Source organism: Argentina silus (assembly GCF_951799395.1).
Source record: "Argentina silus genome assembly, chromosome: 1".
NCBI classification, from domain to species: domain Eukaryota; kingdom Metazoa; phylum Chordata; class Actinopteri; order Argentiniformes; family Argentinidae; genus Argentina; species Argentina silus.
In genome coordinates this window covers 11046015-11116597 of record NC_139655.1, presented here as the reverse complement: position 1 = coordinate 11116597, position 70583 = coordinate 11046015, and the positions used below count along the sequence as shown (strand labels likewise).

Genomic DNA, 70583 nt, shown 5'->3' with positions numbered 1-70583 from the left:
ATTCTAATCATATGAATGAATGAATAACTTGATCACATGTCAGAAGATCATCATACTGAAACATAAAGTGGACCACACACTCTTAATTTTTCCTTTCTTAGTCTGTATCATACGTATGCATATGTATATGTACTGTATATGTATCACTCATAGGAGTGAGAACTGAGCATTAGCAAAGAAGTAGAACAATCCAACTAAACCCTGTCCCCTGAGCCAGCTGTTTAAGGAACTCATCTGCTGCTGTGTATATTTATGGGGCTTTGCAGCACTCCTGAGCTCGCTGGACTCCTTATCCCCATCACTGTTGTGTAAAGAGAGGGAGTCTAATCCTATCTGGCCAGCAAATCCTCTTCTGGGCCCAGACTGTGTGGAAACAGGCAGTCCAATGCTGGGACGCATGTCTTGCCATCTCTCTGTCTCTCAAACACACGCACGCACGCACGCAGGCACGCACGCACGCACGCACGCACTAACACACTAGCACACTGCCAAATAAGGTGCTGGTAAACTGCCAACTCCACAGCAGTCACAGGTGAGGACTGTAGTTTACAGAAAACAAAGGGAGGTTTGTCTAGAGTGTGACAAACACACAGAGGTAGAGAGAGTTGCCTCTGTTGTAGCTGTTGGGAACAGGCAGATTTATGCAGGGAGAGGTTATGAATAGACTTATAGATCAACAAAGTAAGACGGTAAACAGCCAGCAGAGCTGCCATGAATCTCCTCATTTCACAGTACATTTGTCAGTGCTGAATCAACAAGTTCAGAGTTAAACTGAGGACAGTTCTGCCTGTATAAACTCTGCTCTGAGAGCACATTTAACACAATTTGCCAGCTGATTAAATTGCCAAGAACATGTGGACCAATGAAAACATAGACATCCCCTGGTCCCCTGTCATGGGTCATTCATGAGTTGTAGAGAACAGTTAATTGATACTTTACTTTCCTGTTAGTTGCTACCAGCCAGCAACGTTATCCCTAAATGACATGCAAGTGTTATTTTGGGTGATCTGCTAACTGCAGGAGTCAGTCTGACTCTGCATTAAATACATACAGGAGTCTGGCAGGTTTGGTCCACAAATCACCATGTAGAATAAACAGTGTGTATCTAATTAGATAAAAAATAGCATTCTTGACATGTGTTAATAAAATAAAGTAGAGAATGTTTGTGTGTGTGTGACAATAAATTGATTAAGTGTTCATCTTAAAGTACATAGATTGAATCATATCAACATAGCTCCACTCATTCTACTGCCTACTGTTAACTAAACGCATCTACTACATAATAACCATACTACATACTATTGCGAGCCTACTATTTAGTAAACATGTTATACATACTGAATTTCAGTACATTTTGCATACTGCAACATTCTAGTCTTGCATACAGAAAACACCTACTAAATCGGTTGGAGTATGAGCATTTGGTTAGTGTTGGCTAGTGTCATTTGAGAGAGGCCTCTAAAGGTCAAAGGTCATAGGAAACATGAAGTGTACTTAGTAAGGGGGAGACCTGTAGGTCCATAGTGGATCTCAGATCATGGCCTATCCTTTTCCATTTGAGTGACAAAAGATCATGGCTAAATCTCATATACCTGATTATGTGGCCTGACTGACTGAAAGATTACACCACTTGGATCACTGCCAAAACACAACCTCAGATGCAAAGAAAACACACAGTAAGTCAGTATGATTAGATTTATTTGATAGAGTTTACTATTAGTATTACTTTAAATTGAATCTGTCATCCTTGTGACATAGCTACAGTACATCTGACATTTGACATTTTAGCACTCGTAGAAATTGGGTGTATATGCTAGCATAGGGAAATGCAACTCATAAGTTAAAGGTACTGTGGGCGTAAGTCTGCTGGAAATCTGCCACCTCTGGCCAAGTTCCAAACAACTCCATCCTTCCTAACCCCCCTGAAATGGACTAGCAGTGTCCGACATTGCTATTGTGTTTCTGCTATTGGGTTTCTGCAATCACACTTTGAAGAGGCAGCCAGCCACCTGAGACAGACAGGTGAGTCCACTCCACTAAAACACCCCTGGCCACTCCCCTAGAACACCCCTGGCCACTCCCCTAGAACACCCCTGGCCACTCCCCTAGAACACCCCTGGCCACTCCCCTAGAACACTCCTGGCCAGTCCCTTGAACACTCCTGGCCACTCCCCTAGAACACTCCTGGCCACTCCCCTAGAACACTCCTGGCTAATTGTATACAGTACAAACATGTGTCATACTGTACCATGACACTCGATTTTAAAAAGCACTTTTCGGGACCAAAACAGTGTTCGTCAATTAAATATTTCTTTTAAGGGATCTCATTCCCTGATCGCTACTGATTAGACATAGTATTTAGAACCATAATAAATATTCGAAATTCTTGAATGTTACATCCTGCACCTTTAAAAAAAAAAAAAATGTTCACAGACTATTTCCCTTCTCGCCCACCCTCCCAAAATCCTGCATAATAAGGTTTTTATCTAAGTGTGTGCACATGCGTGTGTGTGCGTGCCTGTGTGTGTGGTTTTCACATAACTTTAATCGGTCAAGGCATTCTAATGAATACTCGCGTGAGATCAGCATGATTTACATTTAGCAGCAGCCAAACATCAAGAGAGAGGCCACCCACATGAGGACTCAGCTAAAACCCTCTCTGTGATCTTTATGTACTCCCCACATCTACATAGGGAATCATTCCATCACACCTCAATGAATTAGCATTTTTATTAATCCCTACTCACTCTCCTGAATGGGAATTATTTCTCACGGATAAAGTGCCCCCTTTTCCTCTGAGGCTTACTCCCAGTCAATCTATCTATGCTTTGCAGAGCCCATAAACGGGGACTAAAGAGGGAAGGGTACACAAACACACTGGGGATGTGGTGAGGGAATAAGGCGTCTAATCCTTTATCATTATCTGGCTGTCCTCGGAGCAGACATCTGCTGGTGAACGTGGTTTCAGGGAACACAGAGAAAACTGCTGTTACCCAGGCTGGAGGGAGAGACACACCCAGGCCTTTTATACTGCCCACATAAGCAAAATCTGCATCCGGGTGTCACTTTCTACAAAAAAAAAAAGGGCTCTATTTCCTTCATGGCTTTATCTCTTGGAGGACGGGGTGAGTTGTGGAGGAGTTCCTGTCCATTGTCAGCTTCAGCGGAAAAATAAAACTCCCCATGTACAGCCGTGACTTGCTGGGCAAAGAGATGAGTCAGGCTAGTAAAGGAGAAGTGATGAGTCATGCTCGAGAACCACACACACACACACACACACACACACACACACACACACACAAAGTGCTAACTCAGTACATGTTCAAGTGGAACTGAAGTAGAGAATCTTTTGACCATTCTGAGCTCTTGGCATATCAATAATAATGTATGGACACTGTACCCCTAATCAAAATATCTAACTACTGTGGTCTTTAAACAGATATATACAAGCTCAATGAAAGTCATTGTAATGACTTGTGAGTTCTCAATAATCCAGGCACATGTCCATCTAGAAAACTTAGAATATGCACTTTCAAAAGAAAAAAAACATCAAAATACAATCATGAAATACAAACCCCATCAGAAGCTGATCCTGTTTCTTAAAAGGACATTTGGAAAGGCAATGTGGCAAACAGAGGTAAACAGAAGCAGAAGAAAGGATACTAATCTAGCCCTAATCCACTGGGCAGCTGTCCGTGATGCATTAATCAGATGAGAAAAGTAAACATGTTATTCAGTTACAGCTTCTCTCGTGAACATGCTGTGTTGTTGAATTTCACTATGAGAAACCTCCCCTCGCTGTTTCTGCCAGTATTGGTCAGGGGAAAAAAAAGATAGTTACACATCCCTTCCCAAAAGTGTTTGTCACACACATTTTGAGTTTTTGAAGTTATGGTTTAGGGAAAGTATTTAGTTAAATCTACAATATTAGTAATTCCAAGTAAGCAGGAAACCAGGCCTTTATTTGCCCTATTCATTGTAAATGAAGACTTAACAATCCTGTTAGATTCAATCAACACCCTCTAACCACAAACTTCATGCTGATGGCCTTGAATCAACAGACACCTCCCAGAGAGAGAACCATTAGCTGTATATAAATGTTTGTTTTTGACATGTATTAAAGTATAAGAGTATCATTAGCATATTGACACATATCAATCACCTACTCAATTTGCCAGCTATCACACCTCCTCACATAGATTACTCACTGCCATCGTTGGCATGGCATCATTGTCTTTAGAAATGGCCCCTGCCTACTCATGTGTTGGTTGATAGATTCATGGCCAATTGGATGTGAGTATGGATCCATTGTGTGAGTGGGGCCAGTGTATTGTTGAGATGATTAACAGCACCTGGAGGTGTCAGATGAGGTGATTCATTGTGGCTGATGGGCTGACTGGCCAAGGCCTCCTCAGATAGCTTTTAATCAGCATGACAGCGTCACACCATCTCTACAGACCTATTAGTTTAAAAGGGGTTGGCACAAATCTCACGGGGGGGTTTACACCATGCAGTAGATTGGGTTAAAAGGTTCAAGCTGATGTCTTTCATGTTTGTTTATGTGCTTGTCATATGCGTCTGCTGTAAATTGGGATGTTATTACGTCAGATCACTCCAGGACTGGGTGATTAAAGTGGGACGTTGGTCATTAATTCTCCAACATATCATTAGATTCCTCCTTTAATCTCATAACAAAAGCTGCTCCCTTCTACATATGAAAAACAAGCAGCCAGACTCACTCCTCCTCAAAAACAAACAATTTGTTTACTCATGCTACTGTAGAATGAGAATAAGCCTACCCATTGAATTTGCTTTGTTTGTGAGATTTTTTATATAATCAGGAAATTATTATAGTTTGTGCTACTATTTAAACTGCTCCCGTTCAATTACTGTAATTCACGGATTCCCATGCTTCTACTTTATGCGCCATACATCAGGAAACAGTTGTACAGTAGAGTTGAATAATCTTTGTCAAAGACTATACATGTTAATAAATACATTAATACTTACCTCCATTGTCCAAATGGATAATGTGGTTGTTACACTGTTTTATTAAAATGAATAAATAGCAGAATTAATTCAGAATGACTTTATTCTCTGAGACTAGAGTTATACAACCGTATAGTACAATGCAATCAGAACTATATTATAGATACAGTACACACACACCACCCACACACACACACACACACACACACACACCACCCACACACACGCACACACACACACACACACACACACACACACACACACACACACACACACACACACACACACACACACACACACACACACACACACATTGTACTCAAATGTAATTCCAGAGTTGACAGGTTCTGTGTCCGCACATGACGTATGACTCTCTCCTCAATTCACCTCTTTGACCTTCCTCCTGGTACACAAATATTGCTCATTACAAGGAGGTTTATGTGCTGGATATATCCATTGACCCTCTGCCCACCCTCTCCCTTCTCACTCTCCCTCTCTTCCTCATCTGCTCTCCTTCGATGACTAGATACCGGCGGGGCAGTAAATTATAATGGCAGAGGTGGTATTTGGTATGAGGGGGATGTCTGAGACATGGAGAGGAGGAGAGATGATGTGCTCGTCATACCAGTTTCTTAGTATTTTACTGCTCTTCCCCCTTCACCTGCAGATTGGGCTATCAATCAGTCAAACACACACATTCATATTCATAATCAAATACAGCGTGAGTGGCTCTCTTGTTGGAGACTGTGGCATGTCCATGGTAAAAGGAGCTTGTTGTCTTTATATAGAGAATGACCTCAGCCGTGTCCTCTCTTCTATAGACGAGCTGTCTGTGTGTGCACACATGGACTCGCACTCAAGGCAGCTGATGGAAATAGAATTGCTGTAGGGATTTCTCCACCAAATGACCTGGAAAATATCGCCTTGCTTGTGCTGTGGTATGTGCATCTCCCTCATGTCTTTACACACAACTGATGTTGAATGGCTTTGGAAATACAACACATCTTTTTATCCAATGATGTATTCCTTTTGAAAACTGGATGCTTTATGATATCTAGGTATCAAGGAGCAAACATGGTTATTCAGAGGGGTAACCTTTTTGCTGTGAAAAATGTGGAATGTTCACCTGACGTTAATTTCAGAAGCACTGAGATTGATAGGTTCTGTTGTAAGTACTACTCTTCTCTTCAAGGAAACGCTAAACCAATTCAAGACTCTTTTGGTGTGACTCCAACTATTTGACATTCCTCTCTCAGTTCTTTCTCCCTAAGCTCTGCCAAAATCATTTTTAGAGGGGATCATGTACTAGTGTGTGAATAGGTAGGCACAGTACACTTCAATTCAACCCCCCCCCCCTTCTGTCTCACACACACACACACACACACACACACACACACACACACACACACACACACACACACACACACACACACACACACACACCTCTCTTTACCTAACAATGAGCACATGTACACTTGAATGAGGATTTGTATAGATGAGCATACCATGTGTGTGTGTGTGTGCGTGCGTGCGTGCGTGCGTGCGTGCGTGCGTGCGTGCGTGCGTGTGTGTGTGTGTCAGCGTGTGGGGTCTTTGTGTACAGAGGAGAGAGAGACCTGCTCCAGTGATTAATGGGGTTCCTATGTGAGGCTCTGTGAGGCGCCGTACACAATCGCTGGCCCAGACCACAGCCCCGCCAGGCTTGTCCTTCACATGGGAAAGAGAATGGAGGAGGCGATGTTCCCTCCCTCCCCTCCCTTCTCTCCCTCCCGCTATCCCTCCCTTCTACTCATGGCTCACGTTGGAGCTGTGGAACTTCCTCTCCTGCTGCTCCCCTCACATTGTTAGCCAGGAAGAAAGAAAAAAAAGAGTGGGAGAAAAGAGTAGAGAAGTGTCAGCACAACAGCTACAGTGTTGAGCCTAACAGGGAGGAAGGCTGGGGCGGATGGTGAAGACCTCAGTGTGAATCTCTTCCCCATGTGAGCTGGTTTGTGGCCCCTCTTCTCAGTGTTAAACAAGCTTTTTAAACAGGCTTTAACCTGAGCCCACTGTCAATGGGGCCTTTGTGGGAACGGATGTGTAGACAGTAGTCCTCAGCAAACAGTACAACTTGGTCCCTTTCTCAGTGTGAGGGAAACCCAGCTGGCTTGTCGGTGGCTGCGGTGGTTTTGTGCAGGCTATGTGTGCATGTGTGTGTGTAAGACAGAACGAGAAAGAGAGAGTCAGGGTGTGAGAGAATAATGTTTCACAAAACAAAATGCTCTCAGATCTCATGAGATGACATGCAGTACTAAAGAGAAAAATTACCTGAAAAAAGTCCTGCAGCAGGTCAAACACTGAGATGCTATAGCCTGACTTACAGTCCACTAACAGTTAATGTAGTCTCCCCTTAATACACTTACATAAACAAGAGGGTGGTTTTTTTAGGAGGCAGGTGGGGGGGGGGGGGGGGGGGGGGGACATTACCTCCTCTTTCCTGGCTGGCTCTGACGCCTGCCCCGATCGCCCTTTTGTTAAGTCTGAACGACTGTGGATCCATTTAGTTAACCCAGCGCAGCCTTGGGCTAGATTTACATTATCTTCCCTCTCCCAGGGTCTCTAATTGAGACACTGTTGTCGGCCCGGCACCTGCGGTTGGATGGCACGTCTCTGTAGCCGTGGTAACAGCAGCATGCTGTGACACTGGTTCCTCTACTCTCAACAATGTCATATCCATCCCCTCAGTTCACCCCCACCCCCCGCCCCCTGCCCCCCACCCCCCAACCCCCACCACCGCTGTTTAAAGCCAATTAACTACTGTAGTAGTTAAAATGGTTAAGTTTAGTTTCAATACATCTGAATTTTAGATGATTAGGTTTGACCTTGTTGATTGCACTCATTAGAGGTAAACACTGGAAAATGACCTATATAGCAAAACAGGTGGGGTGACACTGCCAGAGACTAAAAAACAGACATGCAACAGACTAGAGAATTCACACTGTAGAGCTGAATGTGATTGGTTTTCACTGTCCTGGCGCCCCGCTGGTGGAATGAGCTTCCCCCTGCTGTCATGACTGCAGAGTCACTACCAATCTTCCACCTTAGATTGAAGACCCATCTCTTCAGGCTACATCTTAACGGTCCCTCCTAATGACCTCTTCACCCCCACTACCCCCTGTATAAGTTTCTCTCCTGTTAATAATAATAACAAAAATAAAAAAACTTCTACCATTGTGACTGCCTATGGCACCTGGTCTGAGCATTGATTACTTTATCTTATGATGACTGATGGATAGATAATTCACTTACTTAAACAAATGTATTTGTTGTAAGTCACTTGGATAAAGGCGTTTGCTAAATGCCATAAATGTAAATGTAATGTATCATCAACTTCATCAGGATAGAGGACCCATAAACCAGAGCACATGGAGGTTTTAAATAAAACAACTCCTTATTATTACTATCTCTCTGACCGACTGCACACCAAGTCATCAGTGCTCTACAATTACTGGAATATTCTAGGGCCACAAAGCCAGATTACTCTCCCAGTGTTTATTTGAGAATACTTGGTACACATTGTAAATTAGACTAATGTGAAAATGGAAATGAGGAAGTGTTTGGCTTTAACGGGAAACTTGGCAGTGTGTGTGGTTTCCTTGTCCCTCTGTCAGTGAGAGTGTGACGCTCACAGGGGTTTCCATCGAAGGCAGCCCGTTTCTCACCTCGCTGTTCTCAATAAGCACCGGATTTTACCATCTATGACAATAAATGTTTCTGTTTCCCGTAAATGTTTCTGAATAAGGCTAGGTCTTCTATGAAACACAAAAGCATAGGAAGGACTAGGGATAATGGGGTGAGATGGGATGCTGCAGAACTAGACAAGAAGGCCAACTGCTAGGAATCAATATTGTTCAAGCAATCCAGTTTGCACTGATGTCCATAGACATGTTACCTGAATAGAATATTCCAGTTCCTTTTCGATTTTCTCATATGCAGTCGAAAGTCATGAGACTATTTATTGCCACAATGTCACCTGAGAACAATTCAAACTACCTGCTGACAGCATTGCATTGTTGTTGCTGAAGTGGTTTGTATATGCACATGTCAAGAGTCAAGAGTATTTATTCGTCACATTCACAATAAACATGAACAGTGTCTTCCTGAATACATAAAACAACATTAAACAAATATTTAAAACATTTAAAAAACAGCAGTAAGTACCGGCAGTGAGAGGTTTGTTATCAGCCCTCTATCAGAACAGTGACACGCTGCAGGAGACTTCCTATATCTTAGAAGCCTCTGTTTTTCTTGTAAGCACGTGTACAGCATGTAAACACGACAATGAGGAAGTGCTGCAGTCATAAGGAAATAACCTGACGGCTGCTCTCGTCATGTGTTGTTGGGGTTTAAATGTGCTAATTCTGTGTCTCTACACCGTTCCCGGCACGACTGCCTCCAGCCTTTATGCTGCCATAAGAACATGCATTCCTGATTGATTTGAGAGTATGGTGCATTGATCTGTGTGCACAGTGCTGTCAATAACTGAATGATATCACTTAGGGAAACATCTTTATCCCTATATAATAGCCATCCATACTCTTTATACAGTATGTTTCATTCATTGACAATCTAACTAGTAGTGTCAGGAGAGATTTCCTGAGAGAACATAGTGATGGGAGGAGCTATGATGAAGTGGCTCAGATCAGGCCCAATTGTAGAAATTAGTCTTTGCTCAGTCATGTGAACAATGTGTCTGGGTTTTGCTGAGTGACGTGATTGGATGGGCAGACTGTTTCAAGGAGGGGGCGGGCTGGTCCCATTTTCTATTTTCCTCTGTCACTCATCATTAACCCTGAGAGCATCCTAACTAGCTGTATCACTGTGTGGTATGGCAGCACTACTGCTATGGACCGCAGACGCCTGCAGAGAGTGGTGAAGACTGCTGAGAAAATCACCAGGACTCCACTGCCCTCTCTGCAGAGCATCTACCACCGCAGAGTCCACAGGAGAGCCGCCTCCATCCTCAAGGACCCCACCCACCCCCAGCTCGGACTGTTCACACTTCTACCCTCAGGCCGGAGGTACAGAAGTGTTAAATGCAGGACCACCCGACTGAAGAACTCCTTCTTTCCCACTGCCATCAGACTCCTAAACAACCCATAGGAGATTAATATAACCGTACTACCTCAATAACTGAACTTTCCAGTTTGCATAATTGCACTGCTACATTTGCACTGTTTTATTATTATTATTGCTGCTATTTTATTTTATGCCTTAAATTTTGCTGTCTTGTACATTTGTTTAGTATATATTGTATATTCTTTAGTATTGTATATTTTACATTGGTTGGCATTCTGCGGACAGCAAAGCAAGAATTTCGTTGTACAGTGAAACATGTTTTCTGCTGTGCATATGATAATAAACACTTTGAATCTTGAATCTTTCAGCTCCAGATTTATGACCCTCTACTCACTTTCCATCCTATCATGACATGCTGTGCTGGCAGAGAGTGGGTTAATGGCCACACTGGTCATGGTTGATTGATGGAGGTGAATCCCATTTCTAGATCACCAGATTTCTGCTTGATCGATGTCTCTGCCCACACTAAGACCATGGTTTCCAATTACTACATTTCTAGGTGTTATTGGTAAAATTTCAGACTTTTGATTTGGTACGTGGAAACCAATACTCTGCAGGCATGAATGAAGAAGCAAATAGATTATATCAACCAACAGATGTAGTCAGAAAAGTACAATCAATCCATGTAAAGTGTTGAATGAATAGTGTTGATGACTGATGTATGGCTGATATGCTGTGTATGAAGTCATTCAAACATCTATTGGGCAATCAATAACATTGTCAGCCGCTTTCTTCTATAATAAACTCTTAAATCATTGAATGGAACATGGAGAAATGTCCCTTCGATACACTCATGAATGCATTAGTCAGACAGCCTTGTGCTGTTGCCAAGTAAACAAAACAAAAAGTTGTGTCTTTGCCCCCCCCCCCCCAACACACACACACACAGCCAAACACATGCACAGAGACTCTGTGAGAGAAAAACACACAGACACGGGGAGGGCAACCCCTACATAATGACTGTTTGTTAGGACCTGAAAGAAACCATTGGGAACAGTGAATGATGAATCTCTAGTCTCAGTGCTAGCGCCACCAAGAAAACACAAGCCCCAAGATGTGGAATTGTCATCTTTTATGAATGGTGCCTGTCTCGTAGCACAACCACAGATATTCAATAAACATTTAATAACAGTGAAACGACTACTGCAAAAAAGAGTCTTAGAGCTTCAACTAAACATCAATCGACAAAACGTCACTGTAAAGATTTCACAACACCATGAACTGTGTACTGTACAATGAAGATACAGTGGGAACAGACTGCCACAGCTCTTTTAGAATATACAAACAGTTTCTAAGAAGAGAAGCTGGAAAAGGTAGTCACTTGAAAACAAACAGGTCTTTGTTGCTGCACCCTAGCAGCTCTGTGACAAGAAGTTCCAGGAAAACAGCATCACATTTCGCAGCTCGTCCTCAAAGGAGAGAAAAAAAAAGAGAAACAGAAAAAAGGAGAAGTGACCTCTCCTTTAATGGGCAGCTGATGATGTCATATCACTACACAGATTCTTTGGTCTCCAAGTAAAGCAGCTCTCCTGCGCTGTGATTGGCTGTTTGACTGAGGGAGGGGGATGGTGTTTTTTCGCTTGCCTTTGGATTAATCCCTGTGCTTGAGCAAGCTCAGTCACCCCCCCCCCTCTAAACTCCTGTCAAAATAAGATTATGAACAATGTGTTCTCTCCCACACCTCTAAGTGATATTATAGAATTTATGTTATAGGTGTCTGGACTTGATTATAACATTGTGATATTATATTTAATGTTCTAACAATTTATAGTAGGTATGTTTCTGTTTCAGCATACCAGTAATTCACTTGTAGAGGAATGATTGATCCCGATCATTGGCTGAAAAAGGTATTACTGTAGGTACAGTATTGTGTTACTTGTGACACTAGATGTCAAACAGTTCAAACTTTATTTTATAGAGCACATTTCATACACAGATCCGCTTTACAGGAATATGATTAAAAACAATTAAAAGACAATGAGACAATGAGAGACTTCTCGCTGCATATCATTCTCCTGTTACTGTGTCTCAGATGTGATATTCATAATGTACTCTACTGAATCACCTGCAATCAACGAAATGTAACAACAAAAAACATGAAAATCATAGACATTACCACCCCAGGCATACTTTGTCTCCCTCCCCCTCTTCTTGGTTCTGCATACTAGTTTTGTTTGGGTGATGAGCAGCAGTTTGAACTCAGTGCAGGCTCTCTGTGGTGAAACACAATGCCCTGTGCTCTATCACAGACTCGTCTGTGGCTACAGGTGACCAGCTGTCCATTTGTGTTCCACTCCTCAGAGACAGCTGGAGCCATCAATCTGTTCCCTCAGAGCCCAGCGCCTCAGACACACTCCTCTGACCACTGCCTGTCGCACCTCCAGGGTCCAACTCTGTATGGCCACTGATACTATTGTAATTCATTTTAATTGAAAACATTTTAAAACAAAATTAAAACATGATTTTTGTTGATCTGCAGTTTTGATTATATTCCAAATCATTTTTTAAAAATATAATTCATTAATAATATCACTGCTCTTCACTTGATATCTATTGATAATATTTTCAATGAAGTCCTGTTATTGATGTTGGTGCCATTTGAGTCAATAGTTCCAGCCTGCGCAGTAGGAGTGGTTTTATGATGCCTCAGAAGACCATAAATTGATACATTGTTGAGCCACTCCACATAGCACGTGCAGTCACGGGCCTTTTTTCCCTCCGCAGATGGAAAGCATTGAGGGCCATTATTGTGCTCTTGGAGGGGCGTCTTCCATGGCCAACTCTCTGGCACACTTTTAAAGAGAATGGCCCTAATGTATTCAGGTCTGATTCAGTGGCTCTGGCACCACTGCTCCCCTCCCCCCTACACGCACAGCTCCTTTTCTTGGAAGAGAAGGCAAACATTTGTGAGCACCACTGTTCCCTGAAACTTCTTTTTGTTTATCAAAAGAGGAATTTGGTGCAACTGGACACTTCAAAGGAAAACATAAAACAACAGTCCAAGCCACAGCCAGGCTGTTTCCTGTTGATCTGAGGGGCCTTTCATTATAAAGTCTGTTGATTTAATAAATAACTAGGACCAATGCTCTTCTAGGGAGATGTCAATGTCTCTTCTTAAGTTTTATGACACCACATTGGACTGTTGCATAATGGGTGTCTGTGGAGAGCACTGTTTATGTAACAATCTGAACAAAGTGAACCTGTGTCAGTGATCCGGCCAATGAAAACATTTATAATTACGCAGAACACAACCTCAGAGACGCTTGCCTCTCCCCGGGACATGCCAAACATAGACCAGACCTTATTGTTGTTGTTGTGGCTGCCAGATATTGATCAGTGTTGGTGCATGGTAAACAGGGGAGAATTCCTGTGTGATGGCTAGAGCTCATGTGACGGAGTGTTCCTCGGGCCCTGCAGACAGACACATGTTAATTGCGTCTTAAGAGTTGTGAGGAGACAGCACAGCTAATCATGTAGAGACAGTCTGCACACGCAGACTTCAAGTCTCTTCCAGTGTCATTATATAATCACACACTCTTAACTTATGTGCACTTGCCACATTATGCTGACACACCCATACACTCTCTCATAACACACACTCTCTGATCAGACACTTACTCTCAGGGCTATAGCATCATGACACACTCTCACTGTATATACTCTTGACAACAAACAAACATGCTAATTCACAGACATACTGGGAAATTATGTGTGTGTGTGTGTGTGTGTGTGTGTGTGTGTGTGTGTGTGTGTGTGTGGCATTCACACCTTTCTTTGTGCACCATCATGAACCACCTTTCTCCTTAGCTCTGCATTTGCCTGAGCGTATCGTCAATGTGTAGTTTGATTTGAAAACAATCCCAACCATCAGGCCAATAATACTGTGCAGTCAGGGCTGGGCCTCCTCTGCCATTCAGCTGGATGGGCTAGTATGGCTCTCGGGGGAACGCCCTAAATGAGGCCCTAAGGACCAACATACCAGTGAGAAAAAGGCCCTCCATTAGCAATGACCAATTAGCATAGCCCTATGTACACAGCTTTCAGAGACCTCTCCCCACCACCCCGCTGTGTGGGACACCTGTATTGACATTGGCAGGACACTCTGCTCACTTTCAGACCGAGCCAAAAATGAAAGCAAAGCATCTCTAACACTCCTCTGGCTCACCAAACTCTAAATACCTGCAAGGGTTCAGAGGAAGGGTGTGTCGCTGTCAGTCAGATATGCTAGTAACATGGCTACAGGACTAAAAAACAAAAGTGGGTGTTTGGTTCATCAGATGAATGATACTATCATCAAACATCCCCCCCACACACCTTGAGGTGCCAATGGCTCTAAATACTCTTAATATGGTAATGTTAGTCATGATTAAAGGTGATACCAATTAACTCAACAAACATATTGTTTTACAATGTTTGTTGTTTACAATATTTGTGATTGCTTGAAATGGCCACAGTTCCTTTTTTACAAGCTGTTCCTGAGATTGATGACCACAGCACTATGGATACAGGGCAATATAGCCCACTACTGTAGCTCATAACGTAAAGGAATAGCAACAAGTTTTACAGAAAGTTTTGACTCACCAGCTGACATTCAGTTTAGTCAGCCTTTTCCCTTGAATGGAAATCAGCAACACCCAAATGTCAAAAACCTGAAAATGATACTGATGCGTTCAGTATTGGGGAGTAGTTCCACTACATGCAGCTCAACTATTTGTTTAACTACATTTTGCTGTAGTGTGGTGGTAATTAAACTAAATTCAAATCTTAGAAGTGTTTTCAGTAGGTAACTACTTATTTTGCCATGTAGCAGTGTAGTGAGCTACTGCCACTATTCACTACTGTACATTTCCCCCAAAAAACAAATAAAGAAATAGGAATGTAACTATTATTCCAGCCCTTGAACTTCAAATACTATTTATCACCTCGCTGCTTCCCGTCTCCCCACTTTACTCCACCCACCTCACTGTTTTTTTTAAATAATCTTTCTCATTGATTTCAGAGCGCTTCAGTCATTTTAGTTTCTGTTATACAGACTGGTCATCTGTCAGTAACTGACTGTCAGGTGTTGGACGAAGAAGTTTCGATGTAGTGAGCTACTCATTCAAAGTAGCTTTAGTTTGACTAAGTATATTTATCTTAAAGGTACTTTAGTGTAGCTTAACTTCTTCCCTTGTAAAGTAATTCGTAATTTAGTTAAATACATGTTCAGAGTAGCTTCCCCAACACTGTGTATTTGATACCATTAGTCTCACTAACTATAAGTTGACTAGTTAGTCAGAGCCATAAAAACATGACTAACTTATAATTATCAACCAACTGAGAGTGGGAGTTGATATATTTCGTGTATTTCTCCTTTTCATTTAAAAATGCGTGATTACTCTCCATATTATAATATTTATGTTCAGTACATGCAAAATAGTCCTTAAGAGGCAAATAGTAGTCAGGATGAACCCTCGCCGAGGCTGGCGTTAGCTCGGAAGGCAGGAAGCGGCGTGGGCAGTCTCCCTGTGTGTCACCGCCTGCGTCAGACGCCAGGAGGGAGTTTTCCACTGACGAAAAAGGCTGCGCTTCTGAGCAGTCTGGTTCAGACAAGGGAAGCGCTTCAGCTGGTACGGTCCTCGTACAATAGCGAGACAAAAGCAAGCGGTCCGTGCGAGGATAAAGCGCAATTGTATCGCTTGGATTATAAATATTTTATCAGCTGACCTGTCATATTTTCACTAATGGTGATCGGATACGTGAATTCTTGGTGAGTACAGCAGTGCGCTGTTGGTTGTTTAACACCGTTCTTGTAATTTATGTCTCAAACCTTGGGGGTGGAGACAAGCCAAATAGTTTGGATGTTCTTTTCCCTATGTCACCAGGGCAGACATAACAGTTGCAGTTATATTTTTTTTTCCTGATGGTTAAATGTTTGCCGGTTTTATAGTTCAATACTTAAAATATGCCTAAATACTAAGCGAAACGGTTAATTTCGTTTATGGTCTCATTGCAATCACTTGTCATTTTAGTTGTTGAAATTGCAAATTGACTTGGCTACTTTTTAAATGGTAATATAAGTTTTGTTGGCCTGGGCCTGCAACAAACATGCTGTTTTGGGGCCAGCGTGCAGGTGTGGATAATTAATTGGATGGTAGAATATTGCTGAGTGTTGCAGCGCGCGATCATTGTTCTACGTTTGTATTAATTGTAATTTGCTCTTACTGAGCAATTTACTTCCATCAACTTTATGGATTAAGATAATTGTACATACAGTTCATCTGTGCATGGGAGGATATAGTTGATTTATACTATTTCGGTGAGTCGGGATGAATGCCAGTGTGTGTTGAGTAGCATAAATTGATTCCTTGTTCACCTCCACAGTGGCGCGTCTCTGTAACTAGAGCGACTCCTGAAGGCACTACAGCACACACAGCTGATAGAAGGGTTGTCATTGTAATTAGCTTGCATTAATCACGACGAATCACAAGGACCCGCAACACGAGGGAGGCTGGTCACGACTAATGACACTTTGTATAGCCTACTGCGTGATTGAATGGTTGACAGAGATATCAGAGTTTGCCGCGCGCAAATGTAATTGACCATGTGTGGAATGTTGATCACATTGTTATACTGTATATCTGTTTATTTGACTACAACGACATTAATAATCATAGGCTACGGCCTAGGAATGGTCTAATCATAGAATAATTATATTTATATAGTTCTGATCAAAGGAATCCTGTCGATTAGTCGCTGTCTGCCTAAATGAAAAAAAGGTCCTACAAGTTATCAATTAGTAATTGGTTGAATGTCTATTCAACCAAATGTGAGTCTCATAAAAGCCCATGCGTTTGTGTTAATCTATTATTAGCCCGTATTGTTTTAATATTATATGGCAATGTGTTTCAGTATTAATGTATGAATGCGTTATACAGTATGAGTAGCTTCTCGCTGGAGTCTGTTTACTGGTATGTGTCTCTAGCGCGACCTCACTCGGATCATTTGGTGGAATCATGTTCTCTGGAATTATGGAAGGCTGAGTAATCCTTTGTTTACAGCCCCATGTATGTGGGCACGCGTTTGGATTTTTATTTCACTGTACAATTTGGGTTTTGAATTAAATTGAGTATTGTTATTTTCATATTCTCTGTTTACAGTTGGTCACTCTCCCTTGTGGTCTTGACAGTTCCTCATAAGCATTTGCATCTGATAGATGCACCATTTCCACAGTTTCTTTTTAGTCAAAGTGATTTCTTTGTTTCTGTTTTCAACATTTAATTTGAATAGTTGACTGGTGTTTTACAGGTAGGCAATTTAGCTGCCTTTGCACACTGATGTGGTTGCCATGCCAAGACTACAGATGCTTCCCATCTGGCAGCTGTTCCATGATGGGAGTCATCCACATTTCCTGTCTCACCTAGTTCTGCTCCTAACTAACCCACTCACCTACCTACTGGTCGTCCTGGAAACTGGAGATGAGAGACACTGTTTATAGATTATTTGAATGGCCACTTCCTGTGCACTGCGGTGCATGTTTCGCAACCACAGGAAGCTGTTTAACTGGCACGCTCTCTCTCTCTCTCTCTCTCTCTCTCTCTCTCTCTCTCATCTACCTCATACACACTCAGACACACAGCGTTGAGCCTTAGAGGTGCCCTCCTCAGCTGTGAGACTGTTCAGACAGGCTGTCTGTCCCTTGTTAATTTTGGTAGCACAGAATAGCCAGGCCTTTGTGTCCGTAGACAGGGGGGGTGGGGCACGGGTAGAGGGAGGGTGACTGTCTTTCAGGGGTGACGTAGCGGAGGGGTCCCATCTGCTTTGTCCTTCCCCAGCATTCCTTGCAGCTTGTGAGGTACCAGCGAGTGCCCCAGACAAGAGCTGACCCCTGAACTCCCCCTACACACACACACACAGCTCATGTCCCCAGGGAGTAGCCCATCTGATTAGTGTTGATGCTGTTGTCTGTTTTTATCAGTAGTTGGCTAGTTATGATTTTCACTGTTAGTTATGCAAAGATTGTTTTCTTTTTACTTTTCTTCCTCATCCCTGGAGCGAGTTTGTGTCCATCATGCAAATCCTTCAGGGTGAGATGAAAATGTTACAGGTTAGGCTTGCCTGTATCTGCAGCTCCAGTTGCTATCTCACTGTATAAATATTGTCTTTCTCTTAAATACATCAGAAAAGCTCAAATTGGCCGCTAATGTCAGCAACTGTAGTGTTGTGTGACATATAAGCAGTTTGAGAGTTCACCTCTTGCAGGCATTGCTCCATTGTATTAAATAGCCATGAACATTCGCTTGTGCAGTTTTTGGAGTTTGATTGTGTGGCTTGGGTATGAATAAGGCATGTGCAGTGGAGATACAGTTGAGTGTTTTACACTAACCATAACCCATTGTTAAACAATTTAGGCCTAGATATACAACTTGTAACTTTGGCTGCAATAGGCAGCACCTATTCCTAGTAGGGACACACCTTCAACTCTAGTCTGCACAATAGATTATTGACAGCTGCTCTGAAAGCATGCATGGTCCGCGACACATGCAGACTAATACCTCATCAGGTGTACCGAGCCATGGATCCTATTGTCTCTTGGGAATTGCAGTTTTGAGTTGTTAGCAGGGGAAACACATCTGGGTTAGATAGAGCTTGTGTTATCCCTGTATTAAAGTGAGGGTGACCCTGCCAGAAGGGAATTCTTGTGGGTTTGAGACATCACATTATTTATTTGTTTAAATGTTCCCCCTCTCCTCCTCCTCCATCCCACTACCTCTCCTTTTAGGAATGAATGTGTGCATGGGTTGTGGCACGGGAACAGACTGTTTCTTTGGCAGGGTCTGAGTTTGAAGGATACAGCTCCAGTGAAAACAACAGCCTCTTTCTCAGAGGACAGTAGTTCCCTCTGCTGTGCCACCAGGTGGAGTGATTTCCTGTCATGCCTGGGTTGGGAAATCTTGTTGCTCAGCAGCCCTGCTCTGGCTGGAATTAATGCCAACTCCAGGTTGGTTGGTGTTATCATTTACCTCTTCCCACTGATGGTGCCAAGAGTGAGAGGCCTATCGCCTATAGCGCCCACGGGGACTGCATGCCTAGACACGCATCCACACACAAGCACATGCTCATCATTATCACATTATGAGCCCTCGCTCACTGTGTGGGCTGTTAGTTTGCCATGTAAATGCTGGCCGCTGCTTCAGGTTAGCATAGACCTGAGACACACACCCCCACCCACCCACCCATGCTGTTATCAGCTGTGGACGTGCAGGACAGGCAGGGGGCAAAGTCAACTGACTGGTCATCATGTCTGCGTGGCTTTGGGTGCAGATGGGGGTAGTTTGGTGTGTGTGTGTGTGTGTGCGCCAAGGGGCTGAGTTGCTCCCCCTCTGTTCTCCCTAGTTGATGGACCTGTTGGGAACAAGAGGAAACCAGAGCACAAACTATGATTGACCCACTAGAAGCTGTAGTCCTTTATCTATTCCTTTGGGAACAGTTGCCTGAAGGTTAGAGGCGAAACTGTTTGTTCAGCAGTTGAAAGCTCTTCTTGTCTTTGGCTTCAGTTATTATTTTGTGGTCTTTTTAGCATTCAGTCAGTATTGAAAATTAAGAAGAAATGATGATGGCTATAGTTTTAATTTATCAGTGTTAAATATCAGTGTTAAGCCTATCTTTTACTGCTGCTAAGCCACTGGATGCATGCTCTTGTTCTATCAATGCAGCATGAATAGGCTAGCTATGCCTTCTGAAACCTTATCGGCAGCCTGTAGCTACATGTATCAGTAGCATCAACTCTTTCCGCTGATATAGTCATGCGTCTGATTTCAGCACTGCGGTGCCTCTGGTGACAAATCTCCCATTTCTCTCCACCGCCGGAGATTCATCTTCCCAACTCTGTGACAACTGGTTGGGGAGCACCTCATTGGATGCCTCCTTTATCTGCCTGCCAGTGTGGTTGATGGAATGACAGTGATGCATAATTTAGTGTGCGGTGAAAACATGCGGTGCTCTCTCCGGCTCGGCTGTCCGATCACATCCCCTCTCTCTTTAAAAGGCTTCACAGGCAACAGCTCCGCTCTTACTTAGAGTTGGTGCTGAGATCTCGCTCTTTCTTTTATTTTTTTCCCGCTTCCTTTACAAATTAGCCAGTGCATGTATAAAACCCGGCTTTTTTTGCTCTCTTTCTCCCTGCTCCCCGTGCCTTGTGTGGGTGCGGTGGACAAGCAGCATGAGAAGCTACCAGATTGACTACAGACCGTCCCCTCACTGGGATTAACCTCTCACCATTGTTTCTGCCCGTTGAACAAGATTAACAAATCAATGTGTCAGGTAGACTGCAGTCAAGAGACAATGACCCACTTCTGACACCACCATGGTGTCTCTCTCTCTCTCTCCACTTCTGTACATCACTGCAGCCTTTAATTAAACAGACTTTGTTTAGCTGGCTCCCTGCTCTCCCTTGGGGATGCCTTGCTTTGTTTTCATTTTTTTTAAGGGGAGTGAAGGGTGGGGGTAGGGTGATGGGAAAATGTAAGGTGAGCCCATGTGTCCTCTGTGCTCTGTGTATTTGTGGTGTAGTGTTGGAAATGAGAGCGTCATATGTTAAGTGGACCAGACAAGCAACAGATGCTGCACCCAGGTGTTCCTAATGCTGCTCAATGCAAATTGTCTGATGTTTGAAGAGGACTGGAAAGAAGCATTGAGAGGTGATTTTCTATTCACATTAGTTGATGAATCGTGATTAGGATGTTGTTTTTTCAGAATTAAATGCTAGCGCAGACTAGCACTAAGCACTCTAACTGGACAAAGAGGTAATCAAAGCTGATCTCCTTTTGTACATACTGTAGCTATTGGATAGCCTGGCGTGATTCATTGATCAGCCATGCACAAGGGACAGCAGTGTCTCTACATTGTATCTCTACGTGAGCGGTGCCACAGTAAAGCTCCTACACGCCTTCCTTAAAGCTGCACCTAGGCTGACATGCCTGTACATGACAGTCTTTTGCCCATGGCTTTGTCTTTCCATGCTTGTTACACATCTTGCATAATTACTCATACTGCATGCACAAAGCGAAGCGGCTTGGGCATTTTTTTAATTGTTTGCCGTGCTGACGCTTGCACAACAACAGCAAAGCATGCTAGTCGCATGTGGGTTGAAATTCCTGGAGAGCCCATTGGAGGATTGGTGGGCTGGGTCAGGTGTGTCACACCTTGTGTTTGGCACCTTCAGCCTGTGGCGGAGGTGAGGAATTAAGTTGTTGACAGGACAGCTTCTGTGTCTGTCTGTCTGTCACATTTACAACCAGTTTAAAGGATGGATGCTCTTTAAGTTAAGGTTCTCTTATTTCACTGCAAATAGATGTGCTATTGCCAGAGGGGAGGAAAACTAAGGTATGTGTGCAGGGCTGTTTGGACCTGAAATACAAGTCCACAGAATAAGAGCTGGTATATGGAGTATCACAGGTTATTGCCTTTTTTACTGTCTTTCACAACATTTTTGGCATGGATTTATTGAGGACATAAAACCATGATAAACAAATCTGTGATGTATTGTTTGTTTTTAAATGATAGTAGCATCTGGAGATATGATGCAATGAATGCAGGCTGAACATTTTGACACTGAAGACTTATCTCTTTGAGTAAACCTCCCTGTACATCAGCGAAGGGAGTGTCTGTACTGGAGCTAAGCCCAGCCACTCTTCCCTCCTCCTCTACCTTCTGCTCTCCCTCCTCCTCCTCTCTTCCCTCCTCCTCCTCCTGGGTTGTTTGTGAATTAGCTGGTGCTCAGACCCAGACTGTGGTGATAACCTGTCTCGTCTCACAGTCACGACTGCCACTCACTTCCTAGAAGTCGTGAACACGATGAGTGTCTCTGACTGTGTCTGAGCCACATGACGCAACAGTTATTTACTGCTCATTTACCATAGAGCCGTGGTAGCTTTCCAGGAACATTGGAACAAACAATGAATGAGCAGTTATCATGTTAATGTCACACACATTTGATCTCTGTTCACGTTCATGTCCAAATGTCTTTGGCAGTGAGATCATTCGAGGCAGTAACAGACTATTGAGTAGTGTGACGGACAGTGTCTGAGTTAGAGGTAGTGTATGCAGGATTGTGAACTATAGGGCCATTAATGAATTCCTCAAATAGGTGTCCTTACTATCTGTGTAGAAACTGTTCTCTCTCTGAGGTTACAACTAAACAGGGTTTGGTAAATAGAGGTGACAGGACAGGGGGCAAAGCCCAACAGATATTTTGAGGAAACAAGTGGACATACAACATTCCTTTGGTCAGGAGACGTTAGCAGGGCCGCGGGGGCCAGTCTCTCTCTCCCTCCCCTCTCAAAAGATTGATTGTTTTTATCGCTGAACCAGCAGCCTCTCCACGGGAGCTCTGAAAAAAATGCATTCAGGAGTTGCATAACAAACATGTTGACTGTGCCAAGCTGTACACATATTTACTACGAGGGCCTGTAAACATGTTAAACAGGGCCAAGTTGTAAACTACCGTAGTCCTTGCGGTGGATTTGTAGGGACTGGCTTCAAATTGTGCAAATTGTTGAGATAAGATAGTTTAGGCCAGTCTCTTGCTGGGTTATTTGGTTGCCTCCTCTCTGCTTCTTCCGACCTGATGATCAATGCATTTGCTCAGCTGATTTGTAAGTGGGTGAAGGGTCCTGTAATTGTTGACATGTGCTGGTAGTGCCTGAATGATTACTTCCTGTGCCGTTCCTCCCTCTGTCTCAGCTCAGAGTGCAGCACGAGATGATTGGCTATGAATGGTCTCACATGGCAGAACACGAGTGAGCGCAATATGAAAATACAGGCTTTTGCCTATTACCTATAAAATCATCACTATAACGTATATCCACGAACACAGCAATGGTTTTATAGGCCTTCTGTATTGATGTTATTCAGAATATGATTATCTAGGCTTGGGCAAATTTATAATTGTATGTATTTAGATTTGACCATGACACCCTAACAACATTACCCCCGTCACGTTTGCCAAAACTTAATGATATGCTGATTATGCTAATTGAAAAACATGCTAATAACCCCTCCCCTCCTTTTCCTGTGTCTTGCAGATCATCCATGCTAGCGTCATGAGCGGCCTACTCAAGAGGAAGTTTGCAGAGGTGGACGAGGACCCATGCTACTCCTCGTCCTCCCCCTCGTCCCTGTCCTCCTCGGCCTACTCCGGGTGGGATTCTGAAGGGGAGAGCTGCTACTCTGACACCCTGGACTCCACTCCCAGCAACCCCAGCTCCCCAGCCACTCATTTCAACAGTAAGTGTCCCCTCCATCTTCCCAAAACCCCTGCCGTGTCAAACAATGCATGTTTTATTTGCCTGTCTTTACCTCGTTGTGGAAGCACTGCATGTCCTGGCTGATAACTAATGACTACGAGGCAGAGGTTGAGGCATTAAGGCAGCCAGCTGCACATGAGACGGTTCATTAAAATCGCTGGAGACGTCTGCATGAATACCTTTTGATTTCTAGCCCTGAGGCCATAGATTCTCTCAACAGCTTCATTATGTAGAACGTGCACACCTTGGCTCTGTCTCCTCCTACCTGCACAGCCTTGGGTAAAGCTTAACTTCACTTCTCACTCCAAGAGTGATGAAAGGCAGAATTGTGTCTGGGCTGTCTGTCTGTCTGTCTGTCTGTGTGTGTGTGTGTGTGTGTGTGTATGTGTCTGCCCTCGCTCGCGTTTGGGGGATTGTGGGATTGGCGGGGGTTGGTGGAGAAGGACAAACAGTTGTGAGGTTCCCAGGATGGCGGGGCAGGGAGCCAGGGAGAGAGGGGTGGCAGAGTGCCAAGCGGGAGAACACACAGAGCCTTGTCTGGGGGCCGGGCACGGACCCAGCACAGGTGCTGAAAGAGGTAGAAGGAAGGAGGGGGGGGGGAGGGAGAGGATTATGGAGAGTGTGGGTTAGAAAAGAGAGCATGTAGGAGCGTGGAGAGGGAAGAGTGTGTTTGTCTAATGGACAGAAAGTTGTTAGTCATTTGAATCGCTATAAAGAAAGAGCAGTGCTATCCCATTAGTAGCCAGTGGAGAGGATGTCATTTGTCTTCCTCGTCGTCTTAAGGCTGACTGCATTTGATGGATGTCAGACTGAAATTGGCATACTAGGTCTCTCATATCTATAGTCAGTGGTTGCAGATGCAGGCATAGTAGGACCATCTCCTCCCTCATGTCTTCCAGGGTGTGTCAGGGAGAGGTAAGAGCAGAGTGATGCCTGCTGGCTGGCCATCATACTGAGGTGAGGGGTCTCCCCTGCCATTGGTCCTCTGGTTCTCTGTCTCACTATGGCTATGGAGAATCAGAATCAGCATGGGGATAGCAGGATAGCTACCACCATGTAAGCACAGTGGCCAGAGAATATGTGATGTGCAGAGTTCGGTTCCCACCAGATACTGAAGGTAATGTAAAACAGCTGTGTTAAAACAGCTGTGTAGAACAACGTTATCCATTCTCTGTTCACACAAGATAAGCATCAGTGAGCTGGCGGCTTTAATGGAGGAAGAAATATTGCATGTCCTAAAGCAAGGCTAAAGAAAAGTAATGTGGAATATTCCTGTATGGAGGAAGTGGAATTTATAATAAAAACTGGATGAACTGTTGGGCTTGTTCCCACATATGGTTCCACTTTAATCCCCATATGGTTTTATTGTATGGTGTGTCTGTATAGAAAAATGGCCCGTCACAGTAGGACCTGAATGTTTTCAACAGAGGGAGGACCTTTTGAGTGGTGCTTGTGACTGGTGGTCTTGGCTGGCAGGGCAGAGTGTTTGTGGGGGCTGTCAGTGAGCAGAGTGATAGTCATGGGCAGCTTTTATGGAGCCTTTATCCCACTCCTGAGAACAATGCTGCCATTCCTAACCCCCCCCCCCCTGCCTCTCCCGGGAAGCCTCAAACTTCCAAAACATTTACTCACTGGTTTGTGATCCTGGTGGATCCGCTTCCTACGCTCCGCTGGCCGCCAGGGGAAATTCCTAGGCTGGGTGGTTTGTTTGTCACGGGGATGCAGGAGAATTGGATCAGAGTCATCGGTTTATTTTATTCTGTTTACACTTAAGGATACATGAGTTTATTTTTAAAGGTGGCAGCCGGCGCATGGCAGTATTGTTTTCTGTGTTTGTGGGCATGAGGGCAGGGGGCAGTGAGTGAGAAAGATGTCCCTTTTCAGTCCATTTAGCAGCCCTTATTATTTCTTTGCAGTGTTACATGATACATAACGCCATCTAGAGGCACAAAGGAGGAGTAGCAACTGGGTGACCGATTTACTTGTCTAAGTGGAGTGTGTTGTCTTCTCCTATTTTCTGATTACACTATTTGGTATAGGCTACTTCAGAAATGGTCCCTTCTGTTCCTGAATGGTCCCTTCTGTTCCTGACCAGTATATTAATCCCCTTCTCTCTCTCTCTGTCCACAGCCACCTCCATACTGAAGAAGGCCAAGCGAGCAAGACGAGGCAATGTGACCTTTGACCAGGTGACGGTGTTCTTCTTCCCACGGTGCCAGGGTTTCACCAGCGTGCCCAGCCGAGGGGGCTGCTCCCTGGGCATGATGCAGCGCCACAGCGCCCTCCGCAGGTACACCCTGGCAGAGTTTGCTGTGGAGCAGCGTGTCCTGCGCCGGGAGAAACTCCTCGACCGGATCAAGGAGGAGAAACTGGAGGCTCTGAAACTGAAGGTGAGTCCTGTGCTCTGGTGCTTTTTTCACCCACATTAGTGTCACGTGTAAGCCTTTTGCAACTGAGTGTCTACTAGAAACAGTCTCTCTGATTGCGAAAGACTTACAACGAATGAGAACTTAACTACAGAGTATTTCAAATGAGTGGCAGTTAAAGACTGGCTTTGGAATAATGAAGCTTCCAATACACGCATGCACCAGAATGAACCTTACACCTCTGTTTCCATCCCAGCTGACCAAGAACGGTACCCAGGAGTGTGAGGAGGCAGAGCGACTGACGGTGGATGACATCCCTGAGGATGAGATTGACATCAGTGGGGCCAACCTGGACGATGGTTCCTTCCTCCACCCGTATCCGTCCAAGAGGCGGCACGTGCTGCTCAAAGCGGCCGGCATAAAGAAGATCGATAAGGAGGAGAAGAGGCAGCTGCACCAGCTGCGGGTATCCAGGGAGGACTGTGGCTGTGACTGCCAGGGCTTCTGTGAACCAGAGACCTGCAGCTGCAGCCTGGCCGGCATCAAGTGTCAGGTACGAGAGCACCACACAGGACTGTCTAGACTGCCACTAACATTTTGTGAAATGTAGTCACTCTACTAGCCATTGTTGGCTTTTTAAAGGCTCTTACAAAATGTAATGAAAATGCTGCTGTACGTTATAAAACAAATGTCTTTTCTCTCCACCCCAGATGGACCATTCGTCCTTCCCCTGCGGCTGCACTAAGGACGGTTGTGGGAACACGGAGGGCCGCATTGAGTTCAACTCCAGCCGCGTGCAGACACACTACATCCACACCATCATGAAGCTGGAGCTGGAGAAACGCCTGGAAGAGCACTCTGGCCCAGAGGAGGAGGATCCTACCCCAGCCCTGCCCAGCCACAGCCACAACCCCCTGGGCCTCCCTTCTCAGGCTGACCACACCATCCCCGCTGGACCCTCCTTCCACTTCAGCTCGGAGCTGGCGGCTGGAGAGAACAGCTGCAGCAGCGACATGACTGACTCGTCGGGTTCCTCGGGCCAGAGCGAGTACTCCGAGGCGGGGGAGAGCCCTCGGGAAGAGCGCCCCCCACTGGACATGGATGACAACGGCCTGAGCCGCATCCTAAGCTTCAGTGACACCGACAACGAGGACTGCTCCATCAGTAGCAGGGGGAGTGGTGATGGAAACAACGTTGCCAATTACAACCAACGGCCACAGCAACAGTCTGTGTTTGGTAGCTTTAGCACGGCAGACTTCCCAGATGAGAATGACAATATCGATGCTGCTCTGTTAGACCCGGCAGAGGATCAAACAGACAATCGGGCTATGGCCATATCAGAACTCTTAGATGAGAACGCAAACCAGGGCAATGGTCTGTTCCACAGCTGTAGTGTTCCCCACACGCCGTCTCCCTCCATTGATCGCTCAGCCAGCTACATGGACCTGAGCCTGTCCTCTGAGTCGGACCTGGAGTTCTTTGATGGCTTCCCCTGCCTAGGGCCCAGCTCGCTCTATAACTCCCTGAAGGAGTACGAACACATGGACAACTTCTTTCAGTTTCAGTTGCCTAGTTACCCCAGCCACCCACAGGCCAACGACCCCGGCACCTGCCTTCTGGAGTCTCTGATTGGCCTGTCAGAATCCGTCCCAGAACCCCCTGCTACTTTTACAGACAATCAGCTGTTGGAGGAAGCCATTAAGTTGTCCGTGATGGAATCTGTGAAAGTTTAACAAGACGTGAAATGTGTAACGGACAATATAATAAACAAAGGGGTACATGCATACTCAAGTTGTTGGTGTAAACAGTTTTGATGTTCAAGGAAGCTGTGATTTCCCTCTTGCCTATTGTTAATGCGATTCCGTACTTGCCTTCCAAATGTTAGCAAAGCAGTTTGTAATGATTGCTTCATAAAATGGCAGCTAACATTTCAGTTAAGAGTTCGACACAAGCAAAACAAGCTCAATTTGATCATATTGCCCTCTGAGTGATCTGTGCCCAATTCTGAGAGAGCTCTTTGAACCAAAACCTTGAACTCCATCCAAAATGAACAGACATGGATTTCTTGATATCAGCCTCATTGGGGCATCTAAACATAGTTGAATGTGCACCTCAGGGACTTTTTCTAGCTTTTGGAGGCAATGCATTGTGACCATCGCTGTGGTGGGTTTTGCTTGGCTTTTTCACAAAACCCTACTGAAATCACAACGTTGTCATAATCTCGGCCCCCATTAGGGCTCAGTTCTCGGTCACAGTTGACTTGAGTTGTTGGGGTCATCCCTGTGTTTCATCCTAAAGCTAGAGGACTCTTCCTCTGTTTCCCCAAAACGGCTCTCGAGGATCTGGTATGGTACAAAAATCCCTCAGAAAGCTCCTTGATCGGCACTTTATCTGTGAAAATAGTGATGAATGAACTACGCTTAGGCAGAGTGGCAGAATTCTGGTTTCCCATCTGTCTTTGAAGTTTAGATTTTGCCCTGTTGTATCCTGTCTCTGGGGTCGATTCAACAGTTCAATAAATTTACATGCTAAATTATGGAGCTTTTTATTTAAATGAGCTGAGTTACCAAGAATATTCAAGCTGAAAATCATATTCAAAACAGAAAAGGCTACTATATAACTGTATTATCTATATTACTTTTATGTTTCTTAATTTATTTCTTTTATGATTTTATTTATTTTTTAGAAAGAAAAACCTACTAAACCTATGTTCAAGCAGCACTGTGGTTTGATATTTATAACCTGAGAGTCTTTCCTTATGCATCTCCCAGTCCCAGTCCTCTTTCTTTATGCCTTTTCAGAGGCATTGTCAGGGAAATTGGATTATTATTAAAAAAACTAAAAAAACTTGGAAAAGTATTTAATATCTATTCTGTTATTACCTTTATTAACATAACATTTTGGTAAATTATTTCTGTCATTATTTCAGCCGTAATTTAATTTATGACATTGTGGGCAATAAAATGGGGATGTTGAGAAGTTAACTCGATGTGCCTGTGTATCAGGGGAGTTATGTTTGCCAGTCGAACGTTCACAGTGCTTCGATTTTAGCTGTGGGACTGAAAACTGTGGAACCTATTTGCTAAATCAACGTTATGGGTGTGTTGTATTGCTGCCTATGATGTAACCATATAAAATTACACTAATATTTTATAACAAATTTGTGTAGATAATTGAGGAAAGAATTCTAATCTGTATCACTGAGAAATTGAATATTTTATTAAGAAAACAACTTGCATAATTTTCCAATATTGAAACCTTTGTAATATATGAATTATAGAGAATATACTTATGAAGGCGATTGCTGTCCAGCATTTTGAAGTATTTTTCATAGCTGCCCCAGTTACATAGGTACAGATTTGTCATTAAATGTAAGTGAATTTGAAAAGATCCATTTGATTGTAGACAGAATTTTGGGGTGGTTGTGACTGAGATCACATGTTGAAAATCAATGTAAAGGTTTTTGTTGATAAAAACTGCATATATTATGCAATTTCTATCGCATTATGCAAAAAGCCTCAAAATAGTTTGTTGCCTCACAAAGTCCTAAGAATATCTTTTCAAAATGGCAATGATTCTTGAACTGCCCCCCTGAGTATGGACATATGAGGGACACTAGAGAACTGATGTACATATCTCATCCTTTCTACAGCTGTTTCTGCAGCCAGTCTGGACCCTATAGGAGTTATGCATGCAGGTCCCTTTTGTATGTTATTCCAATTATTGTATACTTTGAAAAGTGCATAGTGCACATTGGAAATGTATTACTCGCTTTTGCCTTCATTTGCTTACTTTGAAATCCATCAGATATATGCCAACAGGAGGGCACAGAGTTTTGCAAGTCAAATTTAGTTTCTCTTGTATAAGTGCATCACTTCTCATGAAGAAATGGCAACAATAGTTATTTATTCATGTAATGTACCAAGGCTTTTTTCCCCAAGGCTTTTTTTAAAGAACATTTCTTACTTTTGCCTTCTATGTTGTACATATTTTCTGCTTGAATGGTACTGCAGAGCAAACAAAGCTGCTTTATTTTTTACATTTTCACTCTTTAACAGACTGTTCAAAAACTGTTCATTTCATCCAAGTCATTTTGACAGTTTGTCCCTTCAAATAAAAAATCAACTCTTTCTTAAATACTTGACTTTGTGTTATTTATCTTTGCATTCTCTTTTCTTATTTTCAGTGCCACATATGACTTAGATTTTCTCTGGATAAGATAATACTGGGTATAAGGAGCACATCCATACATGCAGTGCGTGTGTGTGTGTGTGTGATTGCACATAGTGTACATGTCTTTCTACTTGTACTCACACAGTCCATTGATATGACAGGCTTAAAGTCTGACTGAAATAACTAAATTATGTTCATATAATGCCCTAACTAGCTTTTCATTGTAATTCTTGACTTTCAAAGAGTGTTTCATATCTAAGTTGTCTCCGAAATAATGACAAGCAAAGGTGTTAATGCTTGAAGTGTGCCTTTTATATTTGATAGCATTAGCTGTGACTTCTGACACCATGAATTACAACAGTTGGACTTCTCCCGTCATGATAAGGCACTGGCAAAGTGTGCCTACCTCACTAAACAAAGTTGCGTGCCCAGCCATGTAGATAGTTGACAGCTATCTAAGCTAGCGTCTCTGGGCTATGGTTAAGTGCTTTCAAAGCTTTCTTCATGATTTGTTGTGTTGCCTTTAGTGTCAGTCCACAGCACATGGTTTTAACCGGAATGGTTCATTGAATAGGCAAAATGGTGCACTGGGGACACCTTTGAGCTGCCCTCTGTGTTTTTATAATTTTTTTGAAAACCACAGGAATTCATCTCTGGTTTCTTGTCTTCATTGTGGAGACGGTGGGAGTGAAAAACCTAAACATTCACTTTAGGTGATGTCATCCTGTAGTCACTTGGCAACCACAACAAACATAAGAAATGGCTGGATCTATGGCCCTGGCTTTTGGCTCAGCATCTTGGAACACTCTTTTCTCATATACTCTCAGTTACTGTAGCACTTTTTAAATTCAATAAAAAATATTTGCAAGATGCACATATTGTGCGCCATTTGTATTGGTAGTTGCGGCAAGAAAGGGTTTTTCCTCTCCAATTACCACATTGTAAAACAAAAATACAGCCCCTCCCTTGTAGCTCATAAAAATGGTTCACCAAAAACCCCTCAATGTCAAATAGGCATGGTTACTATGACGATGATCTGTGTCCAGCATTTCAACATCATTTTCAGAGTGGAGCCTGAGAGGTCAGAAGGGCAGGGGGTTGGGTTTGTGTCCATACAGCCAACCCTAAGGGCTAAGCACTCTGTTTTTCTCTGCTGGCTCCTGTGGCTGAGACTTGCCTTTGTTGACATGAGGAGGATGTGACAGAGGCACAAACACCCAACTCTGTCACAAAGTTAGTAAGCAATTACTGGGATTCTACAAGGAGGCAGAGAATGCAAGGAATGTTTCCATTGTCTTCAGGAAACTGGGCCGACTGTGAAGAGAGCATGCTGTAGATTTCAACATGAGGAAATACCTCCACCTTTTGGTTTTAAAGAGAAGTGCAACAATAATCATACCCATAACATACACAGAGACACCCTTTAGTTTTCATATCAGGTCTTCTGATAATAATATATGAGGTTCAATTAGAAAGAACAGACAACCATGTTTTGTTAGATCATATTTTCCTTTTATTTCAGCTGTCTTTACTAGGACCTCATGACCTGTAAGAAAATGGTATTATCATGAGTAAAGATGTTATCGAAAGGGGTTTAACTAATACAGAATGAGCATACATCGTTTAGATACTGAATCATATGTAAAAGAAAAAAAAGAAGATCATTGTCACCTTTAAAGGGGCAATCTGAGATAGGTTCATACATTGTTGGGACTTTTAAATTCATGGTATATAGCCATTGATTCTTAAGGAATATAACTTATAAATGCGTCGTGAGCTTAGTTACCCATCGGAAACCAAAATATAAGCTTGTTTCACTCCTTTGTTTGTAAACAATGTAATCGTAAACAAACACTGTGCAACTTATACATATGGTTAAAACTATGATTTTGATCTCATGGATGGTAAGTCCTTGCATTCATACTGCCGTCTATGAATGTAGTTACATTTCTCCAGCTCTAATCTCTCAGCTGTTTACCAAAAGGAGTGGCAGGGTGACCTCTTTGTTGTTGTTTAAATCCCAGACTGCCCCTTTAAGTGATATATGATAGTAACTCTCATGGGGAAGTAATAGAGGGAAGAGGGGATGCTAACAGAGTACATCCAGTCTGTGATAGTAACTCTCATGGGGAAGTAATAGAGGGAAGAGGGGATGCTTACAGAGTACATCCAGTCTGTGAAGGAGGAAACACGGGTGAAGACGGTGGGTTTGGAGATCTGGTTGCAGTTCCCGGCTGGAGCGTAGCTGGCCACGCCATGGACCCGCCAGACGTCATCTGTGAAGCAGTTCAGGGGACCTCCAGAGTCACCCTGTCATGAACCAAGACGGCAAAGAGTTTAACATCACCTCGATGAATCAAGACAGGGAAGATGAGTCAAGTTTGACATCCATGCAGTGATGGTTTTGTGCTTGTAAGAAAGAACAGCAGTGATGTAGCGAAAGAGCATGCATGTCGCGATCAAGCTGAGCGCCCAATAGTGACACTAATCAATGAACAGGGATCTGCGCTAATGGCCACAGGTCATGAGCCACGGTCAACACGGTCAACACAGTCAACACGGTCAACACGGTCGACAAGACCAGAGAGAGGTAGAGAGCTTTGGCAGCCAACAGTACCTGGCAGCCAGCAGTGGTGCCTCTCCCTCCAGCACACACCATGGTCTCCTTGGCCAGGCTGCCCCACCATTCATCGGTAGAGCAGACAGAGTGCTCTACCACAGGAATGATCGCCTCCTGCAGGATGTCAGGCACACTGCCTCCAGCTGAGGGGAAGCATGGGAATGAGATTAATCATGTACATACACAAAGGCAAGAGATGAGAAGATAATAGAATTTCAACAAATAACTCAAGCTTTGAAGGTATGACTTCAAGTGTGTGTGTGTGTGTGTGTGTGTGTGTGTGTGTGTGTGTGTGTGTGTGTGTGTGTGTGTGTGTGTGTGTGTGTTGTGTGTGTGTGTGTGCGTGTACGTGTGCGTGTGTGCACTCACTGGCCAGAAGTCCCCAGCCAGTGATGTAGCAGTTGAAGTTGTGAGGCAACGTTTCTCCATCGCCGGGCAGTTCAGCTATCTTCACATATCCGTTGTCATAAATAGATGCGGAGAGTCTCAGCAGAGCAATGTCATTTCTAGAAGACATAAAAAAACACTTTCAGCTGCTCATCTCCTCCAAAGAAAAACATTAATTGTTCTCAAAGGGAAAACGCAGTACTAAGAGACAGACTATTTGTTACGACGGGAGACAATTCTTTTTGATTGGGAGCCCTAGCCTTGCTTGCCCCCTCTTTACCCGTTGCCAAGGTCACCATTCCAGCGCGGATGAACAATGATCTTCTCCACTTGACAAATCTGTTCACTGCCATCATACTCAAACAGGTTGTACTCCCCAAGAACCACACGGTACTGGCTGCTGTCCAGGCTGAGGAGGGTCAAAAGGAAAAAAATAATCTCAAGGTTGAATCAATTCCGGATGTTGAACTTGTTTTATGTTAGAGTCCTGTCAAATGTGAGTATCTTTGGAGTTGGGGATTGTCCTTTACCTCCAAATATAAACAAGGACTATATTTCGGTTTATCAGATCGTCTTTCAAACAGGTACCATTATTGTGTGTAAACTGTGTAACTGCTAACCTGAGGATACAGTGTGCTGCCGTCATGATGTGAAAGGCATCAACGATGGAGCCTCCACAGAGGTGGTAGAAGTCATTGCTGTTGTACGCGTCATACTGGAGGGAGGCCTGGGTGGAAAGAGATGATATAATTAATTATGAGAGGAGAGAGTGTGTGTGTGTGTGTGTGTGTGTGTGTGTGTGTGTGTGTGTGAGAGAGAGATGTGTCGACTAAGTCGAGGCTAATTCATTACATTCTAGATAGCTTAAGAACAGGCTTTATGCAATCACATTCAAGCACATTGGGACAGAGAGAGTGTTACCTGCCATGTCCAGTTGTTGCGTTCAGCATTATTGCCTCCTACCACCTTCTCTGACAGCCTCGCGTTGTACACAGCATGGTTGAGGGGTGCCTTGGCGAAGATCACCCCTATGAGACAGTCAAACCACTGTATCAGCAAGTTAAAGTAGCTTCTGCTTCAGGGTGAATGCATTCAACACACACGACAATGTATTGTATAATACTATTTTTTTTTCTTACCAATGCAAGACAAGAGAACCACAAGCTGAAACATCTTCCCCAGTAAGGTGATTAGATGCAGCTGCCAGTTCCTATTTATACCAATGTACGGATGGTCATCAGAAAAGGTATGATGCAACAGCTTTTTCAGTGCCAAAACAAATGTGTGTTAAACAGTGTTAAAGCACACTGTATCTTTTGGCTAATGGTGGGGGGAAAGCATTCAAGGGTGTGGGATTTTTACAGGTGTCTGACATGTCAAAAAGTACAGATAAACAGGAGATAGCTTGCATCAAAAGTGAGTATACAAATGTTTCACAGACAATACCCAGAGATTCCTAAATCCTATTTTGATATTAATGCAAATTAGTCCTCTAGGACACAATGAATATACAGTGTATTTTAAGTGGAAAAGTGTATGAATGTGACAATATGTAACATATCTTAATATTAGACAATATGTTAACAGAGCAATATAAAAAGGAAACAAAAAGAAATCTTAATTTCAATGTAACATTTAATATGGAACAAACTGTATAAATAGTGCAAAAACAAAGCACTTGTTATGTTGTTTTGGGATGTATTTTTCATGAGTAGTGAACCATGTGGACATGTTTGGCCTGCCAGGGAGTCACATGACCCTGCAGCCTGATGGTTTAGGGTCTTAGGACGGACTGAGCGTGCTCCAGGATCTCTGTCTGGATCAGGGGGTAGTTAGGGTGCTCTGCTAGGACCTGAGGGAGCAGACAATAACACCTCTAACTACACTGATATTCTTGGAAAACATTTTAGCTCATCTTTTTCAAAATGTACTGTAGCATTGTGATGGTACACTCAGCACAAACCTTGTGACAAACATCAATTGCCTCTGTGTATCTCTTGAATTTCAGAAAGTTGAAAGCAAGCCTGAAGCCTTCAAATGAAAAAAGGAAGAAACAAAACAACACCAATCATTAAGTACTGTAAGCCTTGTGCGATCCAGGTCCCAGGAGCCATAATGGCCCAACACCAATCATTAACTTCAAGGACATACTCATCAGCCCATACTGGACTGTATCTCAGTCTGACATGCCGCCCAGAGACACTCATGAACAATAGAAACAATGTGCTCACTCATATCTTATTAAAAAGTACTGTTTGGGTGAATCATCATAGCAAATAGAGTATGGACAGGACGCCAATTGATAAGCTTTAAATCGCAAAACATGCATTAAAATTATTATTTAAAGCTTATCAATTGCAGTGCTGTCCATAACCTTTAAATCACGAAATGTGCATTAAAATTATGATTTAAAGCTTATTGAAGTGTGTGGAAGGCAAATCATGTTGTATAACTATAATTGCATTTATTAATCATTTTGTATAACTAAAATTGCATATATTAATCATTTGGCATAACTATAGTTGCATATATTAAAGAACACAATGCAGAGTAATATGTATGTACAACCAAGGGTAGTCTGGAAGACATTCCTGGGTGGTTGGGTGCTGGGGGGAGAGATAAGGGGACCTCTGGGTACCCCAAGTTAAGTCATGAGGTCGGAATGCTGAGGAACTGGTGAATAGGCCAACAAAGAATTATATGACCTGGCCATATAATGGAATAGAATGTATAGGAACATTTCTCTCCTATAAGTACTGCACCCTTTTCTTTGTTCTTTGACTTACTCTGGTTATCTCTTAGAGAGAGACACTATTGTACTCCTGCAAGCTTGTATTAAAACGTATTATTAATCATTGTTAATAGATTTGTACGTCTTCATTCACTGAATTTTGGAGTTCGATACCCATCCGAATTAAATAGGAAGAAAGGAGAATTTCCTTCACAAGTGCTGTCCATACTTTATTTGCTATAGACACTCACCCATGCTGGGGTTGAGCCTGTTACTGTGTGTCCAGGCCTGCTCGTAGAACTCTGAGGCGTCTTTATAACTCTGCTCGTTCTCACTCATGAAGCCCAGGTACTCGTATGCTTTACTGCACGACTGAAAACAATACACAAACTCAGATCAAAATTATGCAGTAGCTATTCATGTTTTGTGTCAAGTTTGACTTGAATTAACTCCACTGGTTAATTTGACTCCAAATCATTCGGTGCATGATGAGAAAATTCCAAGGGTTGCATTCATCTATAGGTATCCATCTGACCACAGCCTAGCTGACCTTGTTGTGTTTGATGCAGCGGCGGAGCAACTCAGAGGCAATGTCATATTTGCCAGACTTGATGTAGATGTCAGAGAGGAGCAGCCAAGCCGTCTCCAGGTCATCAGCCAGCTCCAAGCTCCACTCCACCTTGGTCAGCCTCTTCAGCTGGTTCCTGGCCCGTGGAGTCTGCTTCAGCAGCATGAAGGCCTGGCCCATGGCCAGCAGGTAGACCACGTTGTCCACCTGAGAGGCAGATTAGCAACAGCAACTCACAAGGAGGGTATGTTTTAAGATTTCTATGACCTTTCTGTGAAATATTTCCAAGAAGTAACAGATAGGTCTAGGTTAATGGATTGTGGAGAGAAATGGCAAGGATGATGAACAACATCCAATTTCATCCAATTTCGTATGACATTGAACTTTTAGTTTACTAGCTGGCTAGTGATAATATCCAGGTGGGTTTTATATAGTTTGGCGGTGCATTCATCTGTTATTCAGCTATTTTCTCTCACCTGTCCTGATCGCATTTAATGTGGATATACAAAAATGGTGTGAGGCAAAACCCTCTCAAACAATATCAAACAGTACACTATATATACAATACATTTATTGTACAGGGTTGTCTTACTAGTTAGAAACTCCAAAAACTATGAGTATTTAAAGCTAACTGTACCTTGCAGGAAGCCATGTCTGTGAAGACAAACAGAGCCTTCTGGATGAGTTTTGGATCTCCAGAGGCCATTAGACAGAGGTTGACCAACAGCATAGCTTTGTCAGCTCCCTGTATGGACCGAGGCCTGAACTCCTTCACCAGGTTCTGGGCTGTGGCCACCCCCACCTGGTCCCTCCTGTCAGCACTACCCAGCTGGCCCATACTACCAGGGGATGATACCAGAGAGTTATATAGAAGTTATGTTAACTCATGATTATCATCAGTTTTAACTTATATTATTTCATATTCATGCTAAATCAAGCTGAGTAGTCTTACCTCCACTCCTCCTGTGGGGTGTCAAACACCTCCCCTCCGATGGTCTCGTTGTCTGGGTTCAGACAGATGCGGATCATAAGCTCCAGGGCCTGCTCACCCCACTCTGTGTCCCTGCGGGCCTTGTTCAGGTGGAACAGCGCCTCACTCACTCTGCACACATGCCTGGAAGACACACAAATTCCCAGCATTATCTAACTCTCCTATCTTAGAGTTTGAGGACATACTTGAATGTTAGGCTACTTGAATGCAACCCTTGTGATTGACTCTCACCAGTAGTAGAGACCCTTGCAGTAGTTGTATCCAGGATCAGTTGTATGGTTGGGGTTGTGATGCTCAGCTACTTCAATGAACTCTAGGGCCTCATTGATCTTCCCCATTCGTCTGAGATACTGGATATACTTAGCTAGGTAAACATGGTTATCTGTTAAACAGAAAAAAACGTCAATGAGGACAATGTGCTGGTTTATTTTGTATTGTGTTAGTAGTAAGGAGATGGTATATAAGCAAACAGGTTGGTATCAGGGTGGTAAGTTTATCAAAATAAGTCAGTTTCTGAAAAGAAAATGCTGGTTATATGTTAGCCCACAAGGCAGTACCTGGTTGGTCATCCACCAAAGTAAAGAACAGGTCGGAGGCAAGCTCAAAGTCTTCTTTCTTGAATAACACTTCGCCAAACACCTACAGGTGTCCAAAAAACAAACAAACTAACAATACAGACGACACTCATCAACTGATGAATACCAATTATCAAGTGTATTCAACACCTTCACCATTTCTATATCAGGCTAAGAGAAGGTGATAGTTGAATGTGACCATATGGTGTGACATAGTAAGTGTATAGAGGGGTGAGACTAGTACCAGTTTGGCCTCTGGATGGTTGTTGTCCTTTCTTAGCACCTCGCAACACTGCAGTTCAGCATCATCAATCTTCCCATTCTCCAGGTAAAACCGGGATAACTCCACACTGATCTGATAACAAGAGTCTGATCTCAGAGGCACGTCAAAGACAAACTCCCAGCACTCCTGAAATCCCACTGTTAGGGTGTGACATGTTCTATTGAGGTGATAGACTCACACTGAGCCTACTGAGTAATACCTGATGTAGAAACTCATCCAACACAATATTTTTCCAGTATATTACAGTTCTATAAATGTATCTGCTGATGTTAATCCTCCCTGACTGTCACAACAGTCTGATCTCTTTCACCGTTGATTGGAACCCTTCCGCTTGAGCATGATGCTGATTGGACTAACCTTGTCACTCCCCTTGTTGCAGGCGAGGGCCTCCAAGTAGTAGTTCTTTGCTTTCTCAAACTCCTTCCTGTGGCGGTAGAGTCGGGCCAAGTCACAGCAGATGGAGGCCATAGCCTCTCTCTGCTGGTTGTAGATCTCAGGTTGCTCCACTTGGGCAAGCTTCAGGATCTTCTCCTGGACACTGTGGGCCTGAGAGGAAGAAACATATACTAAATCACTACCTAAGGCCTCACAAAGAAGATAAACCTACTGTATATAAACTGTTATAGCCTCTCCCTACAGCTCAGTCATAATGAATATACCAGACATAGTCAAGGACATGTTCATCGTTCATAAAGAGACAGTTCTAGGCTTGTTGTTGACACACAAATCACTGCCAAATATCGACATTAGTCTGATGTCTACAGTGAAAAGCAGTCATAGTGAGACCTTATACAATGTCTCCTGGACTGATCCTCTATCAGTGTGGTGAGCTTTCACCAACAACAGCAGGCACTTGACATTGCTGATTAGGGCTGATAAACTTGCTCCTGACAGAAAAAAAGAAGACATTTTATTCAGTAGTCAGAGACAAAATTCTATTCAGTGAAACAACATCCATTATTTACCTAAATCACTGATATCATAGGTCAGGTAGTATGTAATGACAGTTTACCATCTTCACATTGCAGGGATGAGAGCAGGATCCTCTGGGCCTTTCCATACTGCTTCAGCTTGAGGAGGAGTTCAGCCAGGTCCATGTACAGCGCCTCTTGCCCACCCTGCTTCAGAGCACTCTCATAATGGCTGAGAGCCTGGCAGACATCAACCAATCATGTTAGCGACAAGCATGGACTGAGGAAGAAAAGCATAGCAATGAGAGTAGCAATCCATGTCCAACAAAGACAGCTTTCACGTACTTGGTTGTACTGATGGGTCTTCACATAAGCCTGCCCCATCTTTCTGGACAAGGTTGCATCCCTGACTGTCTTGCTCATGGCCTCTTGGTAGACCTCAATGGCTCTTTCTGGCTTTAGGATACATAATGTGACATGTCCTTACTGTTTCAATCCATCAATACATTTGACAGGCACATAAATACAATATCTCAGTGTTTTGAAAGTAATACCTCTTGTATGTTCATGTATGCGTCCCCAAGGAGGATACAAGACTGAGGCCCAGGCAGTTCATCTCTGATTTCCCTGTGATACAAGGTATCAGTCATCCAGATACAGCACATAAAACACAGACAGTACTGAAAATACTGGAGAGATCTGACAGTTGGAATTCACAGTTTTGTTTCTAGCCATCAGGATATGCCGCCAACGCCACCAGTTAATTGGTCGAATGTTTAAATAACCTCCAATCATAGGTCAATTCTGACCTGTAGCATGCGATATAAAGTTTCTTGTCTCTGCGTCTCTGTAGGTAGATGAGGGCCATCTTCTCCCTGGCATCAGTGTAGTGTGGCTGGTCAGGTGTGATGCCTCGCAGGACGCTGAGCGCTATGTCAACGTCATCTTTAGCCAGGGCCAAGTCCACGTTGGCCACGGTGACACGGATCTCTTCTGAGGTGCCACTGAAGTTCATGATGGCATCCTGCATCACCATGGTGGCCTCATGCTAATTACAGGGGAAATTACATAATTACATGTACTGTACATATCACAAAGGAAGCAGAAGAAAGCTAGTGACACACACATCCAAAAAACACTGTGATAGGTTGGAAGGCTAGAGTGACAGGGATCATGTACCTGTTCTCCATTGAGCCGTAGAGCCTCGGCTAGCTCCAGATACACAGTCACGCGTTCACTGGTGCTGATGGTGGACTCTCTCCCTTTCACCACTCTCTTTACCCCTGGCAGACCCATCACCATCTTCAGAGCCTGGATGGCCCCGTTCAGGTCCCCTGTACTCCTCAATGCCTGCGCCTTGATCAGGTGGTACTGGGGAAGCTCCCGCACCTGACCGAGCGAGAGGGTAATCGTTGTCATGGTAACAAAAATCTTATTACAGCATAGTAAAGTGACTTTTCAAAAATGTAATGCAGAGGGGGATTCTGTCATAATATTAGTTGGTATGGAGTGTCTGAAGGTGTTTTGGACATATTTTCAGAATAAATGGGGCCCTATGGGGCCCAAAATATGACTACTCAGCATCTAAGGAAGCAAAGCTAATCAACTACAGCTAAGGTCAGGGCCAGACCAGGAACATGTTTTAAAAAGGTGGAATATCCCTTTAAGCAAAAAGTAATCTTTACCTGAAAGTTGTGACTGACACCGGTCTCTAAGGACTGAAAGCATTTCTTATAGTCCTTTTCATGGAGGAGCAACTTGGCCTGCAGCAGGTGAATCTCCGCTATCGTAGGCTCCCTCTCCAAACATAACTCTAGGAACCTCTGAGCTGACGTGCTGTCACCTTCCAATGGAAACCGTACATCGTGATGTACACACACCCTCATACACACAATCAATGTTGAGGTAATATACTTTATATACAATGACATATCTATGACATTGGTGAAGCCTGTGTGGGCAAACCCTTTTCCACTACCAAAATAAGACTTTGCAAGCCCACAAAGTTCTTATTTTTCTAGTTTATTATTGCATTATTTTAAGTGAGTGCTGACCATCTTTTTTCTGTTGACTTTATAAGGTCTACACACCACCAACTTCACTCTAAAAAATCACCGGGATTTAAGATATTTAATATATATATAAAAGCCATCTACTCCTAACATAGGTATGATTGCCTTATTTCTAATCCATCCCTCTGTGGTCTTACTGTACCTGCAAGGTATTTGACATGGGCCATGTGGTAGGCACCAGGTATGAGACCAGGGGCTGTTTTGACCACAGGCTCTAGGATCATTATGGAATGACTCAAGCCAAAGGGTAGAGGTTGAGCTGCCGTAAGGGGCTTCTCCTGTAACAGGAGACATGGGTCATACACCATGGTAAACAATGATGTAGACATGGGTCATACACCATGGTAAACAATGACGTAGACATGGGTCATACACCATGGTAAACAATGATGTAGACATGGGTCATACACCATGGTAAACAATGATGTAGACATGGGTCATACACCATGGTAAACAATGATGTAGACATGGGTCATACACCATGGTAAACAATGACGTAGATTCAGAAGATTCAGAAGGGTAGAGCACTAGTTAATCATCAATAGATAGTGATAATGGACAGTGATGCAGAGTAGCGTACCTGGAAGTAGGAGAGGTGCAGGTTGACCACCTGGAAGATGAAGTTGGGGTGCAGCAGATGGAAGTACTCTGGGCCCATGGGACGCCCTTGCAGGGCCTGGAAGTGAAGGTCTGTGGCCTCCTTCAGTATGGGTGACACTGTCTCCAGTCCTGCCCCTCTCTTATGGGCTAGGATGGCCTGGAGAAGGGCCAGCTCCTGCACATTACATAGAGAAACACATTCTACATTCATGTCTACAAGGCAGCTTAGCTGTCAATAACTGGAATTTCTAACATTCCAAGATGCAGTGAGAGATTATATCCAGCAGGGGTCTCTGTAACCAAACAGATAGATCAATGAACTGATTGACTGCTGAACCCATACTGTACCGCTGACTGGCCAATGGACTGTTGGATCTCTCTGAGGAACTCCAGTTGGTTTGCTGCCTCTTGAAGCTGGCCAGTCATCAACTGGCACTGTATCAGGCCTGGAGAAACACCTCACCACCATCAACACTCAACATACACTTATGGGAGTATGAAATAGACAGTAGTTCGTTTTTTAATAAAGCTAGGCTGTCCAGATGCTAGGCCACAGTACTGTACCTGCCAGTGCTGGCACACTGCTAGTGTCAGCATTGAGAGCAGTGGAGAACCAGCGGGTGGCCTCTTTGGCCTTGTCCTGTAGAACTAGTAGGTAGCCTATCTCATTGGCAATGTCAGCATCACCAGGTGCTTTAGAGTAGGCCCGCTCAGCAAATGGAGTCAGAAGCTGCAGGATCTCTGGGTTACCTCCACACTACACAGAGAGTGAAAGAGAAAAGGATAAGTTGACTTATTCTATTTTCCATTGAATAACTGAAATGCACAATATCACATGATCATTTGCACTGAATTCAAATTACATCAGTGAGTTGCTTGTTTTCTCTGCATTAGATTTTAATCCCCTGATAAATTACAAAGACATGGAACACTGTGTCCTGTGGGTTCCATGGAAGCAGAAACCAAGGGACTGGCACACCCCACACATGGGATCTACTGTACCTTGTTTAGGCTACAGTAGTCATAGGATCCAAACTATGATATGGGTTATGCCATTACATTACAAATCTAGGCTAAATCTCTAATATCATCTTTTGAGAGGTACAATACTTCATATCTTCAAGATAAAGGGCTATTCAGGTGGATTTTTGTCTTTTTTTGTCTGTTTGACAAATGAATCAGTTATTGTTAGTGCTTACCAGTCTGCTGATGGGCTGTGTGACAGAGACTTGAAGACTTGGTGAGCAGGGTTCTGAGACCTCTGCTGCACTGAGTAGTGCTTGAAGACGCTCCTTTGCCTGCAATATACAGACTTAAAGTTCTCACTATTCTCCATTCAACCTTACTGCCGTCTTCCTATGCCAAGTGTGATAACAGAATCATACAGTATGTTTTGCATACTCTTTAATCCAGTTGTACGTATTAATATGTTATTACTGTGTAATTGATAACTGATATAAGTTACTGTATGCAGGTGCCATCATTCATGTTAAGTAACTCCCCTTTATCAGATCCCCATCCTTCACTATGGTATGGATGGCCATAATTTGAATAGCTTTAAAATTCCGCCCATCTTGTTGTAAAATTCTGAATAAAAGAAGAAAGGCAAATCAGATGTATCACAAAGAGAAACAGTTGTGATAGTGTAAAAACACACTATATCTGACATGACCAAAGCCTTGTCTAGATCACAGCCCACCTGTGAGCCATTTCTATGGCTTGCTCCCAGTCTTGGAGGGCCAAAAACAGTTCCATCTTCATCAGCAGACCAGGGAGGAAGTCTGAGTAGGTGGTGATGATCTGATTCACTATCTCAAGGGATCCAGTGTAGTTATGTTTCGCCATAAAGTACTTCACCTGCAATTGACACACAATATGGTATCTGTCAGGTCAAATGAGTTCATCCTCATTAATCGACATGTTATGTTTACTCTCATCTTCTCTGGATCTTGTGATGTTCATACCACCACTGCTGCTGCCACTGCTTTGACTATTGATGCATATACATAATCTGAGATTCAGAGCCATGAGCCATGAGGTACCTTTCCCATCGATCCAAACACATCTTTGGAGTCTTGTACTCCACCATCCAAGTATCGGATTGCATTGTTCTTTTGGAACTCATCCTCAGAGCTCATATCCAGCCAACCCTTCAGAATGAACCCCTGCTCAGAGGAAGTCACAATCATTTCACATCAAATCTTCATATAACCAAAGTATCACTAGTCTAACCCAGCAGAATAGTACATTTGATAGTATGGACCTCTTTTGAAGACTTGGATATCTTCAGTATCTTGTCGATGTAGTCTTTTGCTTTCTCATTGCGACCCATAAGCCACAGGAATAGGCCTCCATAGAACAAGGACTTCTCTCCAGCTGTCTTACGGATGTTCCTCACTTGTGACTCGAGCTCTGACACAGCCTCTTGATCTGCAGACAAGAAACAAGCACACTCTACAGTTTATAGACAAGTTACAGACAACTAAGACCAGAAATGACCTAAACTTGACAAGTATCCTTCTCATAGTACTGATATACATGAATGTGAAGCAAAACCATTTTATTTAAGGGTAGTGTACATTATATCAGACCACAGTTGACACCACACTGCTTTGTGGTTTGTGCTTTGCTCCTGAAATAACCAAGTGTTACCATGATGGATCTGTCCACTCACCAATCATTTCACATTGTCTGTGTGCACAGATAAGCGCCATGGTGGAACATATGGACACACATGACCTGTCTTTCACTTGCTCCAGCTCTCTAATGGCCTCCTGGGTTCGACCTGCCATAGAAAAAGCATAGTGGCCATTCCTTTACATTTACATTTACATTTATGGCATTTAGCAGACACCTTTATCCAAAGCGACTTATAACAAATACATTTGTTTAAGTAAGTGAATCATCTATTCATCAGTCACCACAAGTAATCAATGCTCGGACCAGGGGCCATTGGCAGTCACAGTGCTAGTGATTTTGCAGTGCAGTGATTTCTTTTTAATTTTTATTAATAGGAGAGAAACTTGTACAGGGGGGTAGTGGAGATGAAGACCTCCTGAGGAGATTCTCAGCAAATGAGAGAACACACACTAGCCACTGTACCATATACACTACTGTACCACACAGTACCTTCCATTAGTATTCCATAGACTTTGAAAAACAGCAGAACAGGATCATTGTTGTACATTTTCAAATATTCCCCAGCTGTTTGTATGGTTTTCCTGAAGAATCTCTCCCTTATGAAGTATATAAGGGTGGCCTTGGGATGAAAAAGAGTAGTGAGAGAATATAGGTTAATAGTATTAGTAATAGTTCCACTATCTACATAGTGAGCATTTATTTTCCAGAGCAGTTGATCTAGCTAGCTGACCAGAGAAACTGGCTTGCTGTTTTTCTACTTGCTAGCTACATAATATATGCCATTTAGCTGACGCTTTTATCCAAAGCGACTTACACCGCAGTGAGTGCATACATTTCAGTATATATGGTCCCAGCAGGAATCAAACCCACAATCCAAGCACCGTTAACGCCATGCTCTACCAACTGAGTCACAGAGGACCACAAGGTTAGATTACAATTTCATCACACCACTTTATCATCACATCATCAGCCTTGAAAAATGAATCACATTAGAGTTAGCTACTTCTTATATAAACAAACTTACTAAACAAGTTGGATCTGTTTCAGACATGTTTTCTTTATCGAATGATGAACTTCTTGAGAATATGCTCAGCTTATACTGTTCTTTGTAGCAATGTTTTTCATTCACTATGAGAGCAAAGTATAGATCCAGATTCACAGAGCACCACAAGCAGTGCACAGGTGTGGGCTGGGGCGTCCACTGTTGCTAAACAACCGATGAGACTATCGTTTAAGGATAGCTAATGGAACACAGTTTACTGTAATCGTTGTCATACTTTCGTGTGTCTGTGTCATTTATATAATTATCAGTGGTCATGATGGCGACCACAACACTGACTGACCAGCAGGCAACAGAAAATAGAACATATGATGAAATATGTTTATAAGGTGGGAATAGTAATAGGTGTGTTTTAATTTCAGATTCAAGACAACTCACCTGCACATACTGCTGGTCTGGAACCCTTTTTTGATTTCATCCTATCCATAGGAAACACCAGACTGGTGAGTAAACTATTTTTAGGGGGAGGGGGCCAGGATAGGGTTTATAGTTTTTTGATTTGACTTTTTCCGTCGTCTATCATAAAGTAGATCTACATGATGACATCATTTGACATTAATTTGAATTGAACGAACATTGGACATTTGGGGAAAAAATCAACTGGGTCTAAAACAGGAGTAATTTGATAGCCTCCTTCAGGTTGTATGAGCAGGTGTATTTACTCTTTGTCTTTGCAGAACAAAGAGAATGACTTGCTGAAAGACCTACTGAAGGCCAACGTGGAGAAGCCGGTGAAGCTGGAGGTGTACAGCACCAAAGCCCAACGGGTCAGAGAGTTGGAGGTGGTCCCCAGTAACATGTGGGGGGGCCAGGGCCTGTTAGGTGCCAGTGTCCGCTTCTGCAGTTTCCAAGGTGCTAACGAAAACGTTTGGCATGTTCTGGTGAGTCAAGCACTCACTGAGGACTTTGGTGTTGCTTTGTAGCGGCTTTTTACTGATCATAGGTCTAATATTCCATTCATTCACCTGGTTTGTTATTGTTAATTAAAATGGTTCAATAACTCTCCTTCTCATTTTTAGGATGTCGAATCAAATTCACCAGCAGCATTTGCAGGCTTGCAGGCACACCAAGACTTCATTGTCAAATACACATGGTTACTATGACGATGATCTGTGTCCAGCATTTCAACATCATTTTCAGAGTGGAGCCTGAGAGGTCAGAAGGGCAGGGGGTTGGGTCTGTGTCCATACAGCCAACCCTAAGGGCTAAGCACTCTGTTTTTCTCTGCTGGCTCCTGTGGCTGAGACTTGCCTTTGTTGACATGAGGAGGATGTGATAGAGGCACAAACACCCAACTCTGTCACAAAGTTAGTAAGCAATTACTGGGATTCTACAAGGAGTCAGAGAATGCAAGGAATGTTTCCATTGTCTTCAGGAAACTGGGCCGACTATGAAGAGAGCATGCTGTAGATTTCAACATGAGGAAATACCTCCACCTTTTGGTTTTAAAGAGAAGTGCAACAATAATCATACCCATAACATACACAGAGACACACTTTAGTTTTCATATGAGGTCTTCTGATAATAATATATGAGGTTCAATTAGAAAGAACAGACAACCATGTTTTGTTAGATCATATTTTCCTTTTATTTCAGCTGTCTTTACTAGGACCTCATGACCTGTAAGAAAATGGTATTATCATGAGTAAAGATGTTATCGAAAGGGGTTTAACTAATACAGGATGAGCATACATCTTTTAGATACTGAATCATATGTAAAAGAAAAAAAAGAAGATCATTGTCACCTTTAAAGGGGCAATCTGAGATAGGTTCATACATTGTTGGGACTTTTAAATTCATGGTATATAGCCATTGATTCTTAAGGAATATAACTTATAAATGTGTCGTGAGCTTAGTTACCCATCAGAAACCAAAATATAAGCTTGTTTCACTCCTTTGTTTGTAAACAATGTAATCGTAAACAAACACTGTACAATTTATACATATGGTTAAAACTATGATTTTGATCTCATGGATGGTAAGTCCTTGCATTCATAGTGCCGTCTATGAATGTAGTTACATTTCTCCAGCTCTAATCCCTCAGCTGTTTACCAAAAAAAGTGGCAGGGTGACCTCTTTGTTGTTGTTTAAATCCCAGACTGCCCCTTTAAGTGATATATGATAGTAACTCTCATGGGGAAGTGATAGAGGGAAGAGGGGAGGCTTACAGAGTACATCCAGTCTGTGATAGTAACTCTCATGGGGAAGTGATAGAGGGAAGAGGGGATGCTTACAGAGTACATCCAGTCTGTGAAGGAGGAAACACGGGTGAAGACGGTGGGTTTGGAGATCTGGTTGCAGTTCCCGGCTGGACCGTAGCTGACCACGCCATGGACCCGCCAGGCGTCATCTGTGAAGCAGCTCAGGGGACCTCCAGAGTCACCCTGTCATGAACCAAGACGGCAAAGAGTTTAACATCACCTCGATGAATCAAAACAGGGAAGATGAGTCAAGTTTGACATCCATGCAGTGATGGTTTTGTGCTTGTAAGAAAGAACAGCAGTGATGTAGCGAAAGAGCATGCATGTCGCGATCAAGCTGAGCGCCCAATAGTGACACTAATCAATGAACAGGGATCTGCGCTAATGGCCACAGGTCATGAGCCACGGTCAACACGGTCAACACGGTCGACAAGACCAGAGAGAGGTAGAGAGCTTTGGCAGCCAGCAGTACCTGGCAGCCAGCAGTGGTGCCTCTCCCTCCAGCACACACCATGGTCTCCTTGGCCAGGCTGCCCCACCATTCATAGGTAGAGCAGACAGAGTGCTCTACCACAGGAATGATCGCCTGCTGCAGGATGTCAGGCACACTGCCTCCAGCTGAGGGGAAGCATGGCAATGAGATTAATCATGTACATACACAAAGGCAAGAGATGAGAAGATAATAGAATTTCAACAAATAACTCAAGCTTTGAAGGTATGACTTCAAGTGTGTGTGTGTGTGTGTGCGTGCGTGCGTGCGTGCGTGCGTGCGTGCACTCACTGGCCAGAAGTCCCCAGCCAGTGATGTAGCAGTTGAAGTTGTGAGGCAACGTTTGTCCATCGCCGGGCAGTGCAGCTATCTGCACATATCCGTTGTCATAAATAGATGCGGAGAGTCTCAGCAGAGCAATGTCATTTCTAGAAGACATAAAAAAACACTTTCAGCTGCTCATCTCCTCCAAAGAAAAACATTAATTGTTCTCAAAGGGAAAATGCAGTACTAAGAGACAGACTATTTGTTACGACGGGAGACAATTCTTTTTGATTGGGAGCCCTAGCCTTGCTTGCCCCCTCTTTACCCGTTGCCAAGGTCACCATTCCAGCGCGGATGAACAATGATCTTCTCCACTCGACAAATCTGTTCACTGCCATCATACTCAAACAGGTTGTACTCCCCAAGAACCACACGGTAATGGTTGCTGTCCAGGCTGAGGAGGGTCAAAAGGAAAAAAATAATCTCAAGGTTGAAACAGTAATTTAACCTGCTACAACAGAAACGTGAACAGTTGCATGTGTGGATGCAGAATAAATATCCCTCCCAGTCTGTTTCTACATGGAACATCAAATGAATCAATTCCGGATGTTGAACTTGTTTTATGTTAGAGTCCTGTCAAATGTGAGTATCTTTGGAGTTGGGGATTGTCCTTTACCTCCAAATATAAACAAGGACTATATTTCGGTTTATCAGATCGTCTTTCAAACAGGTACCATTATTGTGTGTAAACTGTATAACTGCTAACCTGAGGATACAGTGTGCTGCCGTCATGATGTGAAAGGCATCAACGATGGAGCCTCCACAGATGTGGTAGAACTCATTGCTGTTGTACGAGTCATACTGGAGGGAGGCCTGGGTGGAGAGAGATGATATAATTAATTATGAGAGGAGAGTGTGTGTGTGTGTGTGTGTGAGAGAGAGAGAGAGAGCATTGTGGATGTGTGATATTTTTTGTTGGGATGAATTACACATACTCTCAGTTTGAACTACTGTCAAAGTCGAGGCTAATTCATTACATTCTAGATAGCTTAAGAACAGGCTTTATGCAATCACATTCAAGCACATTGGGACAGAGAGAGTGTTACCTGCCATGTCCAGTTGTTGCGTTCAGCATTATTGCCTCCTACCACCTTCTCTGACAGCCTCTCGTTGTACACAGCATGGTTGAGGGGTGCCTTGGCGAAGATCACCCCTATGAGACAGTCAAACCACTGTATCAGCAAGTTAAAGTAGCTTCTGCTTCAGGGTGAATGCATTCAACACACACGACAATGTATTGTATAATACTATTTTTTTTTCTTACCAATGCAAGACAAGAGAACCACAAGCTGAAACATCTTCCCCAGTAAGGTGATTAGATGCAGCTGCCAGTTCCTATTTATACCAATGTACGGATGGTCATCAGAAAAGGTATGATGCAACAGCTTTTTCAGTGCCAAAACAAATGTGTGTTAAACAGTGTTAAAGCACACTGTATCTTTTGGCTAATGGTGGGGGGAAAGCATTCAAGGGTGTGGGATTTTTACAGGTGTCTGACAGGTCAAAAAGTACAGATAAACAGGAGATAGCTTGCATCAAAAGTGAGTATACAAATGTTTCACAGACAATACCCAGAGATTCCTAAATCCTATTTTGATATTAATGCAAATTAGTCCTCTAGGACACAATGAATATACAGTGTATTTTAAGTGGAAAAGTGTATGAATGTGACAATATGTAACATATCTTAATATTAGACAATATGTTAACAGAGCAATATAAAAAGGAAACAAAAAGAAATCTTAATTTCAATGTAACATTTAATATGGAACAAACTGTATAAATAGTGCAAAAACAAAGCACTTGTTATGTTGTTTTGGGATGTATTTTTCATGAGTAGTGAACCATGTGGACATGTTTGGCCTGCCAGGGAGTCACATGACCCTGCAGCCTGATGGTTTAGGGTCTTAGGACGGACTGAGCGTGCTCCAGGATCTCTGTCTGGATCAGGGGGTAGTTAGGGTGCTCTGCTAGGACCTGAGGGAGCAGACAATAACACCTCTAACTACACTGATATTCTTGGAAAACATTTTAGCTCATCTTTTTCAAAATGTACTGTAGCATTGTGATGGTACACTCAGCACAAACCTTGTGACAAACATCAATTGCCTCTGTGTATCTCTTGAATTTCAGAAAGTTGAAAGCAAGCCTGAAGCCTTCAAATGAAAAAAGGAAGAAACAAAACAACACCAATCATTAAGTACTGTAAGCCTTGTGCGATCCAGGTCCCAGGAGCCATAATGGCCCAACACCAATCATTAACTTCAAGGACATACTCATCAGCCCATACTGGACTGTATCTCAGTCTGACATGCCGCCCAGAGACACTCATGAACAATAGAAACAATGTGCTCACTCATATCTTATTAAAAAGTACTGTTTGGGTGAATCATCATAGCAAATAGAGTATGGACAGGACGCCAATTGATAAGCTTTAAATCGCAAAACATGCATTAAAATTATTATTTAAAGCTTATCAATTGCAGTGCTGTCCATAACCTTTAAATCACGAAATGTGCATTAAAATTATGATTTAAAGCTTATTGAAGTGTGTGGAAGGCAAATCATGTTGTATAACTATAATTGCATTTATTAATCATTTTGTATAACTAAAATTGCATATATTAATCATTTGGCATAACTATAGTTGCATATATTAAAGAACACAATGCAGAGTAATATGTATGTACAACCAAGGGTAGTCTGGAAGACATTCCTGGGTGGTTGGGTGCTGGGGGGAGAGATAAGGGGACCTCTGGGTACCCCAAGTTAAGTCATGAGGTCGGAATGCTGAGGAACTGGTGAATAGGCCAACAAAGAATTATATGACCTGGCCATATAATGGAATAGAATGTATAGGAACATTTCTCTCCTATAAGTACTGCACCCTTTTCTTTGTTCTTTGACTTACTCTGGTTATCTCTTAGAGAGAGACACTATTGTACTCCTGCAAGCTTGTATTAAAACGTATTATTAATCATTGTTAATAGATTTGTACGTCTTCATTCACTGAATTTTGGAGTTCGATACCCATCCGAATTAAATAGGAAGAAAGGAGAATTTCCTTCACAAGTGCTGTCCATACTTTATTTGCTATAGACACTCACCCATGCTGGGGTTGAGCCTGTTACTGTGTGTCCAGGCCTGCTCGTAGAACTCTGAGGCGTCTTTATAACTCTGCTCGTTCTCACTCATGAAGCCCAGGTACTCGTATGCTTTACTGCACGACTGAAAACAATACACAAACTCAGATCAAAATTATGCAGTAGCTATTCATGTTTTGTGTCAAGTTTGACTTGAATTAACTCCACTGGTTAATTTGACTCCAAATCATTCGGTGCATGATGAGAAAATTCCAAGGGTACTATTCATCTATAGGTATCCATCTGACCACAGCCTAGCTGACCTTGTTGTGTTTGATGCAGCGGCGGAGCAACTCAGAGGCAATGTCATATTTGCCAGACTTGATGTAGATGTCAGAGAGGAGCAGCCAAGCCGTCTCCAGGTCATCAGCCAGCTCCAAGCTCCACTCCACCTTGGTCAGCCTCTTCAGCTGGTTCCTGGCCCGTGGAGTCTGCTTCAGCAGCATGAAGGCCTGGCCCATGGCCAGCAGGTAGACCACGTTATCCACCTGAGAGGCAGATTAGCAACAGCAACTCACAAGGAGGGTATGTTTTAAGATTTCTATGATCTTTCTGTGAAATATTTCCAAGAAGTAACAGATAGGTCTAGGTTAATGGATTGTGGAGAGAAATGGCAAGGATGATGAACAACATCCAATTTCATCCAATTTCGTATGACATTGAACTTTTAGTTTACTAGCTGGCTAGTGATAATATCCAGGTGGGTTTTATATAGTTTGGCGGTGCATTCATCTGTTATTCAGCTATTTTCTCTCACCTGTCCTGATCGCATTTAATGTGGATATACAAAAATGGTGTGAGGCAAATACCCTCTCAAACAATATCAAACAGTACACTATATATACAATACATTTATTGTACAGGGTGGTCTTACTAGTTAGAAACTCCAAAAACTATGAGTATTTAAAGCTAACTGTACCTTGCAGGAAGCCATGTCTGTGAAGACAAACAGAGCCTTCTGGATGAGTTTTGGATCTCCAGAGGCCATTAGACAGAGGTTGACCAATAGCATAGCTTTGTCAGCTCCCTGTATGGACCGAGGCCTGAACTCCTTCACCAGGTTCTGGGCTGTGGCCACTCCCACCTGGTCCCTCCTGTCAGCACTACCTAGCTGGCCCATACTACCAGGGGATGATACCAGAGAGTTATATAGAAGTTATGTTAACTCATGATTATCATCAGTTTTAACTTATATTATTTCATATTCATGCTAAATCAAGCTGAGTAGTCTTACCTCCACTCCTCCTGTGGGGTGTCAAACACCTCCCCTCCGATGGTCTCGTTGTCTGGGTTCAGACAGATGCGGATCATAAGCTCCAGGGCCTGCTCACCCCACTCTGTGTCCCTGCGGGCCTTGTTCAGGTGGAACAGCGCCTCACTCACTCTGCACACATGCCTGGAAGACACACAAATTCCCAGCATTATCTAACTCTCCTATCTTAGAGTTTGAGGACATACTTGAATGTTAGGCTACTTGAATGCAACCCTTGTGATTGACTCTCACCAGTAGTAGAGACCCTTGCAGTAGTTGTATCCAGGATCAGTTGTATGGTTGGGGTTGTGATGCTCAGCTACTTCAATGAACTCTAGGGCCTCATTGATCTTCCCCATTCGTCTGAGATACTGGATATACTTAGCTAGGTAAACATGGTTATCTGTTAAACAGAAAAAAACGTCAATGAGGACAATGTGCTGGTTTATTTTGTATTGTGTTAGTAGTAAGGAGATGGTATATAAGCAAACAGGTTGGTATCAGGGTGGTAAGTTTATCAAAATAAGTCAGTTTCTGAAAAGAAAATGCTGGTTATATGTTAGCCCACAAGGCAGTACCTGGTTGGTCATCCACCAAAGTAAAGAACAGGTCGGAGGCAAGCTCAAAGTCTTCTTTCTTGAATAACACTTCGCCAAACACCTACAGGTGTCCAAAAAACAAACAAACTAACAATACAGACGACACTCATCAACTGATGAATACCAATTATCAAGTGTATTCAACACCTTCACCATTTCTATATCAGGCTAAGAGAAGGTGATAGTTGAATGTGACCATATGGTGTGACATAGTAAGTGTATAGAGGGGTGAGACTAGTACCAGTTTGGCCTCTGGATGGTTGTTGTCCTTTCTTAGCACCTCGCAACACTGCAGTTCAGCATCATCAATCTTCCCATTCTCCAGGTAAAACCGGGATAACTCCACACTGATCTGATAACAAGAGTCTGATCTCAGAGGCACGTCAAAGACAAACTCCCAGCACTCCTGAAATCCCACTGTTAGGGTGTGACATGTTCTATTGAGGTGATAGACTCACACTGAGCCTACTGAGTAATACCTGATGTAGAAACTCATCCAACACAATATTTTTCCAGTATATTACAGTTGTGTCCAGTTCTATAAATGTATCTGCTGATGTTAATCCTCCCTGACTGTCACAACAGTCTGATCTCTTTCACCGTTGATTGGAACCCTTTCGCTTGAGCATGATGCTGATTGGACTAACCTTGTCACTCCCCTTGTTGCAGGCGAGGGCCTCCAAGTAGTAGTTCTTTGCTTTCTCAAACTCCTTCCTGTGGCGGTAGAGTCGGGCCAAGTCACAGCAGATGGAGGCCATAGCCTCTCTCTGCTGGTTGTAGATCTCAGGTTGCTCCACTTGGGCAAGCTTCAGGATCTTCTCCTGGACACTGTGGGCCTGAGAGGAAGAAACATATACTAAATCACTACGAAGGCCTCACAAAGAAGATAAACCTACTGTATATAAACTGTTATAGCCTCTCCCTACAGCTCAGTCATAATGAATATACCAGACATAGTCAAGGACATGTGCATCGTTCATAAAGAGACAGTTCTAGGCTTGTTGTTGACACACAAATCACTGCCAAATATCGACATTAGTCTGATGTCTACAGTGAAAAGCAGTCATTGTGAGACCTTATACAATGTCTCCTGGACTGATCCTCTATCAGTGTGGTGAGCTTTCACCAACAACAGCAGGCACTTGACATTGCTGATTAGGGCTGATAAACTTGCTCCTGACAGAAAAAAAGAAGACATGTTATTCAGTTGTCAGAGACAAAATTCTATTCAGTGAAACAACATCCATTATTTACCTAAATCACTGATATCATAGGTCAGGTAGTATGTAATGACAGTTTACCATCTTCACATTGCAGGGATGAGAGCAGGATCCTCTGGGCCTTCCCATACTGCTTCAGCTTGAGGAGGAGTTCAGCCAGGTCCATGTACAGCGCCTCTTGCCCACCCTGCTTCAGAGCACTCTCATAATGGCTGAGAGCCTGGCAGACATCAACCAATCATGTTAGCGACAAGCATGGACTGAGGAAGAAAAGCATAGCAATGAGAGTAGCAATCCATGTCCAACAAAGACAGCTTTCACGTACTTGGTTGTACTGATGGGTCTTCACATAAGCCTGCCCCATCTTTCTGGACAAGGTTGCATCCCTGACTGTCTTGCTCATGGCCTCTTGGTAGACCTCAATGGCTCTTTCTGGCTTTAGGATACATAATGTGACATGTCCTTACTGTTTCAATCCATCAATACATTTGACAGGCACATAAATACAATATCTCAGTGTTTTGAAAGTAATACCTCTTGTATGTTCATGTATGCGTCCCCAAGGAGGATACAAGACTGAGGCCCAGGCAGTTCATCTCTGATTTCCCTGTGATACAAGGTATCAGTCATCCAGATACAGCACATAAAACACAGACAGTACTGAAAATACTGGAGAGATCTGACAGTTGGAATTCACAGTTTTGTTTCTAGCCATCAGGATATGCCGCCAACGCCACCAGTTAATTGGTCGAATGTTTAAATAACCTCCAATCATAGGTCAATTCTGACCTGTAGCATGCGATATAAAGTTTCTTGTCTCTGCGTCTCTGTAGGTAGATGAGGGCCATCTTCTCCCTGGCATCAGTGTAGTGTGGCTGGTCAGGTGTGATGCCTCGCAGGACGCTGAGCGCTATGTCAATGTCATCTTTAGCCAGGGCCAAGTCCACGTTGGCCACGGTGACACGGATCTCTTCTGAGGTGCCACTGAAGTTCATGATGGCATCCTGCATCACCATGGTGGCCTCATGCTAATTACAGGGGAAATTATATAATGACATGTACTGTACATATCACAAAGGAAGCAGAAGAAAGCTAGTGACACACACATCCAAAAAACACTGTGATAGGTTGGAAGGCTAGAGTGACAGGGATCATGTACCTGTTCTCCATTGAGCCGTAGAGCCTCGGCTAGCTCCAGATACACAGTCACGCGTTCACTGGTGCTGATGGTGGACTCTCTCCCTTTCACCACTCTCTTTACCCCTGGCAGACCCATCACCATCTTCAGAGCCTGGATGGCCCCGTTCAGGTCCCCTGTACTCCTCAATGCCTGCGCCTTGATCAGGTGGTACTGGGGAAGCTCCCGCACCTGACCGAGCGAGAGGGTAATCGTTGTCATGGTAACAAAAATCTTATTACAGCATAGTAAAGTGACTTTTCAAAAATGTAATGCAGAGGGGGATTCTGTCATAATATTAGTTGGTATGGAGTGTCTGAAGGTGTTTTGGACATATTTTCAGAATAAATGGGGCCCTATGGGGCCCAAAATATGACTACTCAGCATCTAAGGAAGCAAAGCTAATCAACTACAGCTAAGGTCAGGGCCAGACCAGGAACATGTTTTAAAAAGGTGGAATATCCCTTTAAGCAAAAAGTAATCTTTACCTGAAAGTTGTGACTGACACCGGTCTCTAAGGACTGAAAGCATTTCTTATAGTCCTTTTCATGGAGGAGCAACTTGGCCTGCAGCAGGTGAATCTCCGCTATCGTAGGCTCCCTCTCCAAACATAACTCTAGGAACCTCTGAGCTGACGTGCTGTCACCTTCCAATGGAAACCGTACATCGTGATGTACACACACCCTCATACACACAATCAATGTTGAGGTAATATACTTTATATACAATGACATATCTATGACATTGGTGAAGCCTGTGTGGGCAAACCCTTTTCCACTACCAAAATAAGACTTTGCAAGCCCACAAAGTTCTTATTTTTCTAGTTTATTATTGCATTATTTTAAGTGAGTGCTGACCATCTTTTTTCTGTTGACTTTATAAGGTCTACACACCACCAACTTCACTCTAAAAAATCACCGGGATTTAAGATATTTAATATATATATAAAAGCCATCTACTCCTAACATAGGTATGATTGCCTTATTTCTAATCCATCCCTCTGTGGTCTTACTGTACCTGCAAGGTATTTGACATGGGCCATGTGGTAAGCACCAGGTATGAGACCAGGGGCTGTTTTGACCACAGGCTCTAGGATCATTATGGAATGACTCAAGCCAAAGGGTAGAGGTTGAGCTGCCGTAAGGGGCTTCTCCTGTAACAGGAGACATGGGTCATACACCATGGTAAACAATGATGTAGACATGGGTCATACACCATGGTAAACAATGATGTAGACATGGGTCATACACCATGGTAAACAATGACGTAGACATGGGTCATACACCATGGTAAACAATGATGTAGACATGGGTCATACACCATGGTAAACAATGATGTAGACATGGATCATACACCATGGTAAACAATGATGTAGACATGGGTCATACACCATGGTAAACAATGATGTAGACATGGGTCATACACCATGGTAAACAATGACGTAGATTCAGAAGATTCAGAAGGGTAGAGCACTAGTTAATCATCAATAGATAGTGATAATGGACAGTGATGCAGAGTAGCGTACCTGGAAGTAGGAGAGGTGCAGGTTGACCACCTGGAAGATGAAGTTGGGGTGCAGCAGATGGAAGTACTCTGGGCCCATGGGACGCCCTTGCAGGGCCTGGAAGTGAAGGTCTGTGGCCTCCTTCAGTATGGGTGACACTGTCTCCAGTCCTGCCCCTCTCTTATGGGCTAGGATGGCCTGGAGAAGGGCCAGCTCCTGCACATTACATAGAGAAACACATTCTACATTCATGTCTACAAGGCAGCTTAGCTGTCAATAACTGGAATTTCTAACATTCCAAGATGCAGTGAGAGATTATATCCAGCAGGGGTCTCTGTAACCAAACAGATAGATCAATGAACTGATTGACTGCTGAACCCATACTGTACCGCTGACTGGCCAATGGACTGTTGGATCTCTCTGAGGAACTCCAGTTGGTTTGCTGCCTCTTGAAGCTGGCCAGTCATCAACTGGCACTGTATCAGGCCTGGAGAAACACCTCACCACCATCAACACTCAACATACACTTATGGGAGTATGAAATAGACAGTAGTTCGTTTTTTAATAAAGCTAGGCTGTCCAGATGCTAGGCCACAGTACTGTACCTGCCAGTGCTGGCACACTGCTAGTGTCAGCATTGAGAGCAGTGGAGAACCAGCGGGTGGCCTCTTTGGCCTTGTCCTGTAGAACTAGTAGGTAGCCTATCTCATTGGCAATGTCAGCATCACCAGGTGCTTTAGAGTAGGCCCGCTCAGCAAATGGAGTCAGAAGCTGCAGGATCTCTGGGTTACCTCCACACTACACAGAGAGTGAAAGAGAAAAGGATAAGTTGACTTATTCTATTTTCCATTGAATAACTGAAATGCACAATATCACATGATCATTTGCACTGAATTCAAATTACATCAGTGAGTTGCTTGTTTTCTCTGCATTAGATTTTAATCCCCTGATAAATTACAAAGACATGGAACACTGTGTCCTGTGGGTTCCATGGAAGCAGAAACCAAGGGACTGGCACACCCCACACATGGGATCTACTGTACCTTGTTTAGGCTACAGTAGTCATAGGATCCAAACTATGATATGGGTTATGCCATTACATTACAAATCTAGGCTAAATCTCTAATATCATCTTTTGAGAGGTACAATACTTCATATCTTCAAGATAAAGGGCTATTCAGGTGGATTTTTGTCTTTTTTTGTCTGTTTGACAAATGAATCAGTTATTGTTAGTGCTTACCAGTCTGCTGATGGGCTGTGTGACAGAGACTTGAAGACTTGGTGAGCAGGGTTCTGAGACCTCTGCTGCACTGAGTAGTGCTTGAAGACGCTCCTTTGCCTGCAATATACAGACTTAAAGTTCTCACTATTCTCCATTCAACCTTACTGCTGTCTTTCTATGCCAAGTGTGATAACAGAATCATACAGTATGTTTTGCATACTCTTTAATCCAGTTGTACGTATTAATATGTTATTACTGTGTAATTGATAACTGATATAAGTTACTGTATGCAGGTGCCATCATTCATGTTAAGTAACTCCCCTTTATCAGATCCCCATCCTTCACTATGGTATGGATGGCCATAATTTGAATAGCTTTAAAATTCCGCCCATCTTGTTGTAAAATTCTGAATAAAAGAAGAAAGGCAAATCAGATGTATCACAAAGAGAAACAGTTGTGATAGTGTAAAAACACACTATATCTGACATGACCAAAGCCTTGTCTAGATCACAGCCCACCTGTGAGCCATTTCTATGGCTTGCTCCCAGTCTTGGAGGGCCAAAAACAGTTCCATCTTCATCAGCAGACCAGGGAGGAAGTCTGAGTAGGTGGTGATGATCTGATTCACTATCTCAAGGGATCCAGTGTAGTTATGTTTCGCCATAAAGTACTTCACCTGCAATTGACACACAATATGGTATCTGTCAGGTCAAATGAGTTCATCCTCATTAATCGACATGTTATGTTTACTCTCATCTTCTCTGGATCTTGTGATGTTCATACCACCACTGCTGCTGCCACTGCTTTGACTATTGATGCATATACATAATCTGAGATTCAGAGCCATGAGCCATGAGGTACCTTTCCCATCGATCCAAACACATCTTTGGAGTCTTGTACTCCACCATCCAGGTATCGGATTGCATTGTTCTTTTGGAACTCATCCTCAGAGCTCATATCCAGCCAACCCTTCAGAATGAACCCCTGCTCAGAGGAAGTCACAATCATTTCACATCAAATCTTCATATAACCAAAGTATCACTAGTCTAACCCAGCAGAATAGTACATTTGATAGTATGGACCTCTTTTGAAGACTTGGATATCTTCAGTATCTTGTCGATGTAGTCTTTTGCTTTCTCATTGCGACCCATAAGCCACAGGAATAGGCCTCCATAGAACAAGGACTTCTCTCCAGCTGTCTTACGGATGTTCCTCACTTGTGACTCGAGCTCTGACACAGCCTCTTGATCTGCAGACAAGAAACAAGCACACTCTACAGTTTATAGACAAGTTACAGACAACTAAGACCAGAAATGACCTAAACTTGACAAGTATCCTTCTCAGAGTACTGATATACATGAATGTGAAGCAAAACCATTTTATTTAAGGGTAGTGTACATTATATCAGACCACAGTTGACACCACACTGCTTTGTGGTTTGTGCTTTGCTCCTGAAATAACCAAGTGTTACCATGATGGATCTGTCCACTCACCAATCATTTCACATTCTCTGTGTGCACAGATAAGCGCCATGGTGGAACATATGGACACACATGACCTGTCTTTCACTTGCTCCAGCTCTCTAATGGCCTCCTGGGTTCGACCTGCCATAGAAAAAGCATAGTGGCCATTCCTTTACATTTACATTTATGGCATTTAGCAGACACCTTTATCCAAAGCGACTTATAACAAATACATTTGTTTAAGTAAGTGAATCATCTATTCATCAGTCACCACAAGTAATCAATGCTCGGACCAGGGGCCATTGGCAGTCACAGTGCTAGTGATTTTGCAGTGCAGTGATTTCTTTTTAATTTGTATTAATAGGAGAGAAACTTGTACAGGGGGGTAGTGGAGATGAAGACCTCCTGAGGAGATTCTCAGCAAATGAGAGAACACACACTAGCCACTGTACCATATACACTACTGTACCACACAGTACCTTCCATTAGTATTCCATAGGCTTTGAAAAACAGCAGAACAGGATCATTGTTGTACATTTTCAAATATTCCCCAGCTGTTTGTATGGTTTTCCTGAAGAATCTCTCCCTTATGAAGTATATAAGGGTGGCCTTGGGATGAAAAAGAGTAGTGAGAGAATATAGGTTAATAGTATTAGTAATAGTTCCACTATCTACATAGTGAGCATTTATTTTCCAGAGCAGGTGATCTAGCTAGCTGACCAGAGAAACTGGCTTGCTGTTTTTCTACTTGCTAGCTACATAATATATGCCATTTAGCTGACGCTTTTATCCAAAGCGACTTACACCGCAGTGAGTGCATACATTTCAGTATATATGGTCCCAGCAGGAATCAAACCCACAATCCAAGCACCGTTAACGCCATGCTCTACCAACTGAGTCACAGAGGACCACAAGGTTAGATTACAATTTCATCACACCACTTTATCATCACATCATCAGCCTTGAAAAATGAATCACATTAGAGTTAGCTACTTCTTATATAAACAAACTTACTAAACAAGTTGGATCTGTTTCAGACATGTTTTCTTTATCGAATGATGAACTTCTTGAGAATATGCTCAGCTTATACTGTGCTAGTTTTCTTTGTAGCAATGTTTTTCATTCACTATGAGAGCAAAGTATAGATCCAGATTCACAGAGCACCACAAGCAGTGCACAGGTGTGGGCTGGGGCGTCCACTGTTGCTAAACAACCGATGAGACTATCGTTTAAGGATAGCTAATGGAACACAGTTTACTGTAATCGTTGTCATACTTTCGTGTGTCTGTGTCATTTATATAATTATCAGTGGTCTTGTGTGTGTGTGTGTGTGTGTGTGTGTGTGTGTGTGTGTGTGTGTGTGTGTGTGTGTGTGTGTGTGTGTGTGTGTGTGTGTGTGTGTGTGTGTGTGAGAGAGAGAGAGAGAGAGAGAGCGAGAGAGAGAGAGCGCACACGTGAAACATCACTCGATTAGTCTGTCATCTCTATTTATTACTTTTGCCTGTCAAGAGGTGTTGTCCCCATGCGACGTGGTCAGCTAGCTAAATATGACAGTGCTTTATTGGCAGTTGTACTATTAGTTTAAAAAAACTTAGCTGATTAGTTAACATTAGCTGTGGGTTGCGATGGGTTTAACGCAAAGCTCAATTTTATCAGACGGGGGAACCAGTGGATATCACGTCCATGGGGTAGGTTGTCATCGGGGGAAGCTAGCTAGCTAGCGCTGAAGGTTGTATAGCTCTACGTGTAGATGAGTTCTAGAGGCATGCCCAATAGCCTCTCTTGACAGGGCGTTGTCCACATGAGTTTGATAGCAAGCTATCTGCACTTGTTAGCTAACTAGTTTGTCAGTTTGCTAATGTCTGTCATTAATGTCTGTGTCGTTTGCTAATGTCTGTGTCGTAAAATGGGCTGATCTGTGAATCGATGAGGTGGCAGCTGGCAGCCAGATCACTAGTCCATATGACAGCCAGCGCAGTTTCTCGTAGTAGCTGTCAGTCGTCTAACTTGTTTAGCTTGTTCTGCTCGTTTATCAACCAATTAAGTACTTTAAGTAGCTACTGTAGCTGCAAGAAGATAGTAAGTAACTCGAATAAACTAAACAGGGTTAAGGGTCAACTAACAGCAGCTATATTGCATAATCTGCCATTGCAGTTAGCATTCTAAGCAGTCCCAGCATTGTCCATGCAGTTGCCATTGTCAGTCAGTCTTATTTGACAAAATACAGGATTAGTGTCTTTCAGAAAGAACATTTATGAAAGAGATAGATAGCTTGTTATCAGGCTGACATCTGCACAGTGCAATTCCCCATCTCATCACATGATGGCGACCACAACACTGACTGACCAGCAGGCAACAGAAAATAGAACATATGATGAAATATGTTTATAAGGTGGGAATAGTAATAGGTGTGTTTTAATTTCAGATTCAAGACAACTCACCTGCACATACTGCTGGTCTGGAACCCTTTTTTGATTTCATCCTATCCATAGGAAACACCAGACTGGTGAGTAAACTATTTTTAGGGGGAGGGGGCCAGGATAGGGTTTATAGTTTTTTGATTTGACTTTTTCCGTCGTCTATCATAAAGTAGATCTACATGATGACATCATTTGACATTAATTTGAATTGAACGAACATTGGACATTTGGGGAAAAAATCAACTGGGTCTAAAACAGGAGTAATTTGATAGCCTCTTTCAGGTTGTATGAGCAGGTGTATTTACTTACTCCTACAGTATGGACAGGTGTATTTACTCTTTGTCTTTGCAGAACAAAGAGAATGACTTGCTGAAAGACCTACTGAAGGCCAACGTGGAGAAGCCGGTGAAGCTGGAGGTGTACAGCACCAAAGCCCAACGGGTCAGAGAGTTGGAGGTGGTCCCCAGTAACATGTGGGGGGGCCAGGGCCTGTTAGGTGCCAGTGTCCGCTTCTGCAGTTTCCAAGGTGCTAACGAAAACGTTTGGCACGTTCTGGTGAGTCAAGCACTCACTGAGGACTTTGGTGTTGCTTTGTAGCGGCTTTTTACTGATCATAGGTCTAATATTCCATTCATTCACCTGGTTTGTTATTGTTAATTAAAATGGTTCAATAACTCGCCTTCTCATTTTTAGGATGTCGAATCAAATTCACCAGCAGCATTTGCAGGCTTGCAGGCACACCAAGACTTCATTGTTGGAGCAGACCAGGTGTTGCAAGATGTAAGATTGCATTCAGTGTTGTGAACAGAAGTGGACGGTAAATGCCGTTGACCAAATCAAAACCTTTTTCGGATGCCCAATCATCTTAAGAGGTTGCTGAACAAAAGCTCTTTTTCAGAGCTAATGCTGATTGTAACATGCTCCTGATTGTCATGATTCTGTAACCCCTGCAGTCTGAGGATTTCTTCTCCCTGATTGAGACCAATGAGGGCAAGCCTCTGAAGCTCCTGGTGTATAACACCCAGAACGACCAGTGCAGAGAGGTGGTGGTCACACCCAATGGAGCCTGGGGAGGAGAGGGGAGGTAAAGGGGCTTATGGTTGCAGGGGAAGGCTCTCTGCAATAATAAACATCCCTTCTAAGGATTGTCGCCTGAATGGTTCTCTCCGTCTTGTCTGTTTTTTTTTCAGCTTAGGCTGTGGCATTGGATACGGTTACTTGCACCGAATACCAACTCGGCCAGTCATCTATAATACCCAAATCGAAAGTGCACCTACCTCAAGTGTGCCTGAAGATGATAGTACCCAAGAGATGCCTTCAAGTGACTACACTGAGGTACATGATTAAGCTTGGTTGTTTGTTTAGCAGTTTTACTTGATTCCAAGTATATAAGAATCAAGGATTTTGATGTGTACAGGTACATGCATGTAAATGTACTTTTCATTACTGCAGGTGCCGTTAATGGCTTCTTCTGGTCAGAGTGGCCAAGGGGAGGGGAGCATGGATCACAGCGAGCAGCCCATCCAAGACCCATCTATACCCTCTTCTATCCAGAGAGTTATGGACCCAGGTAATGTTTTACCTAGGTGTGATCATGGTCAAGGTGTGCAGTGTATGGGAACTGCATAACTATGGGAACTGTTTGTGGTGTTTATCGAGTATCTGCCCTTGTGCTATTCCTCAAAAACGGAATACACACTGTACTGTATAGTAGTTGAGGATGCTCAGATTAAGCCTATTTCTAGTGTTCTTAATCTGGGTTCATGCAGCCAGCCTAAAGAGATCTGTTGTGAGATAATTACTGTTTCATAGAGGAGAGAGAGATTTGTACCCACTGAAGGGAGATATCTGTGTTTGAATGTCAGATATCTCCAGTATCTCTGAGGCTATGACCCTCGACCTCTCAGAGATGGTCTCCTCCATTGACGTGACCAACATGTCCACGTTCACTAATGACGGTGATACCCCCTGCCGGGAAAACCAGCTCACCATGGGTAAGTGATTCAGTAAGTGGTCAGAACAGACCTTTTTATGTATTGTTAGCATATCATTTCATGTACACTATTAATATTCTTCCAGAAGAATCGCCTGAGGAGTCGCTGGTGAGTCAAGTGATGGCCTCAATACCACAGAGTGAGGTGGAACCAGGCGTTCAGGAGCCTGAGATGGGTGGCCTCGTGGACCTTGCTACCCCTCCCCCCAGTGGTGTACCCACAGATGGCATGGCCAGTCCAGATATCACCAAGGAGGGCCTGTCTGACACTGTTTCCTTCCATGAGCAAGGTATGGACCTGGTGACTCCCAGCCCAGAGCATAAGGAAGGGAAGGGGTTGGAACAAACTGTGCCAGAGGAATGAGAGCCTGCTGGTTGTGTCTCTGTGAGTCTCTCTCCTTCTCAGAAACATTGAGATTTAGCTTGTTAGAGAGGAGACTGAAGCTGAAGTCTTAGGTTTAGAGCTATAAAAAGGTTATTTTTATTAGTAGAGTAGTTGGTATTATTTTAATCTGGTATTAGTCTTAACATTGATTCATGCTATGTTAGGGTGATGACCCTTTATCTGATGTTTGGTTGGGTTGTTTATGTATGGGGTAATGCAATGTGTATGTGTACCTACACAGTACCAACCTATTGCTCAACAGTAGTATTTATTCACACTCATACCAGGTTGCTGTAATATGGGCATTTTAATATATGCCCCCAAAAAACCAAAGCCTGAATGGGCAACACATATGATCGTCTATCAGTTGTCATCATGCTAGTTTATTTAGGCTAGGTATGTTAACATTGCATTAATGTTTATTCTGACCAGGAAAATGTTGTGCTGATTTTCATCTGGCGTTCAATCACTCTTTTTTTTTTTTTTTTTTTTTTCAAAGTATTGTGAGATGATATCAAACCATTTCATGTGGATGGATGTGTAGTTTGAGTATGAAGGTTTTGTATTGGTTATTTTTTTGTGGTTACAAATTCTTTCTGATCTACCAATGGTGAGGAAAATGTGTACTGAATTGTATGTATTCCCACGGTACGTGTGGTAAAGAAATCCCGACACAGCACAACACAATGTAGTTCTATTGTGAAGTCATCTCATGTTTGTAGTCATCTCATGCTTATACAGTACACACCGTGTACATTATGTGGCACTTTAACACTTTCTCAGTGATATATCAGTGGGGCGAGTTAGAAGTTTGTATGCACTACACAAAATAAGATATTTTCTCAGGCTCTGACCCATTGGATTACCACTGTAAGCACTGTAACCTTTCCTTTTGCATCCAGAAGTAGCTTAATGTCTCCTTGGAATGTGTCATTTCATTACTGAGTCTCAAATCTGGTTTGACCTGATAATTTTTCTTATGTAAAATGGAAGTGAACACTGGATATCCATGAATGTATTATTTGTCTGTTCATTCATGTACAGGACTATGATGTACTTTACATAGTTGCCTTTATGTATCTTAGTGCTTTTTTTAAGAATACAAATTTATATCATGTATGTATTATGTGGTTGCTCTGCTTCAGTTAGATATAAAAAAAGTATGCAAGTGATGCTTGTATGATCATGTCCGTTGAGGTATAATAAGAAGGCATTTGCAACTTGAAATCACAGCATATAGAATATTCAAATTATGTTGCCTTTTTTGTTATTTTTCTTGATTATTCAAATGAGAAATGTTAGTTTGATTTTCATGCTAGATCATATCACTTTTAATTCTATGCATTAAATCTTAAGACGTGGTGGGTGGAAAGATATGTTATAACATAATCTGAAGACATCAGCAAGAGTGCAAAATAAACGTATGAATACCAGTACGTGAACAAATGTATTTTGTGTCCTTGACTGTATTATGATGTCATGTCATACAGCACATTATATATACACTCATTCATCTCCTGTATGGGCCCTCTAGATTCTATAAACTACAGCAAACCCATACATGCACCGATTAATTCATACTGTCATACAGTAGATGGCAGCAAATACCAGATTGAGGGTCTAAACTATATAATCAATGGTCTGACAAGTGTAAGAAATATCAACAATAAGCAGGCCTCCTTATTATTTCATACCAATAAGACAATAGGTCGGTTGTGTAATTTTGTTTTTGATAATCGTCCTATATGAATGAACTGTTTGTGACCTGCTGTCGTTACATTATACATTAGTCATGTAATTTCCTTAATACCAAAATGATACAAAACATCATGAAAAGTTAAATACAGTTAGATAGATGACATCATTGTGACATAAATGTAAAGGACCCTTGGGGAGGGCTCTGGTAAGACAGTGCCTTAAGAAATTTTTTATTTTTTTAACAAGTCGACTGCCTCTGACTCACACTCAGTACACACAGAGAGGGAATTGGGGCAGCCCGTTCGCTCCAGAGAGGGTTGGGTTGGGGTTGACTGCACAGTGCTGAGGTATTATGAGAAATACGTCATTTGCACTATTCATATCCACCCTGCACTGTGGATGTGGATGTGCCTGTACAGGCCATTCTTCGGAGGAAATGGAATGGAAGTGGACATTTCATTGGATGTACTACTATACAAACTAGAGAGGGCAAGAGTTGATATGTGAGACAACAGTGCTCTCCTTCCTCCTAAGGCAAGGAGGAGTGCCTTGCTCTCCATACAGTATGTTGGTGTCTAAATTGAGGTGTCTGAGGATTCTTCCAGACTGTCTTTGAGGAGTGTTCTGCTGGAGGAGTGAGGAAGAGGCACCATGTGGCGTCTGCCATTGATGACATGGTTCCCTTTGTGCTTAATGTGCCAAGACTAGACCCAGCGCTTTGAGCCTCAGCCAGAGAAAAACATCATAGTCAACACTACAGCCCAAGCTACATGGTAATCTGCCTCAATTATTTACTAGGGCACTCTTCTGTTGGAGAGGGGGGATGGGCAGGGAGATTGAGAAAAGAGAGCGTGAGTGGGAAGAGGGAGAGGAGGGGGACACAGAGTATTTCCATCTGTATCCTCCAGAGAGCGTGTCGTAGTCTTGAAGACTGGGCGGTTTTGTCAGGTTCTTGATCAGGCGTGTCTGCAGAAGGTAGAAATCCAAGATTAGGATAAACCCTCAACAGTTCTACTATTACTGATATGGCACTATGACGTCAGGGTTTGTGTGCTGAGCATCCACTGTACTTGTGATACTGTGGCTGATTTCAAACAATTACTATGGAGTCAAAGTAGAGATCCTCAGCTTTAATTCAATAGGGTTTTTTTCAGATTGGGTTCACCATTTAGAAAGTACAATATTTTTTAAACATACTCCCTCTATTTCAGGGCTCCAAAAGTATTGGAAAAAATCATATAATGTCCAAATAAAGCACTCATGTTTAGTATTTGGTCGACAATACTTTGCATGAAATAACTGCCTGAAGTCTGCGACCCACTGACCCCACCAGATGCTGAGTATATTCTTTGGTGATGTTCTGCCAGGCCTGTACTGCAGCCATCTTCAGTTGTTGTTTGTTTTGAGGTCTTTTTGCCTAAAATCTTATCATCAGGAAATTAAAGTTCAGCTTTTTGGCCCTGAAAAACTCCCTAGTTGCTATGGCAGTATGTTTGGGGTCATTGTCTTACTGTATGATGAAGTGCCTTCCAATAAACTTGGAGGCATTTTCTTGTACTCGAGCAGACAAGATGTTTCTGTATACTTCAGAATACATTCTGCTGTAACATCATCAATTAAGACAAGTTACACTCCAAAGGCAAATGCAAAGTCTAGAATCAGTACTATTGACAGATCTCTTATGCACAAATTATGTGACGGAACACACCCAGTGATTTCATGCAAAGTATTGTCGACCAAATACTAAACATGAGTGCTTTATTTGGACATTATATGATTTTTTCCAATACTTTTGGTGCCCTGAAATAGGGGGACTATGTATAAAAAATGTTGTATTTTCTAAATGGTGAACCCAATCTAAAAAAACATTGAATTAAAGGATCTCTACTTTAGGCCCATAGTAATTCCAAACTGTTGGAGTATAGAGCTAAAAGAAGACAAAATGCTTCCTCTTTCCAATACTTATGGAGGGCACTCTATATAATATAGTGTGACAAATCTAATTTCTATCCAACTTCCAAGCTTAGTTTACATGAGTGTGATGTCAACAAAAGTATGGTTGAGTATAGAGCTAAGTGGAAAACAATCAATATAATAATAATAATAATAATAATAATAATAATAATAATAATAATAATAATAATAATAGTAATAATAATAATAATAATAATAATTATAATTATAATAATAATATTTTTATTGAAATTTAAAAAAACATTTATTTTGTAAAGTGCTTATCATTTGAACAATCTCAAAGTGCATAGAACTGAGTGCATAAAAAAAACTAACAAAGAAGACTATAGCAAGGCCAGTTTGAAGAGTCATCAATATACAGTATTCTATTGAGCTGAACGCGGAATGCTTCTCTTTTCATATTTCCTGATGCTGATGTCATACAATTGGAGTGAGCCACTGCAGAGATTTCCTGTGGGCCTGGGGCAGGTTGCTGCAGCTGGGTGGCAAGAGGGGGATGTGTGCAGACGTGAAGGCAGGCTACCTCTGAGAGACCATGCCCTGATATTCCTCATGTCCTCCTATCACAAGGGACAAATGTGATGCTGCTGAACCCTCTTGTCAGCTCGGCTTTTCCTCAACTATCAAATGGCCTAGCCCCAAGTATCAGTGTAGTGCCCCATCTCCATAGTATCAGTGTAGTGCCCCATCTCCATAGTATCAGTGTAGTGCCCCATCTCCATAGCATTTTAGCAAGTCCGATTGTACTATGCAACCACTGAAGAGAGAGGGAGGGAGGGAGAGAGAAGGTTCAGATGGAGTGGGGAAGAGAGAGAAATAGAGGAGTATAAAGGAGATTAAAAGAACGAGATGGTAATTGCTCCTAGCCATAGCCGTCATACTTGTTTAAACCTCCAATAGCGCTGCAGAAGGAGCAGGCTCTCTCTCTCTCTTCCCCGTCTCTCTCTCTCTCTCTCCCTCCGTCCACCTCTCTCTCTCTCTAGTTGTGGTGTGTGTAGGAGGCTATATGAAAGAGGAGGCCTGCCACTGGTCCTAAGAACATCCCATCTACAAGAGGTTACACTGGAAGCTGATGACGCTTCATTGACTTAAAGAGAGCAGTTAAGAGGGTTTGGCTCATATTACTCTATATTCATGTTCTTACTCCACCATTAGAAAATACATATTTGGTCAGAAAGAGATAAGGTGTACTGTATATGCATATGATTATATATATTTTTTAAAACAAATTTAAAAAAAACATAATAACACAGTATACATATTCCAGATATAATTGTTTCCGCATTATTTGCAATGTATGTATTGTGTGCTCACAAACCTCAGTGCCAAATTGTGTGATGTTCACTATTTTCTACCCAATCATACCGTACCTTTTCACCATTTCCATTTGGAGGCGTAAATGCCTTCATTTGCATACCAGCACCATGCAAGGTTCTCCACAGTATGTTTGCATCTATGAGCCAGGAAATAATCCCAGTAAGCGCTCGGCTGTGTTGGCTACTACTGTACGGCCCTATTCCTGCATTCATTCAAACATCAGATCGTACACGGCTGAGGTCCTGAATACGCTATGTGGGTGTTTTCATCTGCAGCTGTCAATTCCAGCTGCCTATATACTTTCCTTATATGTACCTACCTACCTATTCCTTATATGTACCTACCTACCTATTCCTTATATGTACCTACCTACCTATTCCTTATATGTACCTACCTATTCCTTATATGTACCTACCTACCTATTCCTTATATGTACCTACCTACCTATTCCTTATATGTACCTACCTACCTATTCCTTATATGTACCTACCTACCTATTCCTTATATGTACCTACCTACCTATTCCTTATATGTATCCCCCCTACCTATTCCTTATATGTACCTACCTACCTATTCCTTATATGTACCTACCTATTCCTTATATGTACCTACCTATTCCTTATATGTACCTACCTACCTATTCCTTATATGTACCTACCTACCTATTCCTTATATGTATCCCCCCTACCTATTCCTTATATGTATCCCCCCTACCTATGCGGGGGGTGCGATGCAAAACAAACAAACAAACACTGTCCAGGAGGGCCCTTTGGCAGGGCAAAGGGCCAGGGTTTGTGTGTGTGTTTTTGTTTCTTAATAACAAAGAGGAAA

General features: G+C 42.8%; 7 protein-coding genes across 9 annotated transcripts; 3 read left to right on the top strand and 4 right to left on the bottom strand.

Annotated features, from left to right (window-relative positions):
- The first annotated feature begins 15711 nt into the window (after positions 1–15711).
- Positions 15712–29877, top strand: csrnp1b (cysteine-serine-rich nuclear protein 1b). Of its 2 annotated transcripts, none has more exons than XM_083683696.1 (5): positions 15712–15856; positions 23172–23373; positions 25524–25783; positions 26016–26312; positions 26470–29877. In XM_083683696.1, the coding sequence occupies exons 2-5, from the start codon at positions 23190–23192 to the stop codon at positions 27490–27492; spliced, it is 1764 nt and encodes a 587-aa protein (XP_083539822.1). In that variant the 5' UTR covers positions 15712–15856; positions 23172–23189; the 3' UTR covers positions 27493–29877. The 2 variants fall into 2 exon arrangements, with proteins under 2 accessions (XP_083539822.1, XP_083539823.1); XM_083683697.1 differs by lacking the exon at positions 15712–15856 and adding an exon at positions 19525–19586.
- Positions 29878–30994: 1117 nt separating this feature from the next.
- LOC310814490 (elastase-1-like) lies at positions 30995–34112 on the bottom strand (the record flags this gene model as incomplete). Its single annotated transcript, XM_083683953.1, has 8 exons — positions 30995–31006; positions 32093–32242; positions 32550–32695; positions 32922–33058; positions 33220–33348; positions 33560–33666; positions 33861–33967; positions 34079–34112. The coding sequence occupies 8 exons, from the start codon at positions 34110–34112 to the stop codon at positions 30995–30997; spliced, it is 822 nt and encodes a 273-aa protein (XP_083540079.1).
- Positions 34113–34713: 601 nt separating this feature from the next.
- LOC310814486 (tetratricopeptide repeat protein 21B-like) lies at positions 34714–45203 on the bottom strand (the record flags this gene model as incomplete). The annotated part of the gene is made up of 29 exons (XM_083683938.1): positions 34714–34791; positions 34903–34970; positions 35922–36042; positions 36221–36445; positions 36876–37077; positions 37191–37352; positions 37461–37611; positions 37787–37868; positions 38049–38159; positions 38445–38633; positions 38874–38974; positions 39100–39238; positions 39344–39454; positions 39553–39625; positions 39808–40046; positions 40178–40387; positions 40684–40841; positions 41213–41348; positions 41651–41845; positions 42019–42116; positions 42235–42427; positions 42870–42968; positions 43173–43257; positions 43370–43527; positions 43713–43835; positions 43934–44100; positions 44345–44455; positions 44800–44929; positions 45177–45203. 29 exons carry the CDS (start codon positions 45201–45203, stop codon positions 34714–34716), a joined length of 3942 nt encoding a protein of 1313 aa, XP_083540064.1.
- Positions 45204–45629: 426 nt separating this feature from the next.
- Positions 45630–46473, top strand: LOC310814481 (Golgi reassembly-stacking protein 2-like; the record flags this gene model as incomplete). Its single annotated transcript, XM_083683924.1, has 4 exons — positions 45630–45659; positions 45733–45813; positions 46048–46251; positions 46390–46473. The coding sequence occupies 4 exons, from the start codon at positions 45630–45632 to the stop codon at positions 46471–46473; spliced, it is 399 nt and encodes a 132-aa protein (XP_083540050.1).
- Positions 46474–46506: 33 nt separating this feature from the next.
- Positions 46507–49683, bottom strand: LOC310814476 (elastase-1-like; the record flags this gene model as incomplete). Its single annotated transcript, XM_083683911.1, has 8 exons — positions 46507–46518; positions 47539–47754; positions 48044–48189; positions 48353–48489; positions 48651–48779; positions 49092–49198; positions 49432–49538; positions 49650–49683. The coding sequence occupies 8 exons, from the start codon at positions 49681–49683 to the stop codon at positions 46507–46509; spliced, it is 888 nt and encodes a 295-aa protein (XP_083540037.1).
- A 601-nt stretch (positions 49684–50284) lies between these two features.
- Positions 50285–60848, bottom strand: LOC310814471 (tetratricopeptide repeat protein 21B-like; the record flags this gene model as incomplete). The annotated part of the gene is made up of 29 exons (XM_083683897.1): positions 50285–50362; positions 50474–50541; positions 51493–51613; positions 51792–52016; positions 52448–52649; positions 52763–52924; positions 53033–53183; positions 53359–53440; positions 53621–53731; positions 54027–54215; positions 54455–54555; positions 54681–54819; positions 54925–55035; positions 55134–55206; positions 55389–55627; positions 55759–55968; positions 56265–56422; positions 56794–56929; positions 57302–57496; positions 57670–57767; positions 57886–58078; positions 58521–58619; positions 58824–58908; positions 59021–59178; positions 59364–59486; positions 59585–59751; positions 59996–60106; positions 60445–60574; positions 60822–60848. The coding sequence occupies 29 exons, from the start codon at positions 60846–60848 to the stop codon at positions 50285–50287; spliced, it is 3942 nt and encodes a 1313-aa protein (XP_083540023.1).
- Positions 60849–61477: 629 nt separating this feature from the next.
- On the top strand, positions 61478–66194 carry LOC310804754 (Golgi reassembly-stacking protein 1-like). Of its 2 annotated transcripts, XM_083670079.1 has the most exons (9): positions 61478–61653; positions 62391–62471; positions 62737–62940; positions 63079–63165; positions 63339–63469; positions 63576–63720; positions 63838–63955; positions 64251–64379; positions 64465–66194. In XM_083670079.1, the coding sequence occupies exons 1-9, from the start codon at positions 61591–61593 to the stop codon at positions 64740–64742; spliced, it is 1236 nt and encodes a 411-aa protein (XP_083526205.1). In that variant the 5' UTR covers positions 61478–61590; the 3' UTR covers positions 64743–66194. The 2 variants fall into 2 exon arrangements, with proteins under 2 accessions (XP_083526205.1, XP_083526206.1); XM_083670080.1 differs by lacking the exon at positions 64251–64379.
- Positions 66195–70583: the final 4389 nt, after the last annotated feature.

What these genes read in the sequence shown, in the direction of transcription:
- csrnp1b (XM_083683696.1), top strand. Translation starts at nt 23,190, where the DNA reads ATGAGCGGCCTACTCAAGAGGAAGTTTGCAGAGGTGGACGAGGACCCA. An exon ending in CCCAGCCACTCATTTCAACA is followed by an intron (nt 23,374 to 25,523) that starts GTAAGTGTCCCC and finishes CTCTGTCCACAG; the next exon opens with CCACCTCCATACTGAAGAAG. An exon ending in TGGCCGGCATCAAGTGTCAG is followed by an intron (nt 26,313 to 26,469) that starts GTACGAGAGCAC and finishes TCTCCACCCCAG; the next exon opens with ATGGACCATTCGTCCTTCCC.
- LOC310804754 (XM_083670079.1), top strand. Translation starts at nt 61,591, where the DNA reads ATGGGTTTAACGCAAAGCTCAATTTTATCAGACGGGGGAACCAGTGGA. An exon ending in CCAGAGAGTTATGGACCCAG is followed by an intron (nt 63,956 to 64,250) that starts GTAATGTTTTAC and finishes TTTGAATGTCAG; the next exon opens with ATATCTCCAGTATCTCTGAG. An exon ending in GGAAAACCAGCTCACCATGG is followed by an intron (nt 64,380 to 64,464) that starts GTAAGTGATTCA and finishes ATATTCTTCCAG; the next exon opens with AAGAATCGCCTGAGGAGTCG.